A 69723-nucleotide genomic window follows, 5' to 3' on the forward strand; every position below is an offset into this window, starting at 1 on the left:
CAAATACACGGATTTCAAAACCCCTCATGTCATTATTCAAGTGTGAAGTATTGTCCGTATTGCTGATAAGTAAACACGTGGTTACCGTGACTGTTCGCAGCGTTTGTGAGGTTGGACCAATCACAGTCGTTTGTGATTACTGGTCAAGTCATTGTATTTACTCATTTTACAGAGATCACTAAGGCGGATTCCCATTTATATTTCACGCAACAATCTTTGGAATTATTATACTTTTGTATATGTTACATTATAGTGTAAAATATCTGCAGTAAGATAAAATCGTTCATATATTTGAATACGCCTCAATGGGGATTTTATTTACCGAGCCTTCAAGCGCCCCCTGGAAGAACAAAATTTTTGTCTCATTGGAAACAGTTTAGCGAATCACATTTGCCACCCAAAAGGAAGGTTTCGGGTTCGCTGTTGTTATGGTGTTTCCACAGGGTCATTATTAACCCTGGGGTTAACATAATTCTGATATGAGCTATATCATATATCATGTTTCACACTGTTCATTTGTATCATCTAATTCCTAACACCCTCTCAAAATGACAAGTGTGCAGTGTTGCCTTCAGATGTCCAAACGTCTGTACTTAAGTAGTTCCACTGTCTGTGTGTCAAGACTTTTAAATTTTTAATGTGTATAAAAGTGTCTCCAAAGTGAAGTTGGGCATCTTTAAAAAGTCAAAAGCACACACTCACTTTGTTATTAATTTCAGACTAAATGTGCATTCCTAAACACTGCATTTGCAATACTTAATAAACTATTCAAAGTTTATTTGATAGCATGACATGCATTGTATTGTGTCTTAGTGTGCATGACACCACAATTCACTACGAACACATTGAACTTCATTCTATTTTAATAAACACTTTCAACTATTTACTTCTAGGAATGTATTCACCGAGTGCCAACATGACTGTCACTGAAGTATGATGAAAGTGAGAGTTACAGTTACAGAAATAACTTACAGTTATGTCAGGAATTTCCTATTTCTATTCATCCATTTTCTATTCAAATCAATGTAATATTTGAGTAAATGATTAGAATGTAATTTAGTACAAAATAATACTTCTTTGGGTTTTAGATGAAGGATCAATGATTTGTTGCCACATGGTGGCCCCTGGATGGTTGCCTAGGAAATCATAGCACATGCTTTTATAACATAATTTCTTGAGAGACATTTAAAAGACATCTGTCAGCTTTTCGTGGACATAGCTAAGTGGCAAGGAGCCCAGCAGAGGATCTCTGTTAGAATCTCTGTCAAAAAAAAGAAAGTTCATTAGCACCTAGAGGATAGATAGATACACATGTCTGGTTTGGTGCAGCTACGAAATCAGACATCAGAAGATTACAAAGGACAGTTTGGTCTGCTGAGAGGATTATTGGTTGCCCCCCCCCCCCTTCAAGAACTATACACTTCCAGAGTGAGGAAAAAGGCTGTAAAAATCACTCTGGACCCCACTCACCCTGCCCACTACCTTTTTGAACTGTTGCCTTCTGGCCGGCGCTTCAGAGTTCTGAACACCATCAGACACAGAACAGTGTTTTCCCTCAGGCCATCCATCTAATGAACAATTAAATTGCCCCACTGAGCAATAATTATGTGCAATACACAGTTTAATTCTATTAATATTATCCAACATATCCACTTCTGCCATTACTTACATTGCTCTGTACATACTGTTTTTTGTTCTTTATATAACAGCTTGTAATAGATCTGCACTACGTGTGTGTATGTGGGTATGTATGAAGGTGAGTGTATGTACGTATATGTATAACTATTTATATTGTATTCTTTTTTTTTTGTTTGTTTTAATTACCTACTTGCTGCTGTTTTTGGTATTGTTTGTATTATTGTACACTGGAAGATTCTGTCACCAAGACAAATTCCTTGTATGTGTAAGCATACTTGGCAATAAAGCTTCTGATTCTGATTCTGATGTTGCTGTAGTGTGGATATTGAACTTACTACTACATTTCGCACATTCAATTTATTCAATCACCCACTACCCCAGCCTCCAAAGTCTCAAAAGTCAGCTTGACCAGCCAGCGAGTGTTGTTGAGCAGTTGTAAACGCACAGAGTAGAGAGGCTCGAGCCAGCCTGGTCACAGCCCTGTGTAAACATGCTCTCTTGCAAGGATGGGTTTCCCATTTACTGTTCTTTGCGCACATATCACGTGCTCCCGCCATGTTTTTATCTGCGCGGGGTTTGAGCCATAACGATCTTTTATTTTTGACACCAAAGAAAAGGATGTTGTTAGGGATATTGAACAACTCATGTTGTCCAGAGTTTTTTTGTCTACTGAAATTTATTTGGGAATATATATATTTAATCGTATCATCAGCAGAATGATCTAAAAAGTTTTTAAACTTAAGTTTGCCCCTGATGTTGTTTAAAAACAACTGTACAACCCATTGAAGAAACTGTAGGTCTATCCCTCACAGCCTCGTTGTCGTGAAAAATCTAAGATGGCACTGATGTAAATAAAGTGGGAGATTACAAAATTCCCTTTCCCCACTGTCCAGATTATTATTATTATTATTATTATTATTATTATTATTAATGTTATACAAAGAATAGACTGCGTAGTGTTTTGTTTTGCCGCCCTATTTATTACAAATTTCAGTGTTACCCATTTAATGTCGCAGTTTTTCATATCAATAGATTGCATTACATGTTTTTTCTTGTGATGGAGCTGAACCAACCCAACAAAATGATTGATTAACATCGATTCTACATTCGCTATTAATTCCATGTACATTCCAGTTGTCAGATATTATACAGACATATCTTACATAAAAGCTAGAACTAAAATAAAAGGATGGTCATGGTAATTATAATTCTTCTACGGTTGTTTTTTTATTTTATTTGACCATTTGTATTATTTTATTTTACCATTTCGCAGTAGATGGGGATTTTATTTTGTAAAATCAAATGTACTTCCTTCATTTACATTCACTGTGAGATTATCATAGCTGGCTTCACGTATCTTGTCGGTTTTGGCAGCTGGCGCTGATGAGAATGGGAACTTTAACTTCTCTTCGATACAGCTGATCGCCATGTCGTCGATGATATCTGACCAAATAAATGCCGATGTGATTTGATATTAAAAATAGTTAGTTTACAACTTTTGACGATTGCTTTTATTTCTTAATCAGGTGTTTACGATGTAGCGTCAGATAGTTGGTAGAAAGGGGGCGAGGTTTGTTATAATTCAAACAAACATCTAAAATGTTGACAACATTTAACACTCACATCTGAAGAATCGCAGCAAGATATATTATACTGTGCTACTGGTAAGTTTCATTATGTAATTAATATTTCAAAGAGCGAAAAATCAGTTGGGTGACTATCGTTAACGTTATACGTTACTTACCTTGCATTAATGTGCGAGAAATGAAACTGAGCTGTCATGATTTTCATTTTCACTGTACGCAAGAAATTACTTGCGAGATGTCAAGGGAATCTCTATGGCTGTCCCTAAACAGCACTAAGGGGCCATTCACACTGAATACGTTTATTTTTATTTTTTCGCCCGTCGGCGGTGTATTTCAATTGTTTTCCCATGTAAACTTGCGCTTAACGGACATTTTTAACCGTTAGGCAGCGTACAGCTGTTTTATAAGCGTCTTCTAGACACATTGTGTCAAGTAAAAAAGAACGTCAACTTTTAAAAGCTTGCCTCGAGGCACCTGCGTTCGGTTAAATGCGTTGCGCTTCGTCTAGCTTTATTATCGCAAGAACGCCCTGTGCTTTTTACTGGATGAGTCAGACCCCTCCTTTGTACTGTAAATGATGACACAAGTCTTATCTCTAATTATTTTAAGGATTGAGCTCCTGGCCGAAAGTTTTTAAAAAAATGGCAGGAATAGCATGGTATCAGAAAAAGGTGAGTATTTCAATATTTGCTGTGTAAATATTGTGAGGGGGGAAATGCTTTACTTTTCTCAAATGGTGTGCATTTTGTCCAAGATTGGAGCCTATGATCAGCAGATTTGGGAAAAATCACTTGAACAAACTGAGCTCAAGGTAATGTTGCAATTTGTTTTTACAAAAGGATGTGGTTCTTGAACATTGTGAAAACAAAAATCTTGTGAAACTTTGTTCTATATGCACAGGGCTTTGGAAGCAAACCTAAAAAGACTGGCCATATCAAGCCAGACCTAATTGATGTTGATTTAGTGCGAGGTGAGTTGCAATTGATTGCAATCTGTTTTCACATGTTACAGGCTGTTCTCAAAACAACACAAAATCGAGTTGTGTTTTTGCCCTTTGCAGGTTCCACATTTAGCAAAGCCAAACCGGAGAGCCCTTGGACGGCTCTAACTCGCAAAGGCTTGGTCAGGGTCCTCTTCTTTCCTTTGTTCTTTCCGTGGTGGATCCAAGTTACATCTAAATGCATTTCCACCTGCATCTTGGTTCTATACTTTCTTCAGGGTATGTAGCATTACTGTCTTTGAGAAAAACACAGTGCACATGATTTGCATTCAAGTGTCACTTGAACATAATATTCAGGGTGATGGTTAAAGGGCGTTCACACTACACTTTGCTCCATTCATTTGAATTCAAACACATTCCAACACAGAGATCAGAAATGCAATCTCATGGGAAGAATTTCCGTACTCCGTTCTGCTGACCTGCGGATCCATATGACAAGAGGATGCACGATCAATAGAAGATCGAAATGTCACACGCTGACCTCTTGACTCAATACAAAGAATACATATTTCAAAGCTGTGTGTTTTACTGCTGCAGGAAAGTGGACAATATGTTTTAACACTTTGAATGTAATACTTTTTGTTATTTGTGATGTTTAAACCAGAAGCCCTCCTGCGTGACATATCCTAGTACATTGCATTGTCCGAAAACCATTTGCATGCTCAAAGCCTTGCTCAAATTGGCTCTATAACTCTACTCTCTCCTCTCCACCAATAGCTGGTGTGTGGTGAGCATACTGGCGCACTATGGATGCTGTCGCATCATCCAGGTGGATGCTGCAAACTGGTGGTGGTTGAGGAGAGTCTCCTGTTCACTGTGTAAAGCACTTTGAGCGTAGTGTCAGAAAAGCGCTATATAAATGTATCATTCATTCAAGCCTAGTGTGACTGCCTCTTTAGGGTTCAGGTAATTTTGCATAGTTTCGCTGAGCATACTTTACATTCATTGAGAGGTATGCACATTACTTGGCAATAATGATGTGTTGTGCCTTTGAAAACAATTACATTGTCACTTTCAGATTAATTGAATTTATCTGCTTTTTGTTCATTGCAGTGGCTGGAGCTGTGCTGTATTTTGAGGTACCAGCAGCCTGTGCCAGTGAGGTGGTGGGTCCATTGTGTCTCATGCTGTTGTTGGGTACAGTCCACTGCCAAATAGTGTCCACAGAATCCTCCAGAAGCCCAGACAACAGTCCTGTCTCCAGTCGGCCAGCCAGCCCTGTTCGCAGGAAAAGGTTAAGCTATTGCTGTTTCACAGTTGGGGGTAACAGCTTTATTTCGGAACCATAAAGGACATAATTGTTTTCCCGCAACAAATGACTAGTACATCATATTTTCTGTTAAGCTTGCTGTTTAATCTTTACGATTTGTCTGACACTAGACAGGCTGTTCTGAATGCTCAAACCAAAATTGACCTGTTATTGAAAGTCTGTCTTAGAACATATAGCTTTGGAGTATTCTGGTGTATTTTTTTTTTTTTGTTATCTGGCCTCAGTGCCCTAAACAAAAATCTTACTTTGAGATTAATAAATAGTTTTAACACAGAACAGGTTAAACAGGTAGTATTCTTGTTTTTTCTGTTCATAAGCACGAGATGCTGCATGTGTTGATATGATTATCACCTGTCAATCATCGCAAATTGCAGTAGTAAATCCTGTGTTCCATACATACATGGAAAGAAAATGTAGGGGATTCACTTCCGTATTTAGATGCAGTTGTAACTTTGTAGTGTGTATAGCATTTATGTAAGTATTTCTTAAAGCAGTTTTAAGAGACGCTATTTAGACTAGTGTCAGAAATGAACTTTTCTATTAAGGGGCTATATTTGACCCCCAGAGTTGTATTTAGGTGCATTATTTTTTTTTTACCAAAATGAGGGCATTGTTGGAGCATATTTTTAACCATACAAAACATGAAGAAAGAAAGTCATAGTATTTGGAAAGACTTGAGGTTTAAAACACATTTTTAGGTGAACTATCTCTTTTTAAAGGGGTCTTAACATGCATTTTTTTAATTATTTTAATAGGTTCCTTGAGGTTCACTTATAATATTAATAAAGTTTTCAGCAAACAGTCATATATTTGTAAAACATGATCATTTTCCACCCTCATTTTGACCCTCTGTCAGAAACGCTCTGTTTTGGTGCTGCGTGTCCTTTAAGACTTGAGAGTGTACGGCAACTGTTATGATTTGCTCTTGACTGACCTGCTCTTTCTTCTTGCTATCTCAATTCCCACTCCTACTGGGTGGGCTGTGGAAGTGATCATTTAAAGTAGGCATTGATGAGTTGTTGTTTAGGCAGTTGGATGCAAATGTCTACCACAGTGTGACATCACAATTTAAAAGAAGTAGAGAACAGGTCTTTTTAGCAGCTTGTTTTCACAAATTAACTTTTTAAAGTGAGGAGGAAGTTTGAGTTCTGAAACTTACAGTATGTTTTTATCTGTTATATGTGAAAAGATACATTTTAATTGTTCATGTCATGACACTATTATTTTTGGTTGTTTTGGTAGACAGAGGAAGAGCAGAAAAGCAAAGCGATCAGAAGATGAGGGTAGCAGAAGGGGAGGGATTGTCGAACTCAGACCCTGGCATCTTGAAGAAAACCACCGGCTCTACAGATCAGAGAAGAGACTGGTAAAGCACAGCAGTACATTTTGATGTTTGATGAACAGTCGTGTTTATGCTTACTAACATACCTGCAAACTGGTCGCCTTTCCATCCAAAATAGGTTGTTTACATGATTCAACAAGCTGTAATCGTGCTTCCAAACCAGGGGTAAGGTATCTGTTGCAACGTTTGGTACAAATTTGATTTTCTAACTGTATTTGTTGCTTTATATACTCCACAGAATTCGTTGATACAGAATATGACTTTAACATGTTGTAAAATGGCTATAGTGTTTGGCTATTTGAAACACTCAAACTTGCTGTATGATGTTGCATCATTTTGCGTCCTATCAGCTCCCTTTTAGGATACAATGGAAAAAAAATGCAAGAAAAGAAAATGAGGATGGAGGAATCTAAGTGAAATGTATTTGTAAAATGAAATGTCCCACTTCTTTAAGCGTCATTTCAGAGCATCGCCTTAGCTCAGCTGCATTACCTCGGAATGCTTACTGTTATGTTTGATTTATTGATATAAATGGTTATAAAATATGCTCTTACAATGCCCTCATAATGGTAAAAAAAATGTGCCTAAAACAACTCCGGGGGGGCAAATACAGCCCCTTATTAGAAAAGTTCATTTCTGTCACTAGTCCAAGTAGTCTCTTTTAAAAATGCATTAGCCAATAGTTACATAAATGCTATACACACACTCAAGAAAATACAAATAATAAAAATGCTTCTCTCAAAATCTTTAGAATTGAATGCTTAGGTGTTGTTTTGCCAAAAATAAATTCTCTACAATAAGTGTACTCTTCATTACTTGGTCATATTTCTGTGTGTACCTGCGACGAAATCCTGCAGGCACCCATGTATGGGGCTATGCCATTATTATGCTACATTATTATGGAATTAATTTATGTTTTTATATGTAACAGAATAACAAAGAATAAAATATAGTGATAGATGCATGTTTAAAAGCACAAAAATGACATTTGCAATCTTTTACGTGTTACTTTCCGCACTTTTAACAATCCAATGGTATACACTAAAATTCTGTGTGTTGTGCAGAACTCTGTGAGGAGGTCTCAGTATGGGCCTTCTGATGACCTCTCCAGTGAGGAAGAGGAAGCAGATAAAGCAGAGCTGCATAGAGACAGACTCTTTTCATCAGCACCTCCCAAGTACGCCCCAGCACTCAGGAATAGACTTCGCAATGTCCCCAAGAACCACCTACATCCACAACCTCAGGTTAAGAAAATTACAGTTAGTAAATAGATTAGAGGAAAGATTTTGTGTTGATGGTGTAATTAAAAAATAAGTCTCGATATTTAACGCTGAAGTATGTAACTTTTTCTGGGTTAAAATTAGGGCTGCACAATTTGGGGGAAATGTCATATTGCGATTATTGAGGTTAATATTGCGATAGCGATATAATAAACAAATGGTATCATGATTCAACTTGCTTGGTTATCAAGGAAAATGCACAAATAGATTACTGAGATTACTACAAATAGAATACATGCTGAAATGTGTATTTTTCAACTCAAACATACAAACTAGCAACAACAACAACTATAAATGCACAGTGTTTTCAAATTAAAATATTTTTACAAAATTAAATATCTTTGCATTACTGCAAACTTGTTATTTTCTCAATATTACACCTAAATAAAATAGAACAATAAATAAGAACATAAACATTTTCATGAAAATAAGATTGTCCAAACAAAAAGGGACATTTAAGCAGGATGTAACATGTACTTTCTATAAACTCTTTTTAAAAGGAAACTGGATATAAAAGTGTGGTTCACTCAAACCACTAAAACTGTTGTTGTGTGTATATATATACATTTTATTGTTGTTGTAATTTTAAGGTTATTTTTCACATAAGATTGATATTATGATGATCTCATCAATGATGCAACATGTTGCGAGCTGCAGACAGCGGGGATGTGAGACGAGTGTCTCCGTGTTAGAGTGCGCATCAGATGGCGGAACTTTAAATCTCTGCCGTCTCGATTCCTGATTGGGTCTCTTTGGCGACTGGTTGAAGCAGCTCTGACCGCATAGATAATGACAGTTTTGGAGTTTATTTACATGGCACACTCCCGTATTATATTAACTTTAATTATTGATGAAATAAAGACATATCGCCAAGCTGTGATCTGTTTTTCTGTGTTATTTTTCTGACCACCAGTTCAGTGTCGGTCTGCTCGGCATCTATCTTCACCTGATTTCCACGCTGCACACCAGAAACTGACATGACCACACGTGCCAGTCCTTAAACTGAGACTGATGGTCATCTTTTTATTAGCGGTGTAGAAAATGGGCAGACAGCTCTCAGAGAGAATGAGCTGTCACGTCCACACATGCACTTGTTTATTTAATAAAATCATATAATCGCACAGGCTGACATCACGATTGCGATATGATTAATCATGCAGCACTAGTTAAAATACTTAACCAGCTTAATATGCAGACAAAACTATTAGTAAACCATTCGTAGTTTAATTTTCTCAAATTATAAACACACTGTTTCTGTTGCACTATGTATATTGCTCTGTTTGTTTTGAGCGACCCGCTTAGACTGCCCCAACAACGGTACTCAACCAATTGCATGAGTTGGGAGGGGGTCTATCTATTTATTTGACTAACGGCAGACAGGGGGTGTATTTAGAAAGCTGTATTGATTTTTTGATTTTATTTTTGCAATTCTGTTTGGTGGCACTATTGGCACAGAAATGACATACTTCAGCTAAATGGTTATTAGCTCTAATAACAGAGATGTCATGCAATCATGTACAGGGAGGAGGTGATGCCGTTACAACAGGCACTCCAGCACTGCTGCGTGAAGTTGAAAATGTACTGCCATCGGAGGGCTCACGCCCAGCCTCTGACACAGATGATATGCTATGGGAGGAGCTTCTACAGGATCCTGACTCCGCCTCCTCAGGAAGCAGTGACAGTGGAGGGGAGCAGCTTCACAGTCATAGCCACTCCCTCTCACTACCCAACATCACTTTAACAAGTGATGAGGATGAGGCCCTACCGCAGGTCGGTTGTAGATTTGCTGTAATACATTTCATGTGATAATGTTTCCTGTATAAATAAGGACTTTTTATTACACTAGAAAGCTTTTCATATGCATGCACTATGCTTAACCCAGGGTTATCTTTTTTTCTTTAAACCCTGGATAAGTCCACTTTAAAAATTCTGGGTAAAGCAATCATACTTTTTGAAACTTTAAAAGGGGCTTAAGGTAGACACTGATGAGCCAAAACTTTATTACCACTTGAATAACATTGATCATCTCCTAACAAGGCCACATGTCAAGGTCTGGGTAGATTAAATTGTAAGTGAACATTCGGTTCTCATAGTCAACGTGTTGAATGCAGGAGAAATGGGCTGGAGTAAAGACCTGAGCTACTTTGACAAATGCCAAATTGGGTCAGTGCATCTCTGAAATGGCAAGGCTTGTGGGGTGCTTCCGGTCAGCAGTGGTGCGTAATTAACGACAGTGGTCTGACAAGGGACAAACCATAAACTGGCGACAGGGTGTTTGACGCCCGAGGTTCATCGACGCGCTAGGGCAACAAAGGCTATCTCATCTGGTCCGGACTGACAGAAGGTCAAATTTTAATGATTTTTATGAGAGGAATGTGTCACAACACACAGTGTATCATATTTTTCTGTGTATAAGGCTGTGTAGCCGCAGACCGGTCAAAGTGCCCATGATGACCCCTGTCCACTGTCGAAAGCACCTACAATGGCTGCATGTGAGCGCCAGAACTGGACCTTGGAACAGTGGAAGAAGGTTGCTTGGTCCAATGAGTCCTGTTTCCTTTTACCTCAATGGATGGCCGTTTACGTGTGTGCCATTTACCTGCAGAAGTGAAGACAGCAGGATGCTGGGAAGTTGACAAGCCGGTGGAGGGTGTGTGATGCTCTGGACAATGTTCTACTGGGAATCCCTGAATCCGGCCATTCATGTGGATATCAATTTGATATGTGCCACCTACCTAAACATCGTTGCAGACAAGGTGCACCCCTTCATGGCAATGGTATTCCCTGATGGCACTGGCCTCTTTCAGCAGGATAATGCACCCTGCCACACTGCACACATTGTTTGGGAACAGTTTGAGGAACATGATGAAGAGTTCAAGGTGTTGCCCTGGCCTCCAAATTCCCCAGATCTGAATCCGATTGAGCATCTGTGGGATGTGCTAGATCAACAAGTCCAATCCATGGTGGCTCCTCCTCACAACTTGCAGTACTTAAGGATCTGCTGCTAATGTCTTGGTGCCAAATACCACAGCATACCTTCAGAGGCCTTGTAGAGTCCATGCCTCGCCAGTCGGTGCTGTTTTGGCAGCACGTGGAGGACCAGCAGCATATTAGGCAGTTGATCATAATGTTTTGGCTCATCAGTGTACAGTAGCCACGTTTTCCCTGTCAGTCCAAATGAGAGCCTACTAGGGTGTGCCAGGGCCAGTTGAGTTCCCACTGTCACTTCCGGGGCTTCATCACGCCTCCTTAGGGCTTCTTTGGGGCCAACTTCCATGTGCCCTTGCCTGCCACTTACCCTTGGGCCAAAGAAGGCCAATTGGGGATTGAGGTGGGGCTCAATGTCAAAGGTGGTCATTACATTTATTGTCGTCGAACTTGCCAAGTTGTGTATCCAGCGCACAACGGTACAGGTTCTGGAAAAACTTTAAATGTTGTTGGCACAGTACAAATTCGTGTTCATTTCAGGGTCTAGCTAGTCTCAGAGTCTGATTCCTCATCTTGAGCTTCCCTCCTCCTTGTGAAATGGGCAGGTGGGGTGATGTTGGCACCAGGGCAGCATCCATGATTAATCAGGATTTTGTTAATCCAGTGTTAAATTACCCTGGGGTAACAACTTCAAATGTAAAAAAATATATATATATATATATATATTTGTTTTTGCTAGGGTTGACCAGACCCAAACATCATCTATTCTAAGTTTAGTAAATTCTCCAAGAACAATGACAAATTGAAGACTCTCACCATCTCTGTTTGAATTAAACAAAATATTATTTTCTCCATTTAGCACCAGTTTTCATGGCTGCAGGCCTGCCACCCCTCCAGAGACCGTGTCAGTGCCATTATCTGGGAGAAAGGAGAGTGTAAAAAAGCTGATATGTCCGTGCTGGAGATCAGTGGTATCATTCTTTCACAAGTAAAGACCCTCTTGACTCCTGTTGCTCCATTGAATCTCTACTTTAGTGGTTGAACTGCCTTGGACAATGGAACTGTTTGACATCCTTTTTAAAAGCAAATAATATTCAAATCCAATATAAACTTTCCTCCGTGTAAGCCTTTGTATGCTATGTTGTGCATAGCATTATGCCGTTTTGAATTACACTTTTGCATTTTGGTTTTTGCATAGCAGGTAAGTGTCCTTGCTGTTATCTTAAGTTGAATGGTATGCTTCCAGGTGAAGGTGGTTGAACAAGGGATGGGTTATCTGATCTTTGGCAGCCTGGTCACTGCTTCACTGGCACTGCTGCCATACTGCTTCAGGCTGGCACAGAAACTGGATATTGCGAATTTCAGTTCTGTTTCCCTTGAGGAACTGCCAGCAGTGGCTTTTGGGCCTCCCAGTGCCTTGTCCTATGCTTTCTTCACCATCACCACAGTGGAGAGAGCTTTCCTGACTGGGCTCTTTTTCTTTATGATGTGTGTGGCTGAGAGAACGTATAAACAGGTGAGATGACTGGATAAATGGAATCAGATAATTATTGCTTTGACTTTAGTTTAATATAAAGTTTGTCCATTCATATTTGACACATATTTGGCTTTGTACACACTGCACACAAATCCAATTTGGTTTTCAAATTTTAGGGACTTAAGGGACATTTTCATACATTGTAGTCAATATTGGTGTTGTTCCAAAACTTCTCCTCACTGTCTCCTGCCTACATAGGCATCTGTCTTCTATGGCAGCATCCTAATTGAAATGAAGCCTCATAAGAGACCGATTTGGCACACTCTTCGTAGGTAGCAACTCTGCGTCATTCAAATAGTAACCCAGTAACACACAAGACTGGACTCGCAACTTACACGATTAGCCGCAACTTAAAACCACCTGCCTAATATTGTGTAGGTCCCCCTTGTGTCGCTAAAACGGCACCAACCTGCATATCAGAATAGCGTTCTCCGATCCTTTTCTTCTCACCACAATTGTACAGTGCGGTTATCTGAGTTACCGTAGACTTTATCAGTTTGAACCAGTCTGGCCATTCTCGGCTGATCTCTCTCTCTCTCATCAACAAGGCCTTTCCTATCCACAGAAATGCCACTCACTGGATGATTTTTTGTTTTTGGCACTAAATTCTAGAGACTGTTGTGCGTGAAAATCCCAGGAGATCAGCAGTTACAGAAATACTTAAACCAACCTATCTGGCACCAACAATCATCCATGCGATTATCTAATCAGCCAATCGTGTGACAGCAGAACAGTGCATAAAATCATGCAGATACGGGTCAGGAGCTGCAGAAAATGTTTATCTCAGTGATTTGGACCACGGCATTATTGTTGGTGCCAGATGGGCTGGTACAGCATTTGCGACACTGACCTAGATTCACATTCCAAAATATCAGATTTGACTCAGATTCTCAAAAATAAATTACTTTTTTTTTTTTTTGCTGCCTGGCTGCACAAATGTAATTTGCAAATGCTCTAGTAATGCTTATAAACAACATCTCTAATATATATATATATATATATATATATATATATATATATATATATATATATATATGCAACCATGCTGCATTTTCTGTTCTCAACAAGTGTAATGTCCACAGCGCCTTCTATTTGCCAAACTCTTCAGCCATCTCACATCGGCACGGAAAGCCAAAAAGTCTGAGATTCCTCACTTTCGACTGAAGAAAGTACAGAACATCAAGATGTGGCTTTCACTTCGATCATTCCTTAAGGTACTGTTTTCCAGCTGACTCCTTCCCACTACACTTTAGATGTGTTTTCACTGTAAAAACTGCTCTTAGTACTCACTGAAGTGGTGAAAGCAACATAGTTTTTCTTGCATGTTAATCCCACTTGCCTAACCAGTCTGCTTATATCAAAGTCTTTGTTTTTTTTTTACTAGCATTAAGCTTTGTGTATTGCTTTTTAAAAAGGCCCTGACCACATTATATGAAGTGTGTATATATATATATAAACAGAATATAAATTTTTTTTTTTCTGTGTTCCTTTATCAGAGGCGAGGGCCCCAGCGCTCAGTCGATGTCATTGTGTCATCGATTTTCCTCCTGGCGTTGTCCATTGCCTTCATCATATGTGCCCAGGTCAGCTATTGTTCAACACTAACAAGCCTTTTGACACACCCTTTAGACATACAGAATAGAGGTCGACCGATATATCGGTTTTGCCGATTAATCAGCACTGATAACCATTTCTGGAACTAACGGTTATCTGCAAAAATCCACACCGATAATTTGTGTCGGAGCGGCTGGGAAGGGCACGCTGTCGTTTCACAGTGTTATGAGAGCAGCTTCTTGAGGCTAAATAAAAACTATCACTGATGCCTCGTGGTGGTTGTTTTGACACGTGAGACTGCACTTTGAATGCAGTGCAAATGCACTTTGACACTGTTCGGAGCTGAACAATGCAGATTTAAAACACCAACAACTAAAAGGTATGTGTATAGTACATGTTGTCATATTATAAAGAAATACATTTCTTGAATAGATGCTGCATTAATAGAAAACAGCATTATGTTTGCAGACCAAGCTGAGAGGATGCTAACATTGTTCTAACCGCTTGAGGTTAGCTTTAATGTGACAAAAAACACGCAAATCCTACCCAAATGTTTAAATAAAATGTATTACCATCTATTTGCGTTAGTTTATATCCAGTCACATTTATGCTTTAGCCAGATAAGTTGTATATTTAAAGGTAGTGAGTGATTTGAGAAAAATATCTTCATGCTGTCAAGCGAAACTTATAATAAAATCAGAAACGCGTCTGATTTTAATTCTTTTTTTTTTATCCTCACATTAATACGTATGTGACAAGTTTCTCACAGAGAATTTAAACGAGCGTAACAGCGCAAAATACAAACAAAAATGTCACTGAATCTTATAGAAGCGTTAAAAAATGCTTAAGACATTGCAATTCACTAGTTGGCCCTAGTTTCACATTAAAGACCCCCCACCAGAAGTGAATTGATCGTTGTCTTGGTTTTAGGGTAATAAAGAGCATTTACCTCACGCTTTTCATGAGAGGCGAAACCCTAATTAATTAATTTCAACATTTACTGAATACATTAAAAAAGATCTTAGTTAATGCATTTACCTTATTGTAAAGTGTTACTTACCAATGAAATTTTCACACATGTGACCTGTAATATTTTATTAATATTTTAATTATTTTCAGAGGCAAAGGCTTTAAAGAAAGTACCAGTGTGGGAGTATTTTACTGATGTGTCGCCAGGAAAAGCACAGTGCAATAGTTAATGCAACCAACATGTGGAGTCATCTCAAGCACAACCATCCAGCAGTTCAGTTTGGATGTATATCTTTTATTTACTTTAATATTTATTAATATAGTTCATATATGAATATTTATATATTTTATTTAAAAAAAAAAAAGCACAAAACATTTTCATGGTTCAGTCAGAACTTTTTTATTTTTGTGATAAAGTTCAGCATTATTTTAATTCATTCAGTATGACTTTTAAAAACTATCGGCCGATTAATCAGTTATCGGCTTGTCTTTCCAACTTGGTTATCGGTATCCACAAAATCCTGTATCGGTCGACCTCTAATACAGAGTTAACTTGAAAATGCTTCTATTTATCTTTTTTTTTTTTTTTGATTGATTTTAATTGATATTATCACTTACTTTTATAAGAGAGGTTACGGTAACGTAAATATATTTTTATCTGACTGATTAAGTCATCATTAGAGACATTTGGATATGAGTGATTGCTTATTAAGTTACTGTGCTTAGTAAATCTGTATTTGGGGATATGTCTATATAATGTTATGCACTATAAAAGGTAATAGAAGATAACAGGTGTTGTATTTCAGCTTTTGCATAGTCACCACACATTCCTGGACTCCGAGACCAACTGGGAGCTGATGGTCTGGTGTGCTGCTCTCATGGTTTTCCTGCTACGCCTCGCTACCCTCGGGTCAGAGACCAATCGAAAGTATAGCAATGCTTCTGTGCTTCTAACTGAACAGGTGAGATAAAAATCTCTAACCCGCACAGAACAAAGGCAGTATTGTTCACAAACAAGTAAACCATTAACACATACACAGGTGCAGATAAATGGTGACGAAATTGCTTGCAGCTGATCTCTATTTGCTGTTTTTTTTTATTTTTCTGTTTCAGATAAACTTGTATCTGAAGATGGAAAAGAAACCCAACAAAAAGGATCAGCTAAACATAGTGAACAATGTGTTGAGGCTAGCCACAAAATTACTGAAAGTAAGACCATTAGGAAAACATGAAAAATAGAATTTTGCACCATAAACAGTGGCCTTGAATAAATTTGGACACACTTAAAGTTCAATTTAATTTACATCTTGTTCCAAACCCATATTACCCATTTTAACAGAAAAGGAGACGTTTGGCAGAATGCTAGCATCAGTCACCATTCACTTTCATTGTATGGATAAAAGATGCTATGAAAATGAATAATGACTAAGACTACAATTATAAGTGTGGCTGAACGACAAAAAATTTTAGTCGTTCTAATTCGACTAGTTGTGACGTCACCCTCTCCAATTCCCCCAATCTATGCATCTGTCATCTTTATCATAGTATATTCAAGCCACTTTGCTCTTTCAGTGCATAGTCAACTGCCTCAACATGCACTGGCAAGTTTGCGAAATGTAGGGTGGCAGGGAAGAGTCATTTATATTCATGAGTAAAGCAATAATGGATTAGACGATTTAGCAATATTCATTAGTAAAGCGCTACCTGATTGGTCAGAGAAACAATAAACCAACCCCTAAACCAAACCTTAACAAATCAGGTAGAGCTTTCCTCATTCATATGAATGAGTCTTCCCTTGCCATCCTACATTTCAGAAATCCACCACCAGCTGTATTTCCTACAGTCACTTTTTGAAAATCACGTGGAAAGCGGCTAGTTGACTTGTGTTACATTAGATATAACTACATTAGTTATAGTCGACTAGTCTATGCAACCGCTAGTGCCCAAATATTTTTAAGACCACTGTATCAGTGTTCCCACACGTCCTGGAAAACCTGGAATTTTGCAATGCAGTTTTCCTGTCATGAAAACGTCATGGAAAATTACCTAAAGGTCCTGGAAAATTATTATTTGTCCTGGAAAAATATTTTAGTGTTGCTAATAAGGTTTTTGGTACATGTACAAAAACATAACTTTAAACTACACATTCATATTGTTTTTTCACTGCCGTTGGCTGCACATTGTGAAACAACTTTAACGGTTAACTGTCATGGATGAGTCCCTACCACATACATTCTTTGCTCAACTGCTGTCATCTCTGCTTTGCATATATTATTGATATAGTACAAAATGTGATTTTTCCGTTCCAACATTGCTGTTGTGAAACAAAAACATTTTAGTTATAAACTTTGGACTATCTAAACAATGATGATTGGACCACTGATTTCTTTTTTTAAAACAAATTCACACCCTGAGTAACTCATCATGATCATTGCGGGCTATTGTGAGATGACTGAGTGCAGAGCACTGTGAAGTTCGCAGCACATGCAGACTATGGGGCAGATTCATTAAGAATGAATTGCACCTGCTAAAAGCGCCGTTTTTTTGCATGCGCTCATTTAACGGCCGATTCACTAAAGGAATTATGCAGATCGGGCAACGGCGCCCACAAAATTGCTGCTGAACACAATTTGCACATGCCGATTCTGATCTTGCGCTACTATTCTGAGCGCAGTATAGCCGAGGATGCCGCAGACCACCATATTTGACCCATCCTGCAGGAACTGAACAGCATCACTGTGATCAAGACACCTGGATCATCTCTTAAACATGCAGAACGTGTGCTTGACGACACCGCGCATCTGGATATATGCCCAGTTATAATGCTCTTCAACATAATTTGATGAGTATTTGATTTATTACTGCTGAAATAATCGGTTGAAGAGGTTCACAAACATCTCTTTTAAATAAAATTCATTTTACTGCCTACTTTTATTTGGCGGTAATTACACGATGTAAATTGCATAGGGCAAATTGCACAGAGTTAATGTTAATGAAGCGCAATATTTAATGAGCCTAATTTACATAGAAATGAGGATTGTTTACACAGAAAGGAATGACAATGACTCAATTTACATAAAAGATGCAGCGCAATATCAATGCTGATTGTGCCCGCCAAATGTGATTGTGAGTGGTGAGTGAATAAGATGCAGGCATTTGCGCTGAAATACCATGGAAATGTGGCACAACTGTTTAGTGAATCTGCCGCTATTTATTTATTTAATTCACATTTTAATGGGGATTAATCATCACACTGGGCCATGTAGCAAAATCCTTATCTGCAGGTCAGAAACTACCATAACAAAACACACAGAAATGGCAAAAAGATAAAGCATGATTTAAATGAACACATGCATTTTTACTTAAATATTACACTTTTTGAGCACATAAAATGTCCTGGAAATATCCTGGAATAGTTTGCCTTGAAAATAGTGGGAACCCAGTGTATGTCTTTTAGAGAACCTTTTAAAAAACGTATTAAAAATAGTATTTAATTAAAATGTTTTTGCCTTATTTGTTATGACCATACTTATTTGCTACTTTCAGGAACTGGACACTCCATTTCGTCTGTTAGGTCTGACAGTGAACCCACTTGTCTACAATATTACAAGAGTAGTCATCCTGTCAGCCATCTCCGCTGCAGTCAGCGACTTGTTGGGGTTCAACATTAGGGTGAGGGGAACATATGCACTCTCAGAGTACTTGTCTGTTTTATTGTCCCTTTGGAATGCAGAATTCTGGATCTGGAACATCAGTTTTATTATTTATGACTCAAGGTCATAATTACAATTGCACTGCTTTGTTATCAGGGCTATTCAATTTAAACATCAATAGAGTACAAAAGTGAGTGCCCACTTTTTCACAGCCATTGGTTCAAGAAGTATTTTTCCCATTCATTTTCTCCATAGGCATTTAAAATGGTCTTCAATAATAAGATGCACCAAAACAACCAGCTTCGAGATGAATCACAATACAAACTTCAATTTTAACCAAACAATTATATGGAAATGAAAAAAAAAAAAAAAAAGACAATGTACTTACTTAACATCTTTTATGAGGGAACGAACTACAATCTTATGAAGCACAGCAAATTATGTAATCTAATTAAAAACTATGGCACAATTTAAAACTATTGAAAATTAATTGATTGTAAGAAAAAAATATTGTAAAATATTCAGACAACTCTGAGCACTTTATTAGGAACACTATGGTCCTAATAAAGTGCCCAACGGGGTCTTCTGCTGTTGTTGCCCATCTGCCTCGCCTTGTGCATTCTGAGATGCTATTCTGCTCACTACAATTGTACAGAGGGGTTATCTGAGTCTGGATGTCTTTTTTTTTTTTTTTGGCACCATTCTGAGTAGGGCTGCAGCTAGCGGTTATATATGATAATCGATTAATCTAACGATTATTAGAATGATTATTCAACTATTCGTCAATTATTGCAACAATTAATCCTTAGCTCTTAACCGATTATTCAGCTTGTGCCCGACTTGAAAGGTTGTATTAAACGTGCTTACTAACAATAAAGACGACAAAATAAAAATTAAAAAAAATACCTCTAAATGGCATTAACTGAAAGGAAAAAATACTTTTTACTAAGTTTAATTAAGTAAAGAAATTCACTGCAAAAAATCATATTGTTATCAATTGTTTTTTATTGTTTTCCATTTATAATTGTCTACAAATCCTTAAAACAAGATACATTTACTTGAAGCAATATAAGATATTTAGATAGGAGATATGTATCTTTTTTTTAAAGATATTTTAAAATATTTGTATTTTTGACATTATATTCAACATTCTCAGATAACATTTTTTTTTTCTGCAGTATATCTGCTTAAAGAAATGTACATTGTTTTTAAGTAGTTTTACATATTTATATGGGATAACAAGCCAAAACAAATCAAAAATGTATTTTGTTGCAGTGTATAATGGGGCGAAGACTTCTCTCTCTCCCCTTTGTTCACTTCAGTCCATCCTTAACTCACAAAAAAACAAACTCTCTCTTATTAATAAAGCTGCGTATTCCCAATTGCACAGTGACATACACTCACCTAAAGGATTATTAGGAACACCTGTTCAATTTCTCATTAATGCAATTATCTAATCAACCAATCACATGGCAGTTGCTTCAATGCATTTAGGGGTGTGGTCCTGGTCAAGACAATCTCCTGAACTCCAAACTGAATGTCAGAATGGGAAAGAAAGGTGATTTAAGCAATTTTGAGCGTGGCATGGTTGTTGGTGCCAGACGGGCCGGTCTGAGTATTTCACAATCTGCTCAGTTACTGGGATTTTCACGCACAACCATTTCTATGGTTTACAAAGAATGATGTGAAAAGGGAAAAACATCCAGTATGCGGCAGTCCTGTGGCCGAAAATGCCTTGTTGATGCTAGAGGTCAGAGGAGAATGGGCCGACTGATTCAAGCTGATAGAAGAGCAACTTTGCCTGAAATAACCACTCGTTACAACCGAGGTATGCAGCAAAGCATTTGTGAAGCCACAACACGCACAACCTTGAGGCGGATGGGCTACAAAAGCAGAAGACCCCACCGGGTACCACTCATCTCCACTACAAATAGGAAAGAGAGGCTACAATTTGCAATAGCGCACCAAAATTGGACAGTTGAAGACTGGAAAAATGTTGCCTGGTCTGATGAGTCTCGATTTCTGTTGAGACATTCAGATGGTAGAGTCAGAATTTGGTGTAAACAGAATGAGAACATGGATCCATCATGCCTTGTTACCACTGTGCAGGCTGGTGGTGGTGGTGTAATGGTGTGGGGGATGTTTTCTTGGCACACTTTAGGCCCCTTAGTGCCAATTGGGCATCGTTTAAATGCCACGGCCTACCTGAGCATTGTTTCTGACCATGTCCATCCCTTTATGGCCACCATGTACCCCTCCTCTGATGGCTACTTCCAGCAGGATAATGCAGCATGTCACAAAGCTTGAATCATTTCAAATTGGTTTCTTGAACATGACAATGAGTTCACTGTACTAAAATGGCCCCCACAGTCACCAGATCTCAACCCAATAGAGCATCTTTGGGATGTGGTGGAACGGGAGCTTCGTGCCCTGGATGTGCATCCCACAAATCTCCATCAACTGCAAGATGCTATCCTATCAATATGGGCCAACATTTCTAAAGAATGCTTTCAGCACTTTGTTGAATCAATGCCACGTAGAATTAAGGCAGTTCTGAAGGCGAAAGGGGGTCAAACACAGTATTAGTATGGTGTTCCTAATAATCCTTTAGGTGAGTGTATATTATGATTCAATAAGTCACGAGCCATCACGTTATAATATAGCGGCATTAAGCACAGAGTGTGCCTCAGCCAGGTGCATTTTCAACCTCTCCCTCTTAGATCAGGTCATTCGTGCAACACGTAGAAGAGGCGCTGACCGCACAGAGAAAGACAGTTTCAGAGTTTGTAGTTATTTACATTATCTGATTCTGTATTATTTGAACTTTAATAAAGCTATAACACATTAAATACAGTGCATCTGGAAAGTATTCACAGCGCTTCACTTTTTCCACATTTTGTTATGTTACAGCCTTATTCCAAAATGGATAAAATTCATTATTTTCCTAAAAATTCTACAAACAATACCCCATAAAGACAACGTGATTGAAGTTTGTTTTAATTTTTTGCAAATTTACTAAAAATAAAAAGCAAAACAAAAGTCACATGTACATAAGTATTCACAGCCTTTGCTCAAAACTTTGTTGAAGCACTTTTGACACTAATTACAGCCTCAAGTCTTTGTGTGTATGATGCTACAGGCTTGGCACACCTGTTTTTGGGCAATGTCTCCCATTCTTCTTTGCAAGACCTCTCAAGCTCCATCAGGCTGGATGGGGGGTGTTGGTGCACAGCCATTTTCAGATCTCTCCAGAGATGTTCAATCGGATTCAAGTCTGGGCTCTGGCTGGGCCACTCAAGGACATTCACAAGAGTTTTCCCGTAGCCACTCTTTTGTTATCTTGGCTGTGTGCTTAGGGTCGTTGTCCTGTTGGAAGATTAATCTTCGCCCCAGTCTGAGGTCCAGAGCGCACTGGAGCAGGTTTTCATCAAGGATGTCTGTATTCATTGCATGCTGCATTCATCTTTCCCTTGATCCTGACTAGTCTCCCAGTTCATGTCGCTGAAAAACATCCCCACAGCATGATGCTGCCACCACCATGCTTCACAGAAGGGATGGTATTGGCCAGGTGATGAGCAGTGCCTGATTTCCTCCAGACATGAGGCTTGCCATTCAGGCCAGAGTTCAATCTTTGTTTCATCAGACCAGAGAATTTTGTTTCTCATGGTCTGAGAGTCCTTCAGGTGCCTTTTGGCAAACTCCAGGTGGGCTGTCATGTGCCTTTTACTGAGGAGTGGCTTCCGTCTGGCCACTCTACCATACAGGCCTGATTGGTGAGTGCTGCAGAGATGGTTGTTCTTCTGGAAGGTTCTCCTCTCTCCACAGAGAAATGCTGGATCTCTGTCAGAGTGACCATCGGGTTCTTGGTCACCTCCCTTCTCCCCCGATCGCTCAGTTTGGCCGGGCGTCCCGCTCTAGGAAGAGTCCTGGTGGTTCCAAATTTCCATTTATGGATGATGGAGGCCACTGTGCTCATTGGGAACTTCAATGCTGCAGACATTTTTCTGTATGCTTCCCCAGATCTGTGCCTAAATACAATCCTGTCTCTGAGGTCTACAGACAATTCCTTGGACTTCGTGACATGGTTTGTGCTCTGACATGCACTGTTAACTGTGGGAACTTATATAGACAGGTGTGTGCCTTTCCAAATCATGTCCAATCAACTGAATTGACCACAGCTGGACTCCAATCAAGTTGTAGAAACATCTCAAGGATGATCAGTGGAAACAGGATGCACCTGAGCCCAATTTTGAGTGTCATGGCAAAGGCTGTGTTTTGATTTTTGTATTTGTAATAAATTTGCAAAGATTTCAAACAAACTTCTTTCATGTTGTCATTATGGGGTATTGTTTGTAGAACTTTGAGGAAAATAATGAATTTAATCTGTAACAGGCTGTAACATAACAAAATGTGGAAAAAGTGAAGCTGCTGAGCTCTTTTGAAGTTATTTTTTTTTCTATGGTAACAACGACTCTCTGATTGGTTGAGCTCTCTTTTGGGTTTTTTTTGTCTATTAATTTGTATTTTTTTTATTTTTTATGTTTAATTCCCAACAATCTTGAAGCTAATGGTACATCTGTGTTTAAAGATAATGATAATTTTATCTATGGAGAAAATGAATGAGATTTTTACTAACCGAACCCAACTGTTGTGTTCTGTTGAGCTGCTGACTCTTTTCTAAGCAGTGCAAGCAAGCAAACTTGAATTAATTCACTGGATTAACAATATCTGTTTTTTTTAACAGCTCTGGAAGATTAAACCATAAACGATGCCACTACACTTCCATCGTCTTAACACTGGGGCCAGAGGGACTCTTAAGTGCACTTATGTACAACCTACCAGATGACCAAGTTATGCGATCTTTAAAAACTGTGCAAATCTACTGACCATACATGCATGATGACTTTGCCTTTATACCCTGTGCCAACGGCCAAACCTGTGTTCAGCATGGCTTGTGCTTCTAGAATATTTCCTCAAATTTGAGTTCTAGAATCATAAAGCACACTTAAACTTGAAAATTGAATGATGCATCCTGTATGCAGTGGCTTTTCATGATGCAGTTGCTGTGGCTATTTAAGAGCTTGATGTCATATTCCAACTAGTGCCCTTTGTTTCCCATAAATGTATTTGCTGTGAATGTTATCTGGTCTGGATATAACAATTTAAAACAGAACCACTATGTGCCTTGTGAATAATTACATATAACAGTACTTTAGGATAAGCTATTTATGAAATATGGATTGGTGAAGTGCTGAATGGGCAATGAAATTATTTTGTTTAGAAAGGGTACTAAAAACTTTCACACTGAAGCTCTTGGTGGGAGCATCGCATTGCATTCAAATAAAACTTTTATCTAACTAGTGATTTTACTACTGTACTTTTTAAATACAATCATTATTGTATTGTGCAGAACTGCACAGGAATGGGTTACTGAGTTCAATGATGGGCAAGCTGTCATTTTACAGCTGGTATTACGGTAAGTAAACAGTGACGTACTGACACACCTTCACTCGCGCGCTTGGTGCTGGTTGCCTTGGAAGGTCATCGAGTGCAAAACCGGCTGAGGCAACAACACTGCGCAAAGACAATGAACCGGTGTCCGGCCGGTCTACCGGAGAATACAGATTTTAAAACGGACCACTGAAGTCGAATGGAAAACGATAACGAAACTGTAAGATAATGCGTTTTCATTATAAGTATCTCTTTGTAGCCGGTACGTTTTATTGAATTTAAGAGCATTATTGTCATTCAGAGTAAAAAAAAAAGGCAAGTTGCAATGCACGTGCAATTGGCCAGAAATAACCGAAGTCGTTGTCAACCCATGATTACCCCTTTATTTATCATGACGTGGTATGACCTTAACATTATTATTAGCAGATTACATAAAGAACAGTGAGCAGTGCATTAAAGAAATACAGGGGGGGTTATAAAGAAAACTATATAGATAATTCTCGAATAATATTATATATGAAATGCTCAATATGAAAGAAAAACTATGTCACAATACCTTAGAGATATGTTATTCTTGTCATTATTTATGTGTTCAACTAAACTCGGCATGATATTTCTGACACCATCGGTACACCGGACGGGTCTGTTTACGCGACGCGCCGCAAGGCTTGAGGCTGTCTCGAACGTGACGTGCAGAAAGGACGGACCAATCACCTGTGAGCTCGAGGAGATTTTAGAAACGCTTAAATTGGTGATTAAATCGTTTCATGCTTTAATTTAAACTGAAATACGCTGGTGTAAACATTTACGTATTATATAATTGTTATTGAAATTTTATTGTAGCTAAAACTGCGGAACCGTGGTTAAAAAAAGAAGATAAATAGGTAACTAAAATTAGAGGACCAGATACCCAAAACATCACGAACTGGCTTTAATGTAACAACAGTCGGAAGTTATTTAAATATGTAATGAATAAAATTCATGGCAGGAACATTTATACGTATGGTATTGGTAAATTCAATCGTTTTAGTTCTGACGGACGGGATTATAAATTGGCTGGAGAAGCTCTGCAACGCTCGCGTTCGGTGTAGACAGGGTCCTGTTCTCTGTTATGACGTAGCAACATATTTTGGGCTTCATCTTCTCTGTTCTAACGAAGCATGTGGCATCATTTTATGGTCATCTTCTTAGGGCTATGATGTAGCATCATTGTTACTGCACTACAAATGGTTGTGAAAACAACAATGTTGCAAACCTGCAGAATAACCTGCACTGTCAATCCTCCTTATAGAGGATTGTGCGCTCTCGCTCTCTCTCTCTCTCTCTCTCTCTCTCTCTCTCTCTCTCTCTCTCTCTCTCTCAATTTTCAGTTTCAATTTAAAAGTACTTTATTGGCATGACTGTGTTTACATACAATATTGCCAAAGCATTAATACACAAAACAGATAATGACAAGACAAATGATAAGATAGAATTAAAATAAGGTGCCAGGTATTGAATAAAATAAAATAAAAACTATAATAACAATATACACTATACAATATAAAATACATTTTACATCTACGTTCGTACGAAAAAATTCAACATCTACGTTCAAAGTGAGCAGTGCAATATGCAATGAATCCTAAAATTATTACACATCTCTCTCTCTCTCTCTCTCTCTCTCTCTCTCTCTCTCTCTCTCTCTCTCTCTCTCTCATTCTTTGCAGATGGACCATGTTTTCACACCATACTAAGAAGTGTATATGAGTGATTAAGACTGTCAGATCCAGTATGTCTGCATGGCTGCAGCAGGACACTGGTCCGACCAGTTATGCTGATGCCAAGAAATCAGAGCCCAGAGGCAAAGTGAAGAAATGCTGTAAGTAAACACACACATTTTTTTCACATCACAATTTCTATTTCCATGGATCCAACATGTTGTAAGTATTGGCAAGACTAGGAAACCAGAAAAAACTGTGATGCAGTTTTGCCAAAAGCCCTTTGTATTATGATCCCAGGATTGTGTGTCTTTCCTCTTTCTCAGTACAATGATATACACTAGGGATGGGCGATACCACTTATTTTCTTTTCAATCCGATACCAAGTACTTTTAGGCCAGCATCGCCGATATTGTTACAATACCGATTCCTCTAATTCATATAATTCTTTGAATAAAATTATTAACTTAAATTATTACTTAAATGTTGTATATATTTATAGGTCTAAGCTATTATTAGGCTGCTTTTTTTACCTTTTAATTTTTTTTAAGTATAAGCAACATATAAAACTGCAAAATTAACCATAGATATTATTATATGGTTACTATTACTAAAACCAAGTTACCATATGGATACTACAGTAATGCTGTAGTAAAACCATGGTTAATTGTATCAAAACCTTGCTCACTGCCCCCAAAATAAAAAATTAAATAACACATGGTTACTACAGCTGTGGTTACTAGTACTACAGTAAATCCATGGGTAGTTTTCATAAGGGTATATTTTATTAACAAGGATTTAAGATCATTGTCATTGTTTTAACACCTGAATTTAAATAAACCTGTAAAAATGGTCACACAAGCCCATTATAGTACATGTCATGTCTAGATTTGTCATTACTTAGTGTGAATAACTCCAGATGCTGTTTTTCTGTCATTACCTCAGGAAAGCACTGCTCTCTCTTTGAACGAGCACTATGACTGAAAGGGTGAGCGCTGTCTGACTGCTGGTGTATTTTAGCATTTCTGCGCATCAAGATGAGCGGAAGAAAAAATAGTTCCGGTGCCATGCAACAATTCGCTCATATAATTATTCTTTTCCACTTCGAAGCTCATGAGATACATTAATATTACATTATCTAAATAATAATATAACTAGTTAAAAACAAACCTTCAGAATCAATATTTTAATGTGAGGATCGATATTGTGTAGTGAGCAGAATAGCATCTCAGAATTCTCAACATGTTGAACCTTGAGATTGATGGGCTACAACAGCAGAAGACCATGTTGGACTTCTGTCATCTAAGAACAGAAATCTGAGACTACAGTGGGCACAGGCTCATCAAAACTGGACAGTTGAAGACTGGCACACAGATCCTATGGTCAAAATGTGTTGCAGACAACATGTGCATCCCTTCATGGCCACAATTTACCCATCTTCTAATGGTTACTTCCTGATAGTGCACCATGTCACAAAGCAAAATTGTTCTCAAACTGTTCAATGAGTTCACTGTTCTTCAGTGGCCTTCCAAGTCACTGGATCTGAATCCAATAGAAATCCTTTGGGATGTGGTAGAACCGGAGATTTGCAGCATGAATGTACAGCTGACAAATCTGCAGAAATTGCAGATCATGTCAACATGGACCAGAATCTCAAAGGAATGTTTCCAACATCTTGTGGAATCCAGGCCAGGAAGAATGTAGGCTGTTTTGAGAGCAAAGGGAGGCCCTACCCACTAGTAGTATAGTGTTCCTAATAAAGTGCTCAGTGAGTGTAGATTCTGACTCATAGATTTTACTGTGTGTGTAATCATAACCTTAGTGGCCTGATTTGGTGTCATTGAGACTGCTGAACTGAAGTTCACTGAGAGGTCTTTATGCAAAATGAACCTGCTGAGCCTCCCTTTATTGAGATATTCATTGTTTTTATGCCAGTTTCAAATTGCAGAACACAGTAAAGGCAGGTTTGTTTTACTCGTTTTGGATTATTAAACGCTTAACAGTTCTCACCAAAATGAATTCAATATGAACACTTTGATTATAGCAACAAAAAAATCCTCTTCAGTCCTCAAATCGAGGCAGTAGACTATTAATAAATGGCTGAGAACACACCCCATCTTGATTGCTTACCTTAGGCAATGTTTTTTTTATGCTAATATTTTTCAAATTACAGAGCCGTGTGAATTGCCTGGGATCTCATTTGCATGCAACATTATTTTGATCCCCCCACCCCTCCCAGCTCATGCAGCATAAATGTAATTTCAGTGTCATATTTTAAGAAAAGCCTACCTAGATCATGGTGGAATTCCTGAAAATACAAACATTACTGTTAAGATTTGTAAATGGTCGAGACAGACATTAAAAGTTGTATTTAAATAAGAGTAGAGTCAGTGTTGCATATACAGAAGACTGCTTGATGCAAGGTACCTACAGTCACAATGATACAAAACTATGCAATATCTCATACAGACTCCATCACACTAAATCATACATAAAAGAGCCTACAGGGCATCACATAATGTAAAAGACAGCAAGGACCACATACAGCTGTCAACACAAAAGCATAGCCTACATGTGCATAAATGCGTATATACAGTAAAATGTTTATGACAGTATAAACCATAGGACCTGAGATAACCTTTCCCACTCTTACATTACTGTGTCTGACAAGTATCAGTGCTGTATGTTTGTGTAATTTTTGATACAGATTAGTTTCCTTTATGCCGTTTTTTTTTTTGTATTTGTGTATTACAACTGTAAGGGGTTGGTTTAAACCTTTAATAACTTTCACCAGCTTGTGGTGTTTCTTTGCTTTTCATGTTGTTGTCTGTTTGACCTCAGCTTGGGCGTCCTACATGACCAACTCGCCCACTGTGATCGTTATGATTGGCCTCCCTGCCAGAGGCAAGACGTATATGTCTAAGAAACTCACACGCTACCTCAATTGGATAGGAGTTCCCACCAAGGGTAAGTGGAGGTGTATAGACAGTTGCAAAATATCATATGACACTCTCTATAAATATCACCTGTTTCCAATTGTAGAGGCGTTATGTAGCTCTCAGCTGATTAGTTTGTCATCATGAGCTTGCATTATTTGAATGTGGAAGCAAGCAACAAAAACTCTGTGTTGTGCACCATGACCAACAAAACAAGTATTTTAATCCCCAAAATTGAGGCCAGAGGTTCCTTAACCACTAGGAATTTAACTATAACAATTTATGCATTCAGAATGATGTCGCCATGATGCACCATAGTACTGATGTAATAAAACCAATATGGAGATTCACCATAATATCTTGGTTTATGTTTATCATGCAGTGTTCAACCTGGGTGTGTACCGGAGGGAGGCAGTTAAAGCATACAAGTCTTATGACTTCTTCAGACATGACAATGAGGAAGCCATGAAGATAAGAAAGTAGGATTATACTTTTATATTTATAGTTATTAATGTTTTCAACCATGTGCATGTGTTGTGTTGTGTCAGTTGTATCTCTCTTTTTTCAAGATGAAGTCATAATTTCAGCACAAACTGCTTGAAGGACTGTTTTCTGAACACTCCCTGTCTTCCATTGATTGGAAAAACAGATAGCCCTGCCCCAAACTCACACCTTTGGTTAAGCTTATGTTGGGATGGTTAGGATGCTCAAACAAACAAACAATGTTTTGGTGCCATTGAGCCACAGGGTTTAGCTACACCTTTTAGGGAAATTCATCTATAAAGGCTCAGTCACATTTACCCTTGCACAGTGAAATTCCGCAGGCAAAATGCAGACGTTTTAATGGGAAACCGAATGATCGTGAATCTTGCATGATGAACATCTGGTGGCTAAGAACTTCCCCTCAAGGATTTCGCATGGAGTTCAAGTTTGGTGAACTTTGACAGGCGAATTCGCCGTGTTGACCAAAAGTAAGTTGCTTGGTTTGGCAGTGAACTCCATAGTGGATATGGATGGATATTTCCATCCAATTTGGATGGATGCTTTGGATATTCTAGACATCGTTATTTCAGGATGACCAGAGCAACATTTCAGATGTGATGATTAGTCCTCTGGTTAGTCCAGTTATTAATGAATTATTCAGTGACATGACTATTTTGATGCACATCTTGTATAAAAATTATCCACCTCAAGTGATCGTTTAAGTGCATTTTGGAGAATTTATTAACATCTTGGTGTTTCCATCCAGCAGTTTCTATGCGATATTCCAAAATGTGCTTAAAATATGTGGATGGAAACCCAGCTACCGAATATTCACAATGGACATGGGCATCATTTTAGCAGTGAGTTTCTTTTTAATTTCACTCTCTCGGAGTATAAAGTGCAGCATTAAAAATAGGCTGCTTGACAGTTAGCTTTTTGCTGTTTTCAAACGCACTCAACGTCCACCCATGCCTTCTTCACCTGTGGAATTTCACTGTGCAAAGGTAATATTTGCCTAAAATGGCTTTCTCATAGTTGTTGCTGCATATTAAGTTGGAATAGGAGAAAGTATTTTAACCAAAAAATTACAAACATCACCTTTAAATATGTTTTTTTTGCCTTAATCTGTTTTCAGATTTAGCTTATAGTCAATTCCATGTCATTTCTGAGTGGTATTTTTGATCCTGTTAATTCTGGAAAGATGTCACTGTATAGGTGCACTCAGTAATGTTTTCCTCACTAAAAAAGTTTAACTCCTAAAGAAATTAATATTATTTTTGAAGAAAATGTATAAAATCATGACAAGATGAAGACTCATGTCAGTGCAGTCATATTAGTCTTGTAGTTTTATTCTACATGTAGAGGGTCCTCTTATGGGGGCTGCCATGTTAGAATTACATGACCAGTTACCATGACCAGATACTACTCGCTTAATCTAAGTAAATGCCCCATTATTGAACATTTTCACTCATTAATTAAAGGAATCATAGCTGACTCTGAATAGTGAATTTCTACAAAGCATTGCAATCGGTAACTGAAAACAATTATGTTTGAATGATGCTGCATCCAAAATGACATATACAAAAGATTACTAAGTGCACCTTAAAACTCTACCTGAAATAGTGTTTTTCATATAGCATCAATGTCTGTTTAAACTTTGGTTTATGTTCTTCGATTATGGAGCCCCCTAGAGGACAAGGCAGGATTTACATTTTTTTATGAAATAGTTTTGCGTGTCCACACAATAAGTTTTCCGTCCCCTCGCAATAGTTTTGTGTTTCCTTGCAATACATTTACCATGGTTTTACTACAGTAACCATATTTTAACCATGATATTTGTAGTGAAACCATAGTAATAATACAGGAAAGTGAAAACGAAAGAAAAAAATCTGAATTTTGTGGTTGTGGTTACTATACAAATGCCATAGTTTAACTATGGATTTACTATAGTGATATTGTAACCATAGTTTTTGGCAGAAAACATTTTTCTATAGTAATATTGTAGTAACCATGACTGTTATAGGCTAACCATGTTTTGTTTTTTGTCAGAAACCATGGTTTTACTATTGTAATATTGTATTAACTATGAAAAAGTAAGTTAACCATGTTTTTTGGGGGGAGGGTGGTTCTGGCATAAACCAAACAGTATACTGTATCCATATAGTAACCATGGTTTTACTATATATTACCATGGTAATTATTGTGGTTACTTTGGTTTTATTACAAATACCATGGTATTTATAGTAAAATTGTAATAACCACACAATTATGGTTTTTATTACCATAATTTTCATTTTCCTGTATTATTACTATTGTTATACTTGGAAAATCAAGGTTAAAATAATGTTACTGTAGTAAAACCATGTTACATTTATTGTGAGGGTATGCAAAACTATTTCAGAAGAAAAAAAATCCTGCCCTGTTCTCTAAGTAGTTCACTCCATACTTTCTATTAACTCTCAAGTTTGAGCATTTTTTTTCTTCAAAATTTTGTTCTTAAAAATAAAATACTTCTTTTTTTTTTTTTTATGGATTATCATGCCAATTCCAAAGAAATTCATTACCCAGCTTTGTTTAGCCTTGTTTGTTCTGAACAATGCCTGCTGCAAGGTCTATTCCAAACAAATTTTTAAAGTGTTAGTAGTGATGACTAAGATGTCTGCAAAAAGGTGCTGCAAAAAGGTTCATGTCAATTTAAGTTGTTTTCCACAAGGAGAAAAACTATGCAATAAACCAAGATATAGCTTGCATTAGTGTAATGTACCGTAATGGCAGAGAGCGCTGGCAGAAGGGCTAAAAGATTGTCAACCCATTTCCTGGAAGGTTAATAGAGTTTTGACAGTTCCTGTTCTTCCTGAGAACCTATTTTATTTTTATTCACATTTTTAAGAAATTATAATAGCTTTGTTTTTGTCCACAACAGACAGTGTGCCTTGGTTGCCCTGCAGGATGTGAAGACCTACCTGAATGAGGATGGGGGACAAATAGCTGTAAGGCTTTACCTTTTCCTCTGTTCACCTCAACAGTGTACTTTACTACACAACTTTACTTTATAATTAAATTACATTGGTTCAGAGTGTTGCAGATCATTGACTAGTTTCATTTTATTGATTAATGGATGTGGCATCAATCTTTTTTTATTCTTTTGAGGTATTTGATGCCACAAACACAACTAGGGAGAGGCGAGATCTCATTTTGAACTTTGTGAATGAGAATGCGTACAAGGTATTGAAGCCACATAAAGGTATTACACTTCCATGAGATGTGTTATCTTATTAGGGAAGGAATGTGGTTGTCAACATTTTCTTATTTATTTGTATGTTAACCTTTGCAGGTGTTTTTTGTGGAGTCGGTTTGTGATGACCCAGATGTTATTGCTGCCAACATCCTGGTATGTTGTAATGTTTAGTTAGCCTGATGGCATAATGAAGTCTTTTCAGGTAATGAACCCGAGAAACCGTAAGTGCTTTTCCACCAATGGGCCAAACGCTGCTGAGCATGCAGAGTAATGGTTCCAGTAGCATTTCCACTTAATTACTGTTCAGTTACAAACCATTCCCGGCCCGGAATTCTCAGCACTTTAGCTGACCCTACTCAGAACAGTGAACTGTGCTGGTGGAACAGCTTTAGTGACGTGGTGACTCACGATTGGACATTTGCTCAGTCACTTCATTCTAATCTTGATTTCGCAACACCACAATGGAAAAATAAGCCGTAACCTTCTCAAAGAGCCCAGGTCGGTACGGAACAGCACAGTTTTTCTATGAGAAACATTCGCCCTGATGCTAGAAAAGCACCTTACATTTTTACATAAGAGTTTTGTTGAAAGATATCTAGCTAATAATATTCACAACTGTTTCAAATGTTTTCCCTTGTGTGCCTTTTGTATGCCCCCAGGAAGTCAAGGTTTCTAGTCCAGATTATCCAGAGAGACATAGAGAGAGGGTTATGGCTGATTTCTTGAAACGCATTGAATGTTATAAGGTCACTTATCAACCACTAGACCCTGATGAATATGACAAGTAAGAAAGTCATCCAGTAACAATGTCATTGTTTAGATAATCGTAACAATACTGGGATTAGATGATGTTCCTGAATAATGTGTGTACATTTATTGCTCTAGTTTAAAATGTCTATCAAGTTTCACTTTAAATTTGTGGATCATATATCACTAATAATATTGCTGAACTGATCTATTTGGGGTAAACAAAAACTGTACACTTACTCTTCTGTTCTATCCTTATGGAAATTGGATTAACTGCTTCTGCTTCTCATTTGTAAGAAAACAAAAGCATCTGTGTAATTGAGTTGTCACTTTTTCTTCTAGAGATCTGTCATTCATCAAGGTGATGAATGTGGGCCGTCGGTTCATGGTAAACCGTGTTCAGGACTACATTCAGAGCAAGATCGTCTACTACCTCATGAACATCCACGTACACTCACACTCCATCTACCTGTGCAGGCACGGAGAGAGTGAGCACAATATCCAAGGCCAGATTGGAGGGGATTCGCAACTGTCTTCCCGAGGGAGACAGGTCTGCACTCATTCAGTTCTACCTTTATAGATTTTGATTACACAATAGATATTACAGACAGATTACTCCTTGCCAGAAGAGGAAATAAAGAGAATGACTTCCTCTCTTTTTTTTTGGGCTGTAGTTTTCAAGTGCACTGCAGGGTTTTATTGAAGAGCACAAGCTGTCAGATTTGAAGGTTTGGACCAGCCAGTTGAGGAGAACTATCCAGACAGCTGAAGAGCTGGGAGTCCCCTACGAACAGTGGAAAATCCTCAATGAAATAGATGCTGTTAGTATGGCCAAATCACAGCTTACTATTTGTTGTTTGTAATTATATGAGTGATTTAAAGGTGCACTCAGTACCGACACCTAGGGACATGGATGCAGCATGCCATTGTAGAAATTCACTAGGTTAATGGTTAATTTAATCCATCAGTGAAAGTGTCCAAAAATCAGGGCGATTACTGAGAGTAAGCAGATAGTGTAGTGATCCTAACATGGCATCCCCCATTAAGGGGACCCTCTCCACACTGTAAAAAATTTCCGTAATTATAATAGTAAAATAATGTTTAAAAAAAAACTTAATTGGTTAACCGGTAGTTACCTTAGCCTCGTGCGACTATGTGTCCACATGTGTGGATGTTGCATTTTGGCTTCGCAATACAGTATGCAACGCGTAATTTAAATTCATTTAAACTGACTGAATACAGTTAACAGCACTCAAGACGGTCATTTAAGGGTTAAACTTCTGACACACAGAGTCACGTGACACAACAACTTGACAGCGATTTCCGTTTAGCGCTTCTACAGGCGCAGAGCCAACTAACGTGCCTTTGGTAAGAAACCTCTTTATGTTTTTCATTGAAACCTGTCTGGGTGTAAAGAGTATCGTCTCTAGTTTCGTTTGATATGCTGCTTTAAAAAAATCATTAATTTGTCAAGCGTCAGTGTACTGATAATCATGATGTCCACGTAGGATTTTGGGACGTTATTCCCTTAAAAGTTGAAAAAACATGTTAGTTATTTTGAATAACTTTCAACATTAACACATCTGTGGGTCATTAAGCTTCATTTTAAAATACATTTAGTTGTTTTTTGTTTTGTTTTTTTATCTCTGTACAATACAGTTCTATTCATTAACATTAGTAAATGCATTCCAATATTCACTGTGCATTTTTACATTAAGAATCAATGGGTTCCTCCAAATTTAACGGTAAAATAATAAAAGAATATATATATATATATATATATATATATATATATATATATATATATATACATATGTATATATATATAGAGAGAGAGAGAGAGATATTTTAGTGCCACATGTGTTACCCTTATGGTGTTTTGTGTGAGACACCATCTCTACATGTGTATTATTATTATTATTGCTTCAGGAAGGGCCACTCTTGAGGAAATTTAAGTAATAATCTGGCCTTTTGTAGTTACTGTGACTAACAATACATTTTAAAGTGAAAAGCAGACTTTTATAGGTCCTGACGGTTAGTATATTATGTTTATATAATTCAGTATATTACCGTATTTTACCGTAAATTAAACAGATTTTTTTTACAGTGTAAAACATATTTTATAAGGTTAATGATATGAGAGTCTTCCTTTCATGTTAGTGGTCATGATTTTATACATATGTTTTAAAATGACCATTCATGTCTCTAGGAGTAATTTTTTGAATAAGGAATAAATTACTGAGTCACCTTTAAGGGTGTTTGTAATCAATAGTAGATTACATAATTATACATTTATCATTATTTAAACAGTTATTCATTTTTAATGTACTACATCATCAAAAAATCAGTATTCAGAGGAATTTGTTGTTTATTACTTTAGGGTGTATGTGAGGAGATGACCTATGAAATGATCCAGAACACATTCCCAGAAGAGTTTGCTTTACGGGATCAGGACAAATATCACTACAGATATCCTGGAGGAGAGGTACATCTATGTCATAACCCTCTAGTTTTGTTGGCGTTTGTTGTTACCTGGGATCTTGTGGGTAGTCTACCTATTTCAAATGGCGTTATGCCCTCTTTTTTCTACTTTTTCAAAGTCATATCAGGACCTGGTTCAGCGATTGGAGCCTGTGATTATGGAACTCGAGAGACAGGGCAATGTACTAGTCATCTGCCATCAGGCAGTTATGCGCTGCCTACTAGCCTATTTCTTGGACAAGAGTGCAGGCAAGAGTGCACTTTCACTTTAGTTTACTAAAATGCTGAAAATGCACATACACTCTTGCTTTGAAACTGTGTCTGGCATATGAGGTTTTGTAATCTTGCACTGTCTCTCTGTTTTATAGATGATCTTCCTTATTTGAAATGCCCCCTACATACTGTCATGAAACTCACTCCTGTTGCCTATGGTAGGTTTGAATTGTTTTAGCAGTGTAGTTGATTATCTAATGCATATGCTGTTCTGCTTACAATTACAAATGTTTAATGACTGTTTTAGGTTGCAAAGTGGAGATGTTTTACCTGAATGTGGACGCAGTGAACACACATCGTGATCGACCTCTTGTGAGTCCACATGTCTCTTTGGTGTTCTTTCTAAGTGTTTCAATTATTAATGGCGGATATTATATATTCATTTTCATGTAATTGGTGCCCACCTTTCTCTCTCAGAATGGGAGCGCATTGAAAGCTTCACAAGCGTGTTATTTCTTGCTGTACGGCTTTTGATTTCCTAAGAGTTTTAATTTGAACGAAATGTCATCATTGCATCACTGCACGTTTGCCATCTGTGCTGCCTGCTATGTTTTCAAAAAGGCCTATAACCCCTATTTATACAGGCTATATTATTTATAGTTTAATCAAACTGTCAGTCATAAGGTTTGATTAAACAAATACTTTTTTATTTTTCTGATTTTCTCATTCTCCTCATCAGAGTGAGCATCTGCCCTCCCTTCTTTCTGTTGTGGTTTACAATAATGTTATGCATTGTTATGCAAAATTATGCCATTACAATTTAGTGTGTTAATGTACTGTCGCCTGTGGTTGTACTGTAACTGTGAAAGATTGCGTTGTGAGTTTGGTGTATCCCTGTGTTGAACACGCCATTGTTATGATGTGTTTAAAGAATCCTTTTGCATTGAGTATACATTTCTCATGCCATATAAATGTTCTTCATCAATGATTTTCATGCTTTGATGCTTTTGATATTTTGTGACTTAAACATGGAGATTATTTTTCAAGTGTAATTTATACTAATGTTTTGTCTCTATGGATTATTGTTTATTGGCTTTGAGAATACTTACATCTAACATGTGTTTTGATTTGGTTCCACTTATTTAGGTGTTTTTAACTTCTATGTGCCTACATTAAAAAATAAGCATTTCATACAGTGTACTTATAGTGTAAAATATGTGTTTTTCTACGCTGCTACCCAGGTTTGGATACAAGTAGGAGTTAGGGGTAGTGTTCGGTTTAGGGGGTAGGTTTAGGGGTTTTACAGATATTATGGTAATACAATAAGATTGTATTTGTTAACATGAAATAACAATGAATAATACTATTACAGCACTTATTGTTGGTTAATGTTTTAATTGTTAATTTTAACATATACTAATATATTTTTACCATTAAAAGTTATATACGTTGTCATAAGTTAATGCATTATGAACTAACAATTTGCAATAATATATTTAGAAATTAACCAAGATTTTTAATAATGCAGTAAAAAATTACAATTCATTGTTAGTTCATGATACCTAATGTACTAATGTTAACAAATGCAGCCTTATTGTAGAGTCACCGAGGTAGTTACATGGAGGTACTTTAAATGCAATATTATGTATCAATACATATTTACACAATATATATATTTTATCAAATACTTTTTTTTTATGTTAGCATATAGTAGTCAAAGGGATAGTTCACCCATAAATGAAAATTCTCACATCATTTACTCACCCTCGTGCCATCGATGTGTATGACTTTCTTTCTTCTGCAGAGCACAAACGAAGATTTTTAGAGGAATATCTCTTTACGTCCATACAATACAAGTGAATGGTGGCCAGAACTTGGAATGTCAAAAAAGCATATGAAGGCAGCATAAAAGTAATTTATACGACCCCAGTGGTTAAATTCATATCTTCAGAAGTGACATGACCAGTGTGGGTGAGAAAGAGATCAATGTTGAAGAATTGAAGAATTTGCAGTTTTAGTGCATGTCGCCACCTACTAGTCGGGCTGGTCAAAATGTGGAGCTTAATAGTAAAAAGGACATAAATATAATTTTTTTTCTCACGCATATCTATCATTTTGCTTCTGAAGATATAGATTTATATAGATGGATTACTTTTATGCTGCCTTTATGTGCTTTTTGGAATAAAAAGTTCTGGCTACCATTCAGTTGCATTGAATGGACCAATTGTGCGGAGATATTCTTCTAAACATCTTCATTTATATTCTGCAGAAGAAAGAAATTTATACACACCTGGGATGGCATGAGGATGGGTATGATGAGACATTTTTCTGGGGGGGGAGAACTATCCCTTCAAAGACACCCAATGTGAGTCCCTTGAATTTTGTATTTTTTTTATCAAGTGAAGACTGAAGCTTATGTGACTCTAATGAGGAGTATATATTTGTTCTCTTGTGTGTTAAAGGTCTTTAAAGTTAAGGTATGTGTATAGGCAGGTTCCTTCTCTCTTTTTAACCCATCAAGTCTCTCCCATCTCAAACCAGGGGGTAGTCAGACGAGACTCCACCCCTCTGCTGCTGAGGCGGAATAGTTACACTCCCCTCTCAAGTCATGATCAGGTTAAACGACCCCGCCTCTACAGCGCTGGCAATTGGCCCTGGCTGCCCCTAACCCCTTCCCCTGCCACCCTGCACAACCCTGATTTGCCAGATGGAGCACTGCTGCTTCAGCAAAGCCAAGTTAGTGTCAGAATCTAACACGCTGTGTTTAAAGACAAACTAAAATTACTCTACTGACCCAATAATCTGTGATTTCCTGACACTAACCCACATCACCCTGGTGTTCTGGAATTGTCCATGAATGTGCCACCCAGTACTGCTGATTATGCTACTGGCATGAAATTATTCTTTTGGTTTTAAATTGGCAGTCTGCTTCATTCTGATCCTGTTTTTTTAACTCATGTGCATGTCCTTTGCTAACTTTTTATTCAGCCTGGGCTTCTGTTTTTATTATGCTGTCTTTGGACCTGTGAGCACATTACAAATTATACAATATTCATAACTTACCACCTAACAGCTCTAATTGTCAGGATGCTCCTTAGCTTTATGGCACAATGTGCCATATCTAATGTACAAATGCAATGTTTTTTCTTCTTGATTCTCCTTTTCACTCTATATTAATTAATTTTTTCTATGTTAATTAATTTCATGTCATGTGCTTAAAGACCCCATGAAATGGCTTAAGGAATGCAGCTTTATTTCCTATGTTGACATATTTCCTATTGAAATAGGAAGTTAGAGTGGGACTAATGTGAATGGCTAATTTTCTTTAGTTTACTAATCATTTTAAGGCGTGAAACATGATTTGTTATCTGCTGTTGTTATTCAGAAGTCGTATTATTGGGAGGGACGTTCTCATTCAAGAGAGTATTTTATGGGACAAAATGAGTGAATGCAAGATGAGTCATCGATATAGTTGCTCCGTTTTCCCAGGAGAAAAAGACTTTTACAATTTAATGTGTATATATGCTTAAACCTTTAAGCTCTGGAGGTGTTTTTTTAAAAATGTCCTGTTTCAACATGATATCAAAAATGAAAGGCATATAACTTGACAAAAAACAAAACCAAAAAAAAAAACATGGAGGGTGAAGTGTTTGGTATCATTGTAAAGAAAACTTTTCACATATTTAATGATATAGATTATGATAAATTGTGAAATTCTCAGCCTAAGTAACTGCTGAAAAATCACAAAACAAATTGAGACAAAATTATAGACAAATATCTCTTCATGTAAATAAGATGGCTCCAAAAAATGGCTTTTGTTTTATTCCCAATCATGTCAAATGTATCTGAGAAATATGTTGTGTTGATACAACAAACCAATCAAAAGTTATAGCATTACAAAAATGATTTATTATAGTGTTCATAAACGTGTCCAAAATCCTCACCAAACACATAAAGCATAATAATTGTACATAAGAAATAATTACATGTGCAAACACAACAATAATTAAAGATATGCATAGCATGAACACATGATTTTAGTAATAACACAGAATTAATCACAGAATGAGTGTCTTTTGACTCATTTACATGGTGCCATCTCCTATTGGCCATATGTAACATTGTTCTTTGTGTGGATTATCTAACGATCTATATTTCAGATTACTTTATGTGTGATCATTTGAAAGATAATAAGTAATGGTATGTGATATTTTAGGTTCCGGTTATTTTTCGTGAAGTTACAAGCGAAAAGGGGCAGTGGTGGCTCAGCGGTTAAGGCTCTGGGTTACTGATCAGAAGGTCGTGGGTTCAAGCCCCAACACCACCAAGACACCACTGTTGGGCCCTTGAGCAAGGCCCTTGAACCTATCTGCTCCAGGGGCGCCGTATCATGGCTGACCCTGCACTCTGACCCCAGCTTAGCTGGGATATGTGAAAAATAAATAATTTCACCATGTATATGCAGAAATGTATGTATAATGTGTGACAATTGGTCAAATTAAATTAAATTAAATTAAACGTGGCATGTAAGCAACACCAACATAATTGTCAAAGACATATACTTAGCTATTTCTCACTATGTTTTGTCTCTGACTAAAACAAATAGGCTGGTTGTATTCCACTGAAAGAGAGCTTTCCAACAACATATGACACATGGCAATGCGATCAGTTAGATTTTTTTACTGATTGCAATCGTATGCAGGGTTGGAAGGGTTACTTTTGAAATGTATTCCACTACAGATTACAGAATACATGCTGTAAAATATCATTTGTAATGTATTCCATTAGATTACTCAAGGCCAGTAATGTATCCTAAATACTTTGGATTACTTCTTCAGCACTGGTAGATTTTTTCACTTGATTTGACTATAAAAACTCTGCCAGCACAGTAAGACAAAATACACATGTTAAAAATACATTCTCTGAAAAACCTAAATATCTTATGCAGTGTTGTTTCTAAAACAAGATAAATCAAATTGATCTCATTTTAATGATTTTTAGATATTTGTACAGGAAAAGAATACAAAAATGATTATCAAGAATATGATTTTTGCCCTAATATCAAAGGTCTTACTAGAAAAAAATTAATTATGATCTAACGTGAATTTTCTTGATAAACAAATATGATCGTGTCTGGTAACGTGCATCATTTTAGTTTAGCGTATAGCTGACTATATACACAAGGTTTATTCTATTTCTTCTGCTTCAAACTTACTTCTGTGTCTGCTCGTATGAATGTCACACATCATAAGAAAGTGTTTCACAGCTGTTCAAATGCACATTGGATCGCATCATTTATATGTATAAATGTTTTCCATCTGAAAGGATTAAATATGAAATTAAACAAATGACAATAAAATGCAAAGTAATCTCTTCAGTAATCAAAATACTTTTTGAATGTAACCGTATTCTAATTACCAATTATTTAAATTGTAACTGTAATGGAATACAGTTACTTTTATTTTGTATTTTAAATACGTAATCCCGTTACATGTATTCCATTACTCTCCAACCCTGATCATATGTACAGTGCAACATATTTGATAAATTATCAAAGCGGAACTCTTCTGATTTGTCTGCATATTTCAAAGCACTTTTTCAGTTTTAGTCATAACTAATTTAGTAATAGCCTGCACACATTGGAAAGTAGAGCTTCTAAGCTTTCAAATGATACCTATTTTGTGTTGGTCAACACTTGTTATCAATATTTGAATGATTATCATTTTTTCTCGTGGGCCCACCGGACTTAAAGGGTTAAAGTAACTTTTGTGAACCTTTACACTAATCGAGAACACTAGCATATAGATGGCCTCAAAGCTAAAAGATATGGACCAAAAGCCACAAAACTTGATTTCATGGGGTTTTTAAAATGTGTTTATGGCTCAATGTTTTAGTAATCAGTATTGCTCTTAGCACACCAGTTTGTCTTTGTGTTTTATTTCTCATCTCCATATTTGTCTCTCCTCTATCTTCCTCCTTTTCGCTCTGTTGTTCCTGTCATCTCTGTCTCTCTCTCTCTCTGTCCTCACAGTCCCATATGGTAGGCAGTCATCTGTGAGTATTTTGTAATCCCATGGGCTTGAAAGCTCTCCTTTTTCACTTTTTACTCCATTATGTTGTTTGACCTCCCATATACACAGTCATCAGTTAACCCTTATAGTCTCTTCCTTGAATAAAATGTACTCTGCTACACTGAATGCATTTCAAGGAGTTGCTTTTTATGTGTGTGTGATGTTCTAAACCGCTTTCTGTTGTGGTTTGAAATGATACTGTATGTTAATAATGGTTTGTTATTTTTTTTCGCTTTTACTTTAACCTTCAGTTGTGCTAGCTAGACGATTCAATCAAGCTCATCACATCATACACATTATTTCTGTGTGTATGTAATGTCTTGTTGGTGATAAGTGGTTGAATGATCTAAACCTAAGCAAAAGGAGTTTTTTTTTTGTTTTGTGAGGAGGTTTAATTTTTTGGAAAACCTTTGTATTATTGTACTATCTTGTAAAAATATTTTATAAAATAATATTATACTCAAGTACACTGATCAAATATTTCAGTCAATTTTTAAGATGTAGGCAAATTGCCTTCCAGTTGAATTGAGTAATCTTTAAATAGTGTACACAATATGAACTCCGGGTTCAATACAAGTTAAGCTCAATTGACTGCTTTTAGGGCATAATGTTTATTACCACAAAAAAATATTTTGACTTGTCCGTCCTTTTCTTTAAAACAAGCAAAAATCAAGGTTACAGTGTAAGTGAACTTACAATGGAAGTGAATGGGGCAAAGTTTGTTAGGGTTTAAAGGCAGAAATGTGAAGCTTATATATTTTTAAAAGCCCTCACATCAATTTCTGTTAAAACTCAAGTAGTATTTTAGCTGTAAAGTTGTTTAAGTCCTACAGTAGTTACAGTACTTTTATGGGTGGTTGACATTGTTATCATGGCAACCAAGTTGTAAAATTTGCTATAACTACACAGAAAAGGTTAGAAAGCAATTTTATCATAATAAAATCATGTTAACACACATATTGTTTATATCTTGTGGCTATACTTTTGAAAAAGTGAGTATTTAAACATTTACGGATTGAACCCCATTCACTTCCATTGCAAGTGCCTCACTGTAAAAAAAGAAAGAAAATGGAGGTCAAAATATTTTTTTGTGGTAATCAGTGTTAAGCCACAAATGCCGTCAAATGAGTTTAACTTGGAATATTCCTGTGTTTAATTAACTTTAATGAGGAGTATGAACTTTTAAAACTTGGTAAACATAATTCATACATTTTAAACAATACAATTTGGGAAATGTCTGTCTCTTCTTCTGTGCTAGCAGCTTTACTACTCCTGTCACAGTGAGAAATTGATACTGTGATACTGAAGATATTATTGACTTTTGCATGACAGATTAGTTATATTCATCATTTATAAATTGCTTTGGATAAAATCATCTGCTAAATGACTAGAATGTAAATGTGAGAGTTATGAAATGTTAACAATTTTATATTTAGAATTATATAAATTTTTATACTGGGGGTTTCGGAGGTGGCTGAGACTTTGGCTTGGGGGTCCCTGGATCTGTATATAGGGCCTAAATACTTTCTGAAGGCAATGTGAATATTTGTTTATAACAAACTAGATACTTAGAGATACCAAAAATGTCCATATGTTGAAGGTTTAACTTATTTTTGTCTGTTTTTATTTTTTGAGGACTCCTTGTGTGAAGGAATCAACTTTGACAGCCCAGACGAAGTTAATGACTGTTTCCACTTCTGAGTGAGGGGGAATTGACATAATCCTGCATGACATGTACTTTCATATTCTCTCTTTCCACGCCCCCACCTCCAGCTGCTTTATCAGAGATTAGACTACTTTCCCATCAGCCCCCTGCATGAAAAGTCACCACAGAGACGGCTAAAAGGTATTCCATCCTTTTCCGACACCAACTTTTAAAAAAGAAACTTTTATAAAAATAACTTCACATTTTCTTGGTTATCTGAAGTGATTCCTTATTGAAGACTGGAAAAAGGAGATTCTCTCCATGAACTGACTGTGCTTTATTAGAATTTGGACAAGAGTTGTGCAGTCCTATTATATCTCAGAACCAGTAAATTGCTTGTGCACATAGCAGCTTGAAAAGAATGCAAGTATGGTTTTAGGGAAAAAAAAACAAAAAAAACAAGATGGCCTTGAACAAGATTATAAATGTTTTTATTTTTACTATTTATTTTATGAATGATACTCCTATATGGAATATGGTACAAAATGAAAACTAGCCATGTAATATTTTTGAAGAAATGTATTAATGTGCAGCATCATAACAAAGGTGCAAAAGAGATGAGATATAAATGGAGTATATTTTACTGATCTGGTAATTGATGCTGAAAATGCTGGCAAATGTTGCTTTATATTGAGGTTTTGAATGTAATCTGTTTTGATGTCTTTGTTTACCATAATCCATTATGGAAGGTGCTTTGTATGAAACATATTGCATGCCCAACTGGAGAATTCAGAATCTTTGAGGAGAAACCTTGAATTTTGATGTATGGGTATTAAGTACGGGTTTGTAACTGGAGCTGGAATTGCTAGTTTAATGACAAGTTACTGTATGCCTATATTTTCATGTGAGGGGCTGCACTGTTCAGATGCAATTCGGATATATGTGGCAGTTTATTTCCTGGACAAAAAATAAGCCTAATCTTTGACCTCTCAATGGGAAATCACCACTAACAACCATCAACAGCATATCACTGATTAATGAATTATCAATGTCCAGGATTTCATTACACAGTGTTTCTTATGATTTAAATTCTGTACATATGATGCAGATGTTACTTTGTCTTAGGTAAACTCCTTCTGCACTTAATTGCCAATGTATCCGAGTATGTTCAATCCCGCTGCATAAAATGAATGCTGATCACCGCATCCAAGGTGCAATTGAGATAAACAAGCATGCATTGCCCTTGTGTAGTGACTGTAGTGTACTGAATCTTTGGCACAGTATATATATTGCACATCAAATGTAAATTTTAACTGTTATATATTATGAATGCTTTTGCAATGGCAATACCACACAGAATGTAAAATACATGATTGATTGATTTTCAGCCCTTGGAAAGTTCCCTGTAACATTTTGCAATGATATTGGTTTGATATTGGTATTTGCTCAGATTACATACAATAATTAAACTTCTAATTCTGCACTGTCATGCTTCTATATATTTTTAATGGTTGCTGTAACAGTGGCCACCAGATGGCGCAAAAGGACCGTTTAAAACGGATGCCAATAGCAACACCAATGGATAGGTTTTGTCATGTGATTGTTTCATTGTATTTATTTATTTACCACAGCATTTTAGATGTAATCAAGAACCACAAAGGAAATGTTCATCCAGAAGCCATGTTCTTATAATTAATACTATCATTTATTTTTTGTAGACAATAGTTGGGCTAATAATGGTGGCCGACTTCACTTTGAGTGCTAATGTACCCAATTAAATAGATTTGACATGAACATTGGGGGTTACAACGTGAAGCATTAACATGTTTCCACTGGGGGGTTGTACTGTCTTGTTTTGATTATTGGGGAGGGGGGGGGGGTTACCTCCATACCCCCTTGGAATCTACACCCTTGAATGTACCAGATACATCATAATAATTATTCTTAGCACAGTTAGTGTCTTAACGACCGTTCCACAGGCGCATGTTAATTGATTGTTTATGGTTCATGGAACAAGCATGGAAATCATCTTTAAAATACAGTGTCCTGAAAAAGGGACGATTCTGTTTTGCTGAGTTTATGTAACATACATCCTGCAATATTAAAAAAAAAATATCTTTATATTGGCTAACTGGTATAAAATTCAATTACCTGGTATGCTAGTTATATCTGGTATAGGCATCCTGGTATAGTGTCTTATCACTGCCTTCAGTAACACTTGCCAGTGGAATCCAGCCAGGCCATTGCACTTCCTCTCAATCTATATCATAATAGTGTGACTGACATAAGTGAATTGCTGCACCTGGAAAAGACACGCATACAAATATCCAAACTACCCTCTCGGTGTTTCATAACCTTGATGAAAACCACTTGAGAACCACTAGAGAAGTATGAACCCCTGAGTCACTGCAGGTTGGGGGGAAAATATCCAATTCCTGATATCTCAAACTGCTTAGTTCACAACATAACCCATTGATGGGTAAGAATGTTTTCCAAACAAATTCAGGGTTCTGGACAAGCGCCACCATGCACCCAAAAATCGCATACTGTGCCTTCACATCTCTTTTGATCTATGACTGCTATGATAATATATTTGCATAGAAGTGGAATAATGCTGTTTTGGTCTTAGTAATGTTGGGGTTAGGTATAAGATTTGGGTGATGGTTAGGAGTATATTAATGTGGTAAAAGATTCAAAATGCCCTGTGAAGTGCCTTGACGAGGACAGTTCGATTTGGTGTTTTGACGTATTTCCTGTTGAAACAGTGTATGGGAACATCTCTTAAAAATGGCCAGTAGGCTTTAGTTCACAGCCTCACACACATACCCCTTTACATCATGCTGATCATGTCAGAGCCACATACCAGGGAAACGTGAGTTAAGTGACCTCAATAGCTGCTAGCTTTTTAAAAGACTTGAGAACAGAACAATTGATCTAACTGACAACATTCATAACCAGCAAAGTAATACACACAGCACATCGCAGTCTTTGCTTATGAGGAGGCTGGAGACATTGTGCATCTCCAGTGCAGATGAAAGTGAAACAAGCGAGTAAAAGATAATACATTCATGTTTTGAATCAAAATACACGAATCATAAAAAATACTTACTTGAGCTGTACATCCCAGGAAACCTCCGGCTGCACAAAAAATATAAATAAACTCCAGCAACTTTCTGTGTCCTGCTACCACATTGGTGTGTCCCATTCAGAAGTGATCATCCCTATGCCCTATTCCCTTCGAAGACAATTACCATCCTCTATGAATGCTTCACGTGACTGACAGGTGCTAACATTCAGACAGAACTCACTTTTTAAGCGATTGATATTGGAAATTCTGTTTGGAACGACCCTACAGCATGGATTGTGCTCCCTTCAAACTGCCCTGCGAAGGCATGATCAGCACTAGTTAGAACAGACGCTCTGAATACTTGTAGGGGCAAGGTGCTTTGTAGTTTAAGAAAGCATTTGATTGGACACATTTTCAACATTTAGAAATACACTAGCATATAGATGACCTTAAAGCTATTAGAAACATTCATCCTTCTATTGTCTAAAAAAACTATTTTCTCTACTATTCTGCATTTCTTACTTCTGCTCTAGTTTTTACCTCACTAATGAAACTTGGCCTTGAGATTATGCAGATGTGCTACCGTTGGCTCGTGTATGAGGAATTGTTTGTGATTTGAATAAAAGCATCTGCTAAATGACTGAATGGAAATGTAACTAAATTAGATACAGGCAGGGTTTCATTGTACCCATCCTCCATTTGTTTGTATCTGCTCTGATGCTAATGTTATTGTCTTTTTGGTTATTTGAATGAAGAACAAACAACAATTTGACACCAATCTTGGGAGTCAAATTAAAAGAATTGGATGTCAATACCATCTTCATGCATCAGTGAGAGATGAAAAGCACAGGTGCCCTGTGGTTGAGAGTTATAAGAGCATGTTTAAAGGCCATGAAAACTATTACAGATTCTGAGCCACAACAAATGTGTTCCAGCCTGACCACAATAGCATAGTTCTCCTATCTAAGGATAATTACATAGATCAACTTTCAAATATTTATTTTTCCTCTCTCTTTCACCTCCCTCAATCGGTCTTTCTCTGCTTTTTTTCCCTGGGTTGTTTTTCCATCACTTAGTATGTAAGCTGCTGTTTTCTTTTGAATTTGTGGTAACTGCAGACAGGTAATTATATCCTGGCTCCTTGAGGAGCACGTTACAATTAGTTTGGTAAATTGTGTGTGTGTGTGTGTGTGTGTGTGTGTGTGTGTGTGTGTGTGTGTGTGTGTGTGTGTGTGTGTGTGTGAGCGTGTATTTATCACTTCGTGGGGACCAAATGTCCCCATAAGGATAGTAAAACCCGAAATGTTTGACCTTGTGGGGACATTTTGTCGGTCCCCATGAGGAAAACAGCTTATAAATCATGCTAAATGATGTTTTTTGAAAATGTAAAAATGCAGAAAGTTTTCTGTGAGGGTTAGGTTTAGGGGTAGGGTTAGGTTTTGGGGATAGAATATAAAGTTTGTACAGTATAAAAACCATTATGTCTATGGAAAGTCCCCATAAAACATGGAAACACAACATGTGTGTGTGTGTGTGTGTGTGTGTGCCCGCGCACGTGTGTGTGTGTGTGTGTGTGTGTGTGTGTGTGTGTGTGTGTGTGTGTGTGTGTGTGTGTGTGCGCGTGTGTGCGTGTGTGTGGTCTGCCCTAGTACATATTTTACTGTCCCTGCTAACCACTGAGATCTCATCAGGATTTTGCTCAGTGTGCCCTTTTAGATGAATGTGATATAAAAATAATATTATTATATCAATACCTCTATCCTTGGCTCAAAAATAAAGCTAATGTCAAATTCCTTTTGATATATTAGATACTGTCAGACAAAATATTTAATATTATTGATAAAAATGTTGGCTAGATGAGGTCTTTAAATGTTATCCTAATAATGTCATATCATTGTTTATTGCATGTAAAGTGTCAAAAATGGTACAAGGGATCCTAATCATCATTGTTTACTTTGTTTAATAAGCCACAAAAGTTGACATGTCTTTGATCAGAACAGCTTCTTGTATGATAAGTTCAGAGGGATATAATGCACTGTAATTTAACACTGTTGGACTTAGTGATGTATGATACACAGAGACAACTGAAACAGAATGATGATTAGGGATCACACCTGTGTGTGTGTGTGTGTGTGTGTGTGTGTGTGTGTGTGTGTGTGTGTGTGTGTGTGTGTGTGTGTGTGTGTGTGTGTGTGTGTGTGTGCGCGCGCGCGCGCGCGCGCATTCATATGTATGTAATCGAGAACAGCAGGGAGTTGCAGTTTAGCACCGTAATGTGAGAGACCCAGGTCACCCAAAGCACAGCTCACCTGTCTGAGAGCTTTCAGAGGAATCTGATATGCTTCACTCACAAGACAGAAAGAATAAGTAAAGAAAAGAAAGAGAAAGAGAAAGCAATCAAGGTGAGAAAGAACCTGAAATTGCTGTGACCCCAGAACTAGTAAAATTCAACAACAAAAAACTAGAATCGTGTTGCTTTAACAACAATTATGTTGGTTTACCCTTCTGTTGTCCTAAGAAAAAGCACCCACCTTTTATCCTTAGAGAACAGTATGCTTGAGGGGCTTAATTGAAAAAAATTGAAAATATGTTTTGTGTCAAATTTGATTCACAGATTTAAACTAAAGCATTTAAAGAGACAAAACATCCCGAAAGGCCAAAGGCAAAAAGGTACTTTAAATGTAAGTACAATGTAGCAACACATATCTGTACAAATTAAGTGCACTGTATTAAATGCTAAAGGACATCGTTGTTAAACACCTACTATAAAGTGGGTCAAAATTACCCTAAGACAATAGAAGAGTTCATATAAAAGCACTTCAACTGACTGGCAACAGATTTGTGTATTTATCTCCCAAGACAAGCATGCTTTGCATATTTTTATGTTCAGAGTGGAGGCCCTTTAATTATTGTGACTCTAATACCCATTCAAATTCAATCACTCTCCCCCTTCTATTACTTCGGTCAAGCATTAGACTTCAAATAGCTATAGCCAGCTGTCCCATACCACATCACGCTGGGATCAGGAGCCGTGAAGTTGCATCTGTGTGACTAAAGCGGTTGTGTGGCCAGTTTTTATGAGCTGTTTAATAGCAGAGAGCTGAACAGGGCCATTTAGTGCCGACTCAGTGCTGCAGTGTGAATGGGGTTAGGTCTGGTACTCTCGTAAAAACACTGTGTCCATTATTATGGGTAGAGAAAGGAGAGAAGGGGTGAACATGGAAAAAGGAGTGGTTATACATAAGGACGGGCTGTAAATCAGTGGTTCATTTATACCTTCTTTCTCTCTCTCTCTCTCTCTCTCTCTCTCTCTCTCTCTCTCTCTCTCTCTCTCTATCTCTCTCTCTCTCTCTCTCTCTTAAAATGCACAAAGATCATTTCAGCCAGATTTTACATCATTTTGAGGGTTAAAATGCAGAACTACCTCTCTGTGTGAGGCTCATTTGGAAAAATGCACAAAGGGAAATTATCTTAAGAGTACACACTTGCTTTATCACAAAGTGATGCACTTTTATAATATACAACATGCAAAAAATAAAAAAGACAGTGTCTCTAAAAGGTATATATATATATATATATATATATATATATATATATATATTATATATCATTTTCTCATTAACTTGAGATGCAAATTTGCATTAGCTGTTAATACATCTTTTTAAAGAATATATACTTAAAACAAGAAAAATAATTGTCAAAGGAGATTAACTTTAATTTGAATTTTTCTTTTCTTGTTTTAACCCTTTAAGCTTGGATTGGCCTGCTGAGAATATTTTTTTTTTAACAAAATATTAATAACTACAGTCTTGACCAACACAAAAAAGGTGTAATTTTAAAGTTTAGAAGCTGGCATTATGACCAAAACTGAACAAATGCTTTGAAATTTAAAGACAAGTGTTCCATTTCGATCATTTATTAATAATTTTGCACTGTGCATAATATTGTAATCAGTAATAACATCATCATGTCATCGGAAAGCTCTCAAAAAGTATAACAAAACCAGCAAACAAATTTTTTTTACTCACAGACTAAAATATAGTGGGTAATAGCTCAGTACATGTCTTTGACAAACATGTTACATGTTAACAGGTGTTGCTTATAAGCAGCATTTTCATGTTAACAGAACATAACATATAACATACCAGTACTTAGAGGAGGGGATTCCTGTTAAAATGAGTCCAAAACAATGTAATCGAATGCTTAGATTATTAAATAATCCACACAAAGTACAATGTGCACACAGCACATAATGTGCTATCTGGCTAGAAACATGTTCAAATGACATCACGATGTAGTACGTTGTCCCGCATCATGGAACGCAACACCAATTGTATTAGGATTCAGATCGCTGCAACCACAGGTGGTTCACTGTAATTAAAAATGGCCACCAGGAGATGCCACCAACTACATGACACAAACTCAATGATGGCTTAAATGACACAGAATGGAACTTAATAAGATCTCGTTACTCATGTCTGCATGCTTTGTAGAGAGAGCACACCTGTACTCATCGTTGTATTTGTTAGTTCTTGTACAATTATTATGTTTTAGTTGTTTGAAGAGGCTTTTGGACACTTGAAGACCTTTTTGGACACTAGGATAAATTATTTTTCTAATGCTAATTAATATACTCCTAACCCTAGCTTTTGATTGCTTGTCATATCAACACAAACCTTTTTTTTTTGCATTGTGAATATTAAATGTTTAACTCTATATTTTTTAAATCTTTTACTGACACTGTTGTGAGCATGATGACTTGAGCAGTTCCACACTAATTCAAAAGGAGGACAGATAAAGACGTCTGTAAAATAAACTACAGTCAAGATTTAATGCTCTGTGTGTATGAGGCAGACTGATTGGGAGGGGAACAAGGGGGTTAACAGGTAAAGCAGACCTTTTCAACTGAACCTACCTACAGTGATAAAGACATTTGTCATTACACTGCTGTTAACAAGAATCTTTCCTCTATGTGTGTATCATAGTTCTCAGTTGATGGGTCACAATGTTAAAATGGGTCACAGGCCTGTTCTGGTGGTTATAACAAACTAAGCATTTAATCATGCTCAGTTTGAATAGCAAAAAGCCTTAACTTTTAAAAGGGAGGAAAAAATACTTCCCATATCTTATGTTGACGTCTACTATATTTAGCCACAAAAAAATTCATCTTATTTTGGTTTGCACCATATTAGGAAGATGCGTGACATGCCTCATCCTTGAAAACCACGAAACAAAAACTAAGCAAGGTGAAAGAATATACAACCCAGATTACATTAAATGCAGGTTACGGGTTTGGTGTTCTGTTGGGTCGCCACTTCATGTCCAATGCAAAATCTGGGTCCTGATGCTAGTTGAGAACAAACTTACACATATGCCTGTAAAGATGCATTAGGTAAAATATATGGTTCCTCTCTGTCCAACAATTCCAGGGATAATCATGTTGTTTCTCTCACACAAACACAGATGCTCACAGGCTGGATTGAGTAAGTCCTCGCAATAATATTTCTCTCAGTGTGTTTTTGAGGACACTCAGCTCCAGTTACTTTGTCCTTCATCGCTAGAATCGATTAACCATTTGAAGCAGGGGGGCAACTTTAATTGAAATTAAACACAAGCAGCTATGCAAACAGTGGACAGAGGAGAGAGAGAGGAAGAGAGCGAGGGAGTCTCGGCCCTGTAGAGTCGCTGAGTCTAGACTCCAGATGTGTGGAGTGGCCTCCGAGGTCTTCAGTAAATATCAGCAGCACATGTCATCACAGTTACAGCACTACCAATCATCATCCACAAGAACAACAAGCATATCATCTAAAATCTTACAGCATGACAAAAGTTCTAAACACATGGCAATGTCCCTTTGCTGTTAACTGTACAGACACTGTAAGTATCTGTTCAAATTTTGGCCACTTAATTACTAACTTGGCATGACCATGGTGTCTCCTTTTAACAGGAACTAAATCACCAGAGCACATCTGTGCAAAACTAGATTTTCTCAAGAAAATATGAGTGATGCCTGCTTATGCAAATGTGCACATTCACTGTACATGCACAATCTTTCACAAATTAAGCTGACAGTGTTTGTGGGTATGTAAACACATTTAACGGTTTTCCTTTATAAGTGTAAGGTCATAAATGGTTTAAGCATAAAAAAGGTAGATTTTTGCCCATAATCCCTTTAATGCAGGAAAAAAGGGTATAAAATAGATATAAACCAGGAATCAAACCAACCAGCTTTGAGGTGAATCACAACTTTTCAAACTTTAATTAGACACACACACACACACACACACACACACACACACACATTTAAAACCTGCCAAAAAGACAAAGGTACAACACTACAATCCCATGAAGCAATGCAAATATATAAAACTATATGGTTATAAAGCTGTTTATTACAAGTGAAGAAACAATGCATTTGAATTTTATTCCAAAATATTCCGACTTTTACAAAGTAGTTTCAGAGTGTAGGAAGACGGACTCGATTGCATCATTCACTCGATTGCATCATTCAGAGTGGGTGATTGCTGCAGCGCTTGTTCGGCCCACTTTTTTGGCTGCGGTCAGGTAGAGTAATCCTTCATCAGGAATTCCGCTACTAAACACGATTACTAAATGTTGACTGATGGCTTCAGCAGAAGCATATACGATCGATTAAAAAAAATTAAAGGTGCACTCAGTACTTTTTTCTTATTAAAAACGCTTTACTCCTGAAACAACAAATTGTAATTTTGAAATACATGTATAAAATCATGACCACTCACATGAGATTAAGACTCCAGTCATGTCAGTTACCTGATAAAAGCTGTTTTATTCTATTTGTAGATGGTCCCCTTATGGGGACTGCCATGTTTGTATCACATGACCAGTTGTATAATACTTGCTTAAAGCAATACTTCATCCAAAAATGAAAATTCTCTCATCATATACTCATTCTCATGCCATCCCATATGTGTATGACTTTATTTATTCTGCAGAACACAAAGAAAGATTATTAGAAGGATATCTCAGCTGTAGGTCCATACAATGCAAGTGAATGGTGATCAACACTTTCAATCTCCAAAAAGCACATAAAGGCAGCATAAAAGTAATCCATAAGACTCCTGTGTAGGGTTGCACCAGCTGTAAGTTCTCACTTAAGTTGATATGTAAAGTTCACACTAAGGGCTTAGTAACTACTAGTTAGTTTGTAACTAAGTCAGTGCTTAATTTGGTTGCACCACCTGTTCTTAAGGTAAGACTTAACTAGTAGTCCGTAAGCTCTTCGTAAAGTAACGCGTAGTCGCATAATATGATGTTTACCCGTATTTATCCAATAAGCAGCCTTCAAATTTGTACATAGAAGTGTTAAAAAGCCGTGAACTTAAATTTGATCTGTGATTACGGTTGATGTTCAAACCTTGTTTGCTTGTTTAACTGTCAGCTGTAATAAATTATATCCACACTGAAATACGATAGATAAAACAAGATTTAATTAATTGTATATTTAGCCTATGTAAATAACAAGATTCAATAACTGTATCTAAAATGAACAAGATGCAATAAATAAATAAATAAATACTAATACAGCAGGCTGGAAAAATAGGCATTTATTCATTTTAATATCTTATATATTTTGTTTATGTTGAAACTTAACGCACATGCTCCGTTAGACTGGTTTCATGCTGAAGCAGCGAGTTCTTTACATACATTTTCCTCCCTTAAATGTAAACGAGTGTAAATGCCAACATCATCATATATGTCAAAAGGACTGAAGCCTGTCAACCAAAACATGAGCTCATTGATGTTATCAAATGAGTCGGCTTCTTTATTCCATTCATTACTCCTTGTTGGAGGCTTCCATAAATATTTAGTTTATACGTTGGATTACTTTCTACTTAAGTTTAATGGTGCAACGCTCACATATTTAGTAGTGCATAAATTGTAATTTAGTGCCCATTTATGCCACAACTAAGCAAAGTTTTAATTTACATACAGCTGGTGCATCCGGCCCCAGTAGTTTAATCCATGCATTCTAAGCGATCCAATCGATTTTGGGACAGAACAGACAAAATGAAACTCCTTTTTCATTGTGCATCTTTCCAGTGCTAGGCCATCTCTAGGCACAACCATGTTTTCAAGCTCGATTACACATCCTAGCGTTTGACGCATGCACAGAGCGGTACATGACGCTAGGAAGAGTAATCGAGCTTGAAATCATGATCGCCAATGAGACTGAAGATAGTAAGATTTAAAGTGAAATCGAGTTACATTTTGGTCTGTCTGTTCTAACCAAAGCTGAATGGAACACCTCAGAAAACATGGATTAAACCACTGGGGTTTTATGGATTACTTTTATGCTGCTTTTATGTGATTTTTGGAGCTTCAAAGTTCTGGTCACCATTCACTTGCATTGTATAAACCTACAGATCTGAGAAATTCTTCTGAAAGAAGAATTTGTGGGGTTCTGCAGAAGAAAGAAGTTCAAACACATCTGGGATGGCATGAGGATGAGTAAATGATGAGAGAATTTTCAATTTTGGGTGAACTATTTCTTTAATCTCAGTAACAACCCTGTTATTGGACACTTTCACTCTTGGTTTAAATGAATCATGGCTGATTGAGAATAGTGAATTTCTACAATGGTATCTATAACCAAAAGCCATTTATTTTGAGTGATGCTGCATCCACACCGCTAGGTTTAAGTCCAAGATGAGACAAATAAAAAGTTACTAAATGCACCTTTAATTCGCCTGTGAGAAAAAATGAATGGGATTTTTACTAGCCTGACTGTTGTGCTCTATAGCACACCTGTCCTTAACAAGCATGATTTGAGGAATCCTCAATGTCGGTAGCACAAATTGTGCAGCACGAGTCAAACACCAAAGTTTAATACTCCATGTCATAATTATATATATATATTTTTTTAATTTAACAGTTGCATTTTAAAGGCATTAAAGGTTCATACAACGCTTACAAAAGACAGTCTATATTTCTGTTTGATTTCCAGGAAGGATTTTGAGTGGCAATTCAGTACACACACCTGAACAACACAGAAACTCAGACAATGTTCAATGTTCGTTTGTTAAACAGATGAAATTTTCAGCTGTTTAAACACTGTTCGTAGAGACATGAGCTTTTCTAAGGTGTACATGAGAGTTGTGTGTTTGAGGGCTGTTTAAGCTGACCAGGGTGCGAATATGTACAGAGCAAACAGGAGTATGGGAACCAAGTATTGTACCAATACAGTTGTGAGACAGCTGCTTCCGCTGCCTGGCTTTTGTTGGTGTGTGTGAACAGGTGAGCAACAATACACTCACCCCCGATACAATAAGAAGCATATACACACAAGCACAAGCTTATATAAATTTTACTTGGTTGTCTCTTGTCTTAAACACACTCATGCACAGTGGGTATTTTTAACATCTTTTGGGTGTTTTCAGATCAAGTGACTTCACACAGAAAACGTATCACTATTATTACTGAATGTTATGGTTGAATTTTGAGGGATTCTCGAATGACTTGGATGACTGGATGACTGTGTCATCCAAACACGGTCTGATTCTCCCCACTTGTTGCAGTATGGACCAGGATTGCAGTAAACACTTTTTAGTCATAATAGTCATGAAAAACTGATCGACCGCTATTCGGAATATTGGGGAATACTGTGTCCTCCCTTCAAGGGAGAGTTCACTCAAAGATGAAAATTCAGTAATTATTAAGTCTTGTAGCTTTAACATATATCCCAGTGCTATGCCAATGCCAGGTTAGCCAGTATTAACAGAGGTCAGGTAGAGGTCTTTTCAATTCTAAAGGTCAGTGGTTATTTGATCATATAATGGCAGTTTCATGGTTTTGAATATTACTCTGGTAATCATTCAGTACTGTGGTAAACAGAAACTATCACTGTTCCACACTGTACACCATATTAAGCAGTGGCAGCCCATGCATTTTAATTCTAGGCCTTCAGTGCGATTCATGCCATTAAGAAAACACAGTGTCGCAATGAATAAGACTCTGTATGCCATATCATACATTACGTGGCAGTCAACTAAAAGCCAGAACCAAGGAGGTCTAATACCAAGAAAAAGCTCCCTAATAATATTTGCGATTTAAACGTTGCTCGCAATACATTTTGTTGTAAGGTTACCAGGTTACTTTTCAAAACTTGATCCGACAATGAATGCTCCAGCATCCTAATTTACACTTAGAAAACTCCTGATGGTGCTATAACAATGAAAAAAGCACTAACCAATTTGCTTGAAGTGAAAACCAGTCCTCCTTTCCTGTTTAATTAATCAATCGCACGATCATGCAGAACATCTCAGGTTTTTAAATCCATAAGGATCTCTTTCTCAACCTTGATGTGGCAGTGATGACAGATGTCAAATTATGTACATCCCTTAAAGCGTGATTGTGTCACTCAAGGCCAGCTAGAATGCCTGGACTAGGACATATCCTAAAGGCCACACCCACCAAGAACAAATAAATCATGACTCCATCTGTATGGCTGATGAATCGGACATTCTGACTTTAGATATCCATTCATTTGCACAGATGAAGGATTCTGCAGAAATTCTGAAGGCCTAATGGAGTGGAGCTCAGTTTCACGTGGCGCTTCGGCTAAGGAGCATGTGATTTGTGAAACAGCCGACATACTTCACTTATGTAGGGATTCATTCTGATTGGATAAACTTTTAGTGTTTTTGCTATCCATTTGTAGATTACTTAGGAGTGGAAAGTGATTGAAACTACATGAAAAATACATTTCAAAGCCAAAAAGCACCAAAGCAGAGAAGGCTTTGCTGGCCCTGAGAAATCACCACTATTATTAGGGTAGCAGAACTCAGTCAAAGTTAATAAACTCCCAAGTTTAAGTTAATGGAACTTTTAAATTGTGTACTACACATGCATGTTAATTGCTCTTAACTAGAAATATTGAGTGAGCATGTAAACTCAACTTGAAAACTTCAAGTAGAGAAAATCTAATAATACTAGTAATACTAGTAATTTCTAGAACTAGCTATTGCAGTGACTGACAACATGCAATTTCTCAATGAGTAAAGCAACATCCTGTAAAACAAAGTTCAATTGTACCTGTTGTCCACCTAAGCTAAAACTCAACTATTCACCATATAGACCCCGATATAGTTTTGGAGAAGTTCTTCTTCATTCAGGGCTAAAAAAAAGTTCTAAACAGCCTAGCAACGGTATACTGTTTGCAAAGATTCAGACACCTGCCACACCGCTGTGAGAACCGTTTAGAGGAGCATTTAATTATGAGGACGCTACATGTAAACCTTAAATAATGTGACATTAAAATGTGTTATCAATTTCTTTATGCCTCATTCTATCAGTAAAATTCACACTAGATCATTAAAAGAAGCTGTTTCAACCACTCAATGATTATTTAAAGTAATATATATGCAGTAGAAAATGGTTCATTTGTCTTGTTTAGATTCGAAATTCATGACGTTAAGGCGCTAACATGCTATACGTGGCTAAATATGCACATATTACACTCAGTAATTTATGATCATGATTCTGATACTACTGCAAATATCGATGTATAAAAGAGTGTTAATATTCAGACACAAGAATGATGATAGAGGCAAATCTTTGGGCAGATGTGTGAATGGCTTTCTCTGCAGATGGCACATGTATGAATGGGCACTTTTATAGAATTTGAGTAGATTTGATTGCTTTTGTAGACTAATTAATCCCAAAAAAATTACATGATCTTGCACACCATTGTTCATGTTGAATACTGACTGTAAAAACGTAAACAAAGTAGTATGTGGAGCTTCAGGTCACACTTATAGATGATGTGACCAATGGCAGTAAGAAGGTGTTTACCACCTGGTTAGAGTTTTTCCTAAAATTTGTCTAGGTGAGCTGTTACGAACTACCTAATTTAATGCAAAAACACCTTCTTTTTAGCCAGATTTAGTTCTAAATGACATCATACCCTTTAGTTCTTTGAATTCGTATGAAGTATATCTGGGCCTTACAACACAACACAACATTAGTATCAAGTAGCCCCCTTTTCATTCATCTTGCACAAAGACGCAAAATTGATCACTTATTTTAACATTTACTCTCTCTTTTGAGTGACATGCTGGGAATTCTGGGATTCTGGGAAATAAAAATCCCCTGCCCAGTTCCTGTAAATTTAAAGAGACAAGTTCATTAAACTCAAAACAATAAAATAATCCATGTTACTTAAAAGGTGTAAGTTTCATGAATTAAAAAGAAAGAGAACATTCTAAATATTATCAAGGTTCATTATTTGAATTCATTTGTATGATTTGATTTTTCCCTACTCAAAATAATTAACTATTTTGAGCATTAGGGTTTACAGTGCATGGCACCACCACTATAGTATGTTTTTGTAAAAGTAAGCAACAAATGAATTACTATGGGCAAAAAGATTGTCAGGATTTGTTCCAGTAGGCAGTGTGTGCTATGTGGCCACCTCTAGTTAAAGCAGATATGATTCAGAGTAATAAAGGGGAAATGGAACAAATATTCACTGAGTCATGGACAACGTGAGCAAATCACTGCACTTTCACACTTATTATATTTTCATGTCTGCACTGATTCTTTTTGTCTCTGATCAGGGACAAGAATAGGATACAGAAGCGCACGATTCAGGACCCTCTACATCTCTACCACTAGGGGGACTGAAACACTGTGACAGAGAGTGAGATTGCAGGGGAATCTGACACAAGACAGGGCCAGAAAGACATCACTCAAGTGCCTCATTAGTGTGTGTATTTGTGTGTGTCTGAACCATAGATAAAGATGTTCAAAGGCTTATTGGGATCTTGGCTGTTATCTCATTCAAGCACCTTTTGTCCAGTCCTTGGACTCCCCTCTAACAAACTGTGCTTTAGGATGAGATCATAGATTAACAGCTTCAACCATCTGTCTACGAGTGCAAAACATCATACATCTGCTGTAATTTACCAGACATGTGAAGTACACAATTCCCACATGTGGTCTAAAACATTTTTTTGGTGGAAGCATTTTAAGTGTGTGCTTGTATGCATGTGTTGACTAAGCACCGATGACAGTTATAACACAACCAAGCATGCATCTTAAATTAAAGCCCAGTGATACTCCTTCCTGCTGTTTTTCCCCCTTACTGAGCATCTGCCTTTGCGCCAGCCTGGCTGCTCGGCAAAATATGAGCAATTTCCCTACAATGTGGTTACAATGAGCCAGTTATCACTACACCCCCCATGCCACAAACACTCCCTTGCATTCAGTGTTGACACAGCTTCAGTGGGAATACCCACCCTTTACACCTCCTCCTGCTCTGACCCCCAACACACACACACACACACACACACACGCACATCAGAGGCCCAGCCATCAGGCCCCACACCTGGGCATGTTTGCAAAGGAAGAGGCCGGGGCGGGCAGCCCTCCATGTGCCTGTCGACTGGCTCCACAATGTCTGGCCAGCTGTGAGCCTGGCCTGCCCTGAGCCCTCACTGTGGGGGCTGAACACACAGCTGGGGAAGGCATGCTTCCCAAAGAGGGAGAGAGAGAGCAATAGAGAGACAGGAGAGAGAGAGAGAGAGTAGAAAGAAAAAGGGAGGGAGGCAGAGGGAGAACAGGAAAAAAGCAAAGGAAGAAGAAAACTAAACTATACCGTAATAAACTAGTTACATGCTGATTGTGTTGTTTCAGACAGATTTGGGAACAAAATTCAATTTTTCACAAGTTGTTAGTGCTGTGTATATTTATATTTATTGTTAATCTCCTTTAAACGTAGAAACGTAGTTACTTTTTTCTTTAACAATTTGAAGATTGATACGTTCAGATTGGGCAAAGAAAGAAATGTATCTTCCAATCCAAATCCCCCTTAGGTTTTTCTTGTACCAATCACAATATAAAACTCTGCATAACGTGGTCTTTGTTTTATGAGTCTCAATTGCAATAATATCACATCTTTTATGGACACATTTTATAAATTAACAAAGAAATTGACTTTCTCTCTCTTTCTTCTTTATTATTGCAAAAAACCTAATGTTTAAGATCAAGTCTGAGCAGTTTAGTTGCTATACCAGAGATACCCAAACCTTTGTTTTGGCCCGTCTGATGAATATAGCAAGAGGGGAAAAATGATAACAAAAAATAATGCTATTGTTTTAATTTAGCAGATTGCAGAGAAATGTTTTGCTTTTTGTATAATGAAATAATAAAGGAGGGGAACCAGGGCGACTTTCATATTTTAATATAATACAGTTTGCAGGGACTGAAATCCGGCGTGGGATTGCGGGTATTGCGCACAATTGCAATCATTCTTGGATGTTCCACCTTCATAATGCAGAAAATTTCTGCACACTTTTAATAATTTTACAGTGCAGCAGCGAATTAGTAAACCACTAGATGCAGATGAACAAATCAAATCAATAAAATCGTTTTGTATCAAACTGAAATTCCAGAAGCTGTGCAAGTAAATCCGTTCTGTCTCTCCCATTCTCTCGTGCAGCAGTGCATTTGAGCACTTGTTGAATTTAGTGTGGAGCTCAACTTAAGCTGAACTTACTAAACTTTAGATGTTACAGATGAATAAACTTTTCTATACCTGTTAATTCGACATGCAAATGGCTCAAATTGTGAAAGAGTGGTTCAGGGAGCATGAGGAATCGTTTACACACATGAATTGGCCACCTCAGAGTCCTGACCTTATCACTATTGAAAGTCTTTGGGATGTCCTGGAGAAGACTTTACGAAGTGGTTAGACTCTCCCATTATCAATACAAGTCCTCGGCCAAAAATTTGCAAGTCCAGCGAAATATTGGAGCATGCAACTTTTTTTTTGCCCAGCCAGTTTATATTGTTCCTGTTTATAATAAACAAAGCTGTTAACATTACAAGTGCGTGATGTAAATGCCTTTCATATCTTGACGCCCCCTCGTTATTGATAATGCAGCACATTTGTAAGAAAGGCAGAAATAGCAAAAATGCTTTGTGTAATATACCAGCTACATGGTGAAGAAAGAACATCTTAAACATCTGTTACATCTCTCATCTCCATCTCCATTTGAATTTTGGCAAAAAATAAAATTTATTTGTGCCATCCGTTGTGCAGAGGTTGCTAAGCCATTGGTAGAAGCTCGTACTATAAACGCACATAGACATCCACTCCGCTTCTCACGCTCCGCATCATTTTGGTGTTGTGCTTCCGTGCTAAAATGCTACAATATAGTTAATAATAAAATTAACAAAAATAATATCTGGATGTGTTAAATAGCCTTGATTTTAAATAAAACGTTATTAATGATACAATTATAATTTTACAGAACATTAACCACTTTTGGTGTATGAATCATATCTCTGTTCTTACTGTATGTTCATTGTTAAATGTTTAATTTGACATTGTTTTACTAAACTGGCATGAAAGAGTTGCTAAGTTTTTTATAAGCTCCTCATTCCAAATCTGGAGAAATGCTGTCATCTACTCCTCTGTGTTCGTGCATTCGTTTTGTAGGCTGTTAATTTCATAGCCAAAATATTTGGAAATACAGTCAGGTCCATAAATATTGGGACATCGACACAATTCTAATCTTTTTGGCTCTATACACCACCACAATGGATTTTAAATGAAACGAACAAGATGTGCTTTAACTGCAGGCTTTCAGCTTTAATTTGAGGGTATTTACATCCAAATCAGGTGAACGGTGTAGGAATTACAACAGTTTGTGTACAGTGGGTACGGAAAGTACTCAGACCCCCTTAAATTTTTCACTCTTTGTTATATTGCAGCCATTTGCTAAAATCATTTAAGTTCATTTTTTTTTCCTCATTATTGTACACACAGCACCCCATATTGACAGAAAAACACAGAATTGTTGACATTTTTGCACATTTATTAAAAAAGAAAAACTGAAATATCACATGGTCCTAAGTATTCAGACCCTTTGCTGTGACACTCATATATTTAACTCAGGTGCTGTCCATTTCTTCTGATCATCCTTGAGATGGTTCTACACCTTCAATTGAGTCCAGCTGTGTTTGATTATACTGATTGAACTTGATTAGGAAAGCCAGACACCTGTCTATATAAGACCTTACAGCTCACAGTGCATGTCAGAGCAAATGAGAATCATGCGGTCAAAGGAACTGCCTGAAGAGCTCAGAGACAGAATTGTGGCAAGGCACAGATCTGGCCAAGGTTACAAAAAAATTTCTGCTGCCCTTAAGGTTCCTAAGAGCACAGTGGCCTCCATAATTCTTAAATGGAAGACGTTTGGGACGACCAGAACCCTTCCTAGAGCTGGCCGTCTGGCCAAACTGAGCTATCGGGGGAGAAGAGCCTTGGTGAGAGAGGTAAAGAAGAACCCAAAGATCACTGTGGCTGAGCTCCAGAGATGCAGTCGGGAGATGGGAGAAAGTTGTAGTAAGTCAACCATCACTGCAGCCATCCACCAGTCGGGGCTTTATGGCAGAGTGGCCCGACGGAAGCCTCTCCTCAGTGCAAGACACATGAAAGCCTGCATGGAGTTTCAAGATGGTGATAAATAAGATTCTCTGGTCTGATGAGCGGTATGTGTGGAGAAAACCAGGCTCTGCTCATCTCCTGTCCAATACAGTCTCAACAGTGAAGCATGGTGGTGGCAGCATCATGCTGTGGGGGTGTTTTTCAGCTGCAGGGACAGGACGACTGGTTGCAATCGAGGGAAAGATGAATGCGGCCAAGTACAGGGATATCCTGGACGAAAACCTTCTCCAGAGTGCTCTGGACCTCAGACTGGGCCGAAGGTTCACCTTCCAACAAGACAATGACCCTAAGCACACCGCTAAAATAACGAAGGAATGGCTTCACAACAACTCCGTGACTGTTCTTGACTGGCCCAGCCAGAGCCCTGACTTAAACCCAATTGATTATCTCTGGAGAGACCTGAAAATGGCTGTCCACCAATGTTTACCATCCAACCTGACAGAACTGGAGAGGATCTGCAAGGAGGAATGGCAGAGGATACCCAAATCCAGATGTGAAAAACTTGTTGCATCTTTCCCAAAAAGACTCATGGCTGTATTAGATCAAAAAGGTGCTTCTAATAAATACTGAACAAAGGGTCTGAATACTTAGGACCATGTGATATTTCAGTTTTTCTTTTTTAATAAATGTGCAAAAATGTCAACAATTCTGTGTTTTTCTGTCAATATGGGGTGCTGTGTGTACAATAATGAGGAAAAAAAATGAACTTAAATGATTTTAGCAAATGGCTGCAATATAACAAAGAGTGAAAAATTTAAGGGGGTCTGAATACTTTCCGTACCCACTGTATGTGCCTCCCACTTTTTAAGGGACCAAAAGTAATGGGACAGATTAACAATCATAAATCAAACTTTCACTTTTTAATACTTGGTTGCAAATCCTTTGTAGTCAATTACAGCCTGAAGTCTGGAACGCATAGACATCACCAGACACTGGGTTTCATCCCTGGTGATGCTCTGCCAGGCCTCTACTGCAACTGTCTTCAGTTCCTGCTTGTTCTTGGGGCATTTTCCCTTCAGTTTTGTCTTCAGCAAGTGAAATGCATGCTCAATCGGATTCAGGTCAGGTGATTGACTTGGCCATTGCATAACATTCCACTTCTTTCCCTTAAAAAACTCTTTGGTTGCTTTCGCAGCATGCTTCGGGTCATTGTCCATCCGCGCTGTGAAGCGCCGTCCAATGAGTTCTGAAGCATTTGGCTGAATATGAGCAGATAATATTGCCCGAAACACTTCAGAATTCATCCTGCTGCTTTTGTCAGCAGTCACATCATCAATAAATACAAGAGAACCAGTTCCATTGGCAGCCATACATGCCCACGCCATGACACTACCACCACCATGCTTCACTGATGAGGTGGTATGCTTTGGATCATGAGCAGTTCCTTTCCTTCTCCATACTCTTCTCTTCCCATCACTCTGGTACAAGTTGATCTTTGTCTCATCTGTCCATAGGATGTTGTTCCAGAACGGTGAAGGCTTTTTTAGATGTTGTTTGGCAAATTCTAATCTGGCCTTCTTGATTTTGAGGCTCACCAATGGTTTACATCTTGTGGTGAACCCTCTGTATTCACTCTGGTGAAGTCTTTTCTTGATTGTTGACTTTGACACACATACACCTACCTCCTGGAGAGTGTTCTTGATCTGGCCAACTGTTGTGAAGGATGTTTTCTTCACCAGGGAAAGAATTCTTCGGTCATCCACCACAGTTGTTTTCCGTGGTCTTTTGGTGTTGCTGAGCTCACCAGTGCGTTCTTTCTTTTTAAGAATGTTCCAAACAGTTGATTTGGCCACACCTAATGTTTTTGCTATCTCTCTGATGAGTTTGTTTTGATTTTTCAGCCTAATGATGGCTTGCTTCACTGATAGTGACAGCTCTTTGGATCTCATATTGAGAGTTGACAACAACAGATTCCAAATGCAAATAGCACACTTGAAATGAACTCTCGACCTTTTATCTGCTCCTTGTAAATGGGATAATGAGGGAATAACACACACCTGGCCATGGAACAGCTGAGCAGCCAATTGTCCCATTACTTTTGGTCCCTTAAAAAGTGGGAGGCACATATACAAACTGTTGTAATTCCTACACCGTTCACCTGATTTGGATGTAAATACCCTCAAATTAAAGCTGAAAGTCTACAGTTAAAGCACATTCGTTTAATTTCAAATCCATTGTGGTGGTGTATAGAGCCAAAAAGATTAGAATTGTGTCAATGTCCCAATATTTATGGACCTGACTGTAAGTGAATGAGAAAAATTTTTGTTTCAGTAACAATGCACATCATGCAATGTAGAGATCATGCATTTTTTTTAAATGACTGAAACATGCCATTTTAAAACTGAATTAATTGTTTAAATTAAAGTATTTGACATAAAAGAATGAGAGAGTCATTTTCTAAGGTTAGAAAAAAACTACCTTTGTAAAGTAAAAATATTCCCTCTATATGAGCCGGCCCACGGCCCTCAATCAAGTTTAATATTTGGCCCTTCGTAGGAAAAAGTTTGGGCACCTCTGTGCTATACCAATGCACTCAACCAGAACAGATCAAAGTTTAAAAGATTTAAAGGCAGAAATGTGAAACTTACTTTAAAGCACTTACATTAATTCTGTTTAAACTTGTGTATTATTTGAACTGTAAAATGTTTTCAGTTTTCTTTAACCGGGATTTTAGGGTTTGCAGCGTTACTTTGTCATGGCAACTAAGTTTACACAGAAAAGGTTAGTAAAATCATGTTAACATGCATATTGTTTACGTCTTGTGGCTATACTTTTGAAACAGTGAGCATTTTATGGCCCATTAACTTCCATTGTAAGTGCCTGATTGTAACCTAGATTTTTGTTTTGCTTTTAAAGAAAAAGAGGAACGAGTTGAAATATATTTTTATGGTAATCAAAATTATGCTTCAAATGCTGTTGATTGAGCTTAACTTGTATTAAACCCTGAATGTTCCTTTAAGATCGGAGTAGGTCAGAGTGTAAATAGTGTGTGTATGTGATCATTATATGTGTAATGAATTTCTAAAAGATAAAATAATCATCACACAGCCAATTAGTTCTTCTAACTGACCCATATGACAGTCCTGTTGGGTTCAAACCAGCCTATCTGAATCCCTCTCAGAGGACACATGCTGCATCTGCAACCTGTTCTGGCTCAGAACAAACCCAAGCACCCCACTGTTTCCCTCTCACACAAACACACCATATGGGCACAGAAGGACAACATATGTGTGTGTATCTCCTAAGTTAGGAAGTTGGATATTAAATAATTAAATAAAAATTAGACAAAGTGTAAACGTAACAAACGCTCTCTTAATAACAAAGTTTTCCTTTGGATATACACAGTAACTTTGTGTTTACAGTTACTACAGTAATCTATGGTTTATAACTTAAATCAGCAGCACTACACTCCCACTCTGTCTGGGTGTCTGAATACACTAAGTTTATGCCTTTAATGTCATGTACCACTCAGTGCCTATCTCCAGAAAAACCTTCCCACCTACAGCATTCCGTGGCTTGTCCACCACATTTTATGCTGCTTTAACTGCCAGCCCTGCTTAAAAGATCAGTTTAGATCAACATGAATGGCTAGTTTATGGTGGTTTGGTGCTGGTCTAGCTGATCGACTACCATAGCCTTGCTGTTCACCTGAAAATGCTAGTCAACCAGCATGATCTGCAACCTGGCCTTATAGAATCACGTTACTTTACCAAACTTTTTGCAAAACTATTTTTACGTGGTTCATTGTATGTATTGCAGCAAGTCGACATGTGAGGCTAAAGTGTCAAAGAAGCACCACAAAATTATGTTTTTTTTTCTTCATCAATTGCATTCATCTCACATTTGCTTTTTATGAAACTATCGATTAGGTTTAAGGTTTAGGGTAGTGAGGAAGGTCAAAAGCTCTTGATGTGGGCTCTCTAAAGAGAGCATGGCATTACAGTTTGAATGTACCCTTCACTAAAAACTTTAATATCTTACTTTTGTTTGGAAAGACTCTTCAAGTTGTGACCCTTCCCAAAGTGCACTTCAAGGATGCAAAAATGTAATTTGGAAAACGGCCAATGTCATTTTACAAAAATGTCGCCAATAACATAATTTATTGAGAAGCTGGTTGCCAATGGAACTCTTTCTGAGGCCTGGTGATAACACCAGAAAACCAGCATTCCACTACATATGCTGATTTTTGCTGGTCGTCTGATCTGGCTTGTCTGTTTGCTAGATTTAGAGGGGTTTTGGGCACTTGTCAGCTGGTCAAGCTGGGAGACCAATAGACCGACCAGTTTAACCTTGTGCGACCCCACGTCTTTCTGCACTGTCATTTTGTTTAGTCTTTGCTATATGTATGCATGATTTAATTAAATTTACACCAACCAATTTCAGTTCAGAACACTCTGGGCTGACAGTATGGGGATAAAATGTAAAAGTATGGAGTCATGTGACAAAACAATATGGCGCCAAAGTTTGTGAAAACTAAATAATACATCTTGTAAGAAACCTAATTACGTTTTTACACTGAAACCTATTTGAGTTAAAAGATTAGAGTCTCTAGTTTCATTCGATATGCCATTTTAAAACTTTTAGAGGCATGCTGTTAAACACAATGACCACTATTGCATTATTTTTCCTTGTAAATTCTATACTAACTGTCCATTATCACATTGAGAAACAATGGGTTCATCCAGAAGCTGAAAATGTATGCTTTCAGTGTCTTTATATGGAGCTAGGGTAAAAATAAGGTGCATTTCGAACTCTTCTGAGACCAGTGCAGATAGACAGCACACTGGAGATTAAGTCATTCACTAAATAGGCAGCAAAGGAGCATCCTATGTCTTTCACTCCCAAAATCCGACCAAATATTCAGTTTCATGCTGCAGATGATGTTTGGACCACTCAACATGGTTGGCAGACATGGGATAATTGTAATCAGTACATAGATTCAGAATTTACATGATTGGCAGTGATTGGATGATGCTGGACATTATTTGAATCAGAATTAATTATGTTAATTTCACTGGCTATAACAGCACTGGCCATCACTTGTTTATTTGTGATTGCAAAGAGAGTACATTGAGATTTTGTGTGCCAAAGTAGAAAAAAACCTTGTAACATTAATTTCAAATCAAGTCAAATAATTGTTATTTGTGTTTTTCCAGCAATGTTCCAAAAAGCAGCTTTGCAAAAAATAAGTTGCAATGTTTGTAACATCTCAAAAATGTGAATAACCACTAGTCCTGGAAACATAATAAACAATTTGATTGAAAAATCTGACTTTATGATAATTAGGTTTTATTTAAAATTTCACAACTTAGTCCTGCTGTACCCATATGAGGACATAAATTTTTAGGAAAACCATTTGCTCAAAATTGTTATTATTTATTTATTTATTTTGCATGTTTATTAGGTTCTACTAGTTACAAATCAGAAAGGCTAATGGACAATGCAATGTAATGTCTCATGAGGTTAAATCAGCTAAGACCAGCATATCATCTTAGGCTGGTTTAAGAAGTTTTTTCCAGCAGGAATGCAACAAGAATAGGCAAATGGAGTGAGCGATGTGAGATAATTGTTATGTTATTCCACTTTGTAAGTGTTTTTCCAGTTGTGTGAGTTATGTTGCTTTACTTCTGGTATTCAAGATTCCAATATGCTGGGAATCAACATCATAAAAGGACAACGGCACTGAAATGACTGATTTCAAGAATTGTTTGTTCATTTAGGTCATAATGTTAATTTGCTGAGAGGCATGTGCATGGGTGAATGATGACACTAAAAACAATTCCTGGACTCATCACCAAACGGCAGTCACTTTGCTTAGCTAAGGGAAATGGAAAAATCAGCAGTACAAATGGGGTGAGAGAAGACCACATTTGTGTGTTTATGTGTGCGAGAGAGAATTCCCTGAGTGAGGCAAAAAGCAGGAACTATCTATACAGCTGTCTTTGAAACAGGAAGCTACTCTCTCTGAGGAGGGCTTTCTCAAGGCCTGATCATAAAGGCGTGACAGGAAGTGCCATCAAATGACAGGAAGTAAAGTCTGGAGAGAGGAAGTGGGCTGTGGAGCTTCGGCTCCAGCAAGTCTGGACCCTAAAGCGAGGGAGGAAAAGAGAGCGAGAGAAAGATGCTGGGCGTCGTGATGTTAGTGGCAGCTGTTCCCACACTGCCAGCTGTGAGTTATTATTTTCCGCCCCGTAAAAATACACTGGCACCAGACGGGCAGCCTCCTGTCGCCATGGAGTCTCCTGTCGCTATGGTACTGCTCTATCCCAGCCCAAGACCAGATGTGTTAGAAGACACCAACGTTTAGCATCGTCTTTCATTTTGTTAACAGTATAAATAAGTGTGTTTTTAATCTACTTCATCTTTACCCTACAATGCATATGTAACATTACCTGCCTAAAACACAGCTTACAGATTATGTCAATTAAAATGTTTAATCATA

At 37.4% G+C, this 69723-nt stretch overlaps 2 protein-coding genes across 5 annotated transcripts; both read left to right on the top strand.

The window, feature by feature from the left end:
* The first annotated feature begins 2991 nt into the window (after positions 1 to 2991).
* Positions 2992 to 24115, top strand: LOC127625657 (protein PHTF1-like). The gene is made up of 17 exons (XM_052100968.1): positions 2992 to 3302; positions 3834 to 3895; positions 3979 to 4035; positions 4125 to 4194; positions 4285 to 4443; positions 5278 to 5458; positions 6737 to 6860; positions 7901 to 8080; positions 9638 to 9886; positions 11904 to 12032; positions 12291 to 12560; positions 13664 to 13795; positions 14078 to 14164; positions 15911 to 16066; positions 16218 to 16313; positions 18651 to 18776; positions 23502 to 24115. Exons 2-17 carry the CDS (start codon positions 3866 to 3868, stop codon positions 23520 to 23522), a joined length of 2067 nt encoding a protein of 688 aa, XP_051956928.1. The 5' UTR covers positions 2992 to 3302; positions 3834 to 3865; the 3' UTR covers positions 23523 to 24115.
* Positions 24116 to 24302: 187 nt separating this feature from the next.
* Positions 24303 to 45225, top strand: pfkfb2b (6-phosphofructo-2-kinase/fructose-2,6-biphosphatase 2b). 4 transcript variants are annotated; one of them, XM_052100977.1, is made up of 17 exons: positions 24303 to 24428; positions 25918 to 26069; positions 28750 to 28875; positions 29227 to 29323; positions 32251 to 32317; positions 32478 to 32552; positions 32662 to 32718; positions 33225 to 33349; positions 33655 to 33862; positions 33987 to 34133; positions 35693 to 35797; positions 35913 to 36042; positions 36162 to 36224; positions 36314 to 36378; positions 38548 to 38742; positions 42038 to 42060; positions 43713 to 45225. In XM_052100977.1, the coding sequence occupies exons 2-17, from the start codon at positions 25982 to 25984 to the stop codon at positions 43780 to 43782; spliced, it is 1641 nt and encodes a 546-aa protein (XP_051956937.1). In that variant the 5' UTR covers positions 24303 to 24428; positions 25918 to 25981; the 3' UTR covers positions 43783 to 45225. The 4 variants fall into 4 exon arrangements, with proteins under 4 accessions (XP_051956937.1, XP_051956939.1, XP_051956938.1 ...); XM_052100979.1 differs by having other exon boundaries at positions 38548 to 38622; XM_052100978.1 differs by lacking the exon at positions 42038 to 42060.
* Positions 45226 to 69723: the final 24498 nt, after the last annotated feature.

Source organism: Xyrauchen texanus, chromosome 32 (assembly GCF_025860055.1).
Source record: "Xyrauchen texanus isolate HMW12.3.18 chromosome 32, RBS_HiC_50CHRs, whole genome shotgun sequence".
In the NCBI taxonomy this organism is placed as follows: domain Eukaryota; kingdom Metazoa; phylum Chordata; class Actinopteri; order Cypriniformes; family Catostomidae; genus Xyrauchen; species Xyrauchen texanus.

Coding starts and splice junctions, on each gene's coding strand:
- LOC127625657 (XM_052100968.1), top strand. CDS start 3,866: ATGGCAGGAATAGCATGGTATCAGAAAAAG. Junction 5,459..6,736: donor AGCCCTGTTCGCAGGAAAAG/GTTAAGCTATTG, acceptor TTGTTTTGGTAG/ACAGAGGAAGAGCAGAAAAG. Junction 12,561..13,663: donor CTGAGAGAACGTATAAACAG/GTGAGATGACTG, acceptor TAATGTCCACAG/CGCCTTCTATTTGCCAAACT.
- pfkfb2b (XM_052100977.1), top strand. CDS start 25,982: ATGTCTGCATGGCTGCAGCAGGACACTGGTCCGACCAGTTATGCTGAT. Junction 34,134..35,692: donor TCCTCAATGAAATAGATGCT/GTTAGTATGGCC, acceptor TTATTACTTTAG/GGTGTATGTGAGGAGATGAC. Junction 38,743..42,037: donor TGCTGCTTCAGCAAAGCCAA/GTTAGTGTCAGA, acceptor CTGTCCTCACAG/TCCCATATGGTAGGCAGTCA.